Raw genomic sequence first — 60861 nt, 5'->3', positions numbered from 1 at the left:
TCTGTCAAAATGCCAGTCAGAGTTACATTACTTTGCCTGCACAGTCCCCTTATGATAGTTAGTAAGTGTTGCAAGTATGAAAGCAATAGCTTTGATGCTTAAGGAATAATATGGACCTAAACACAAAACTTAACCAAAATTGTCAATTTTCTAAGTATAAAAAGGGCACATAATTCTGTCAAAATGCATGCCAGAGTTATCTAACTTTGCCTGCCCAGTCCCCTCATGATAGTAAGTAAGTGTACCAAGTTTGAATGCAATAGCATTGATACTTTCTGAGAAAAGTGGACCTAAACGCAAAACTTAACCGGACGCCGACGCCAACGCCAACGCCGACGCCGACGCCAAGGTGATGACAATAGCTCATAATTTTTTTTCAAAAAATAGATGAGCTAAAAATGACAAATACGTGTTTCGGACAGGAAGGCCCTGTATTCATATAGTAAATAAAGTTTATTATATACCTGCTTTATGTTCCCAAAAATTACAAGTTGTATCAATCGGTAAAATATAACTGCACAAAAATAATTCTCGTATTATGCTTCTCGCTAGTTTTCCAATTCCGTATTACCATACTAGCCATACTACTTTTAATGACGTCACTTTGAATGCAGAAAATTATAAGAGCATTCGTGTTTAATTGTGAACGCTTAAACTTATTATTTTTTTAACTTAAATGATTCAAAGTTGTATATAATAAAATGAATATTACGTAAGTCAATTGTTACAAGTGTTTGTATCAGTCTCGTGGCTTGCGCTATTTCGTATCACACTCGAGGCTCCGCCTCTCGTGAGAACGTCATCACACAAGCCACTCGACTAATACAAACACTTGGAACAATTGACTAGCGTAATATTCCGCATTTATTAACGCCCTACTATGATAAGAGAACAACTCTAGGCCTGGTTTCTGTGTACGCTGGAGACACCGCCAGGAGTAATTCCAGATCACATACAACCGTCCCTCATTTTGCTGGGTTATGTACCCATCCAAAATGCACATGTAAGCGTTTCAAAGTCGCGTATCGTGATCTAGCTGATTATAATCTGTCGTTGTTTTTTATGTTGTTGTTTTTGAGGGCTTTTTGAGGGGGTGGGGGTATTCACATTTAAATTATACTCTCCTACGATGTTTTGAAACCTTTAAAACTGCCTTTGCAAACCTTCGTTTTTCGTATATAAGACAACCATCAAATGGTTGCTCCTGCATAATCATAAGGGAGCAATGCGTGCAAAAACATATTTGTACAAACAAATTATAATTTTAGAAATAGACAATCACATGTCAGATACATCCGACGGTATCAGGATTCCATATCGTGTTTGATGTTAAATGACAATAGTAAAATCGGATTGTACAAGTGGCATGCAATGTTTCAGGAAGTAAAAAATACGACCATGATGAACATTATAAAATACTGCTAAGAACATCTTATTCAAACAATTCAGATTCATACAGTCTTATGTCAATTGATTAAGCCATTCTGTGACTGTTGATCCCAGTTGTGATTATAGTTTGTCATAGTAGATACAAACAAGAATTCATCGAAGATAGTTTCTGGAGTTTCATTGTTTGCTATGTTGGTATTTATCCATAATAAAACATGCATTACTGGAAACGCTTTCAAGCAATACTTAATATCGTACTCTTATTGTTCTTTGAGGTCAAAATGCAATTTAAAGTACAAAATGGTCATTTCTAACTACGGCGACGAAGAAACACAGCTAGACAAACACTATAAATACACGGACATGTTTCAAGACAATACATAGTATATTACACAATTTATTCTTAAATAACTTCACTTGAATACATCCATCAATCGTTTTCAAAAGTAAATACTGTCACGCACAAACAAATATATTCCGCAAAAAAACATTAACATACCTGTTTTTTAATTTTCTGCAATTACAAACAACATGTAGTTGATATAAGAATAACTTTGTTATCTCTGTCATCTTAAATGTATATATATAAATAATATAAAATTGTTGCTGTGTGTTTAAAGGAGAGGGTGGCTTCAAGACAGTAAGAAAAATGTCCCTCAAAAACTGGTGGACATGTGTTTCAATGGACCAAACCATCTTCAAACTCTGCCATATCATAAGGAAACATATTTAAGAAAACATATCTGGGCAAGTTTTATACAGATTTATCATTTGTGAGTGAACGCTGGTATACACAATGTTTCACGATAGCCACGATGGTTTCTACATATATATATATATATATATATATATATATATATATATATATATATATATATATATATGAAATCCAGCGTCGAATTCGGCCCAGAGGTCAAAAAGACAAATAATGTGACCAAGTTTCATGAAGATTGGACAAAGAATGTGGCCTCTAGAGTATTAACAAGGCCCATGTTGACGATGCTCGACAAGCGACGAAAAGGGCAATCACAAAAGCTTACCATGAGGAAGAGGTGCACACGTGAGCTGATGGCATACGTATGTTCACCTTGTATAACTCGTACAAACATAAAAATAATTGAAAAAAAAGTAGTATAATAACTCAAGTATTATATATTTTGACCAATATAAGAGGAGGGAAGTAAGCAAGAATTATGGGTCTATGCGTCGTGGCATCGTCCATTCGTACAATTGTTTCGACATTGACAACAATCATCGTGATGAGCGTCAACGTATACGTGTTGATCTGCGATCCTACGTACATTAACCCATTTATGCCTAACGTCTCGAAAAAAAAGCCTTGGCAAACAGCGTAGACCCAGATGAGACGCCGCATGATGCGGCGTCTCATCAGGGTCTGCGCTGTTTGCTTAAAGGAATTTCTGTAAAAATATTCTAAACATAGAAATAAATATACTAGACATCCCTAATTTTGGAAATAAATTTTTCCAATTTAGAAGGATGTGAGAGTCCACCTGGCATAAATGGGTTATGATATCTTCTCCTAACGCTATGCAATAACATACTGTGTTTAAATTACGCTTTTTGCCGTTTCATGTACATTATAAACCTTTTCGGAATTGGCAATCTTTTTTCGTATAGACACAAAAAGGCACAAATGTTTATTGCACAGGTTGGCAAAACATACATAAACGGTATTGTTTTCTATAATAATGGTAATGATGCCAGCAATTTTCAGGAGGTCATTATGTATACGGTTCTTCGACACTGTACGAACCCGACCCAGAGCAGTTGTTCCGAGTGTAGATAAAAATCACTGCGCTTCCGCCCATGCTTCAAATATCATCGTCGCAAAGTCGTGTATTTTCAGTTTTCTTCTATATATCTGTTGTTGGGCGCCATGTGAAGAGATCAACATATGGTGTCTGCTTGCAAAACAGTGTGCCATGTAACACATAAGTTCATCGTTAATACTTAATAGCTGTTGAAATTCCGCGCCTTAACTAGCATATGTACAATACTAACAAATCTAACACACGACAAACGAAGTATTGGAAGATTACAGAAATTCCAGTATACTGATTGAAATAAAGTCCGCATCTGCTCGCGCGTGCTATGTATCAAACACTATGTGATTGCTGCAATTGACCACTGATAACAACTCTGTCAGGTATGTTGAAATATCCATTCAGTGCCCTCCATCTTTGTGGAGGCCAAACAATATATGTCGCTTTTGCCTCTATCAGCCCGACGCTAACCTGAACCATAAAATGTACCATTACCAAATATACTCCTTATTTCATCGTAACTGCAAGGCGATTATATTTTCTTTATAAGTAACAGCATATACATTAAAAGTTAGATAGAAAATAAAAATGCATGCAGTTAAGTTAGTAAAAGATGTGATCCAAAGATTATGGTACTTACAAATGAAACAAGAAACCGTCAGAGACGGATGATGCTCCCCAAAGGTGGTTTTTGTCACAATATTGCACTATATATTCAGATAAAAGGAAACGTCTTGAGGGCACAGTAGTTGGGGGGACAAGAATTTTTTTATAGAAAAATTTTTAAAGGGCCATAACTCTGTGAAAAATTATCCGACCAGAACCCGCTGATAATATGCACATCTCCTCTTGGTAGTGAAGCTTCCCATAAAGTTTCATTGAATTCCGGTCATAAGTTGCTAAAAAATAGCCCGGACAAGAATTGCACTATATGTACAGTTAATGGAAAATTTCAAAGGGCCATAACTCTGTGAAAAATCATCCGGCCAGAACCCGCTGATAATATGCACATCTCCTTTTGGTAGTAAAGCTTCACATAAAGTTTCATTGAATTCCGGTCATTAGTTGATGAGAAATAGCCCGGACAAGAATTGCACTATATGTACAGTTAATGGACAATTTCAAAGGGCCATAACTCTGTGAAAAATCATCCGACCAGAACCCGCTGATAATATGCACATCGCCTCTTGGTAGTAAAGCTTCCCATAAAGTTTCATTGAATTCCGGTCTTTAGTTGCTGAGAAAAAGCCCGGACAAGAATTGCACTATATGTACAGTTAATGGAACATTTCAAAGGGCCATAACTCTGTGAAAAATCATCCCACCAGAACCCGCTGATAATATGCACATCTCCGCTTGATAGTGAAGCTTCCCATAAATTTTCATTGAATTCCGGTCATTAGTTACTGAGAAATAGCCCGGACAAATTGTGCACGGACGGACGGACACACGGACGGACACACGGACAGACGAAGCGGCGACTATATGCTCCCCCCAAAATAAATTTTGGGGGAGCATAATAAATGAAAAAGTCGGTCATAATAATTAAGCTACTTGTAAAAACATAACTATTCGGTTGTTCAAATCAACAGGACGTATAAAAGTCAATTGTTTTCAAATAAATAAACAAGAGGGCCAAAATGGTCCTAGTTTGCTCACCTGAGAGGAGTCGGTTCATTCAATCTTTACCAAACGTCAAACTTGACCTAGATATTGTCCAGACAAACATCCTAGTCAAGTTTCATCTTTATTGAGCCAAAACTCTGGCGTATGGAGTGTTTACGAGGTTTTTGTAAGATTTGACCTGGTGACCTATATTTTGACCCTTCATGACCAACCATCTAACTTTGCTTACAAAAATAAATATTATGACTTAGATTCATAAAATCTGAAACAAAATTGTGACCTCTAGAGTGTTTTCAAGGATTTTGTATAATATAATGAAAATTTTGACAATGTAAGGGCAATAATTTTGTCATTTATTATGCGATATTGCTCATTATCAAACTTATCTGAGATGTTGTGGCCATATAGCTTCTCAACAACTTTGATAAAGAATGCTTGAGAAATGTGAATGCTAGAGTGTTTACAACCCAAATGTGGACAGACGGACGGCGGACAAAGACCAACTCTTAAACCTCATCTGAGCAATCAGGTGAGCTAAAAGTGTTGTTTTTTTTCACCGATCTGAGCCATTTTCCAACTTATCCGAGATATCAATAAAACCAATGTATTGAATAAAGTTCACGATGATTAAGCAAAAAATATTACTTCTAGAGTGTTCACAAGCTTTCTCTAAAGTCATATAAGGAAAACTGCCCCCCCGCGGCCATGTTTTTTGATCGATCGGGACCATTTTTAAACATATGTGAGATATAAATAAAACCAATCTTTTCACCATGTTTCATGATGATTGGGCAACAAAATGTGACTTCAAGTGTTCACAAGCTTTTTTACAATTTAAATGTAAGAAAAATGCCCCCCCCCCCCCCCTGGCAGCCATGTTTTTCAAGGGACCGGAACCATTTTCGAACTCAACTTTCGTATCTAGTAACCAAATGTTTTGATCAAATTTCATGAAAATTTGGCCAAAATGTGACTTCTAGAGTGTTCACATGTTTTCACTATATACATATAGAGAAAACAGCCCCAACCACTGGCGGCCGTTTTTTCACCGATCTGGACCATTTTCAAACTTGTCCGAGATATCAATAAAACCAATGTTTTGAACAAGTTTCATGATGATTGGGCAAAAAATGAGACTTATTGACTGTTCACAAGCCCTTTTTACTTATAATATAAATATAAGGAAAACTGCCCCGTCCCACTGGCAGCCATGTTTTTCAAGGGACCAGAACCATTTTTGAACTTAACTCACGTATCTAGGAAACAAATGTTCTGACCAAATTTCATAAAGATTGGACCAAAAATGTGACTTCTAGAGTATTGACACGTCTTCACTATATACATATAGCGAAAACTGCCCCGCCCCTTGGTGGCCATGTTTTTTCACCAGTCTGGACCATTTTCGAACTCGTCCGAGATATCAAACTTGTTTTGACCAAGTTTCATGATGATTGGGCAAAAATTGTGACTTCTACAGTGTTCACAATGTTTCTCTATAGCCAAATAAGGAACACTGCCCCGTCCACTGGCGGCCATGCTTTTAAATGTACCGGAACCACCTTTTAACTCAACCAACATTTTATTAATACAAACATTTTGACAAAGTAACATGAAATTTGGGCATGAAATGTGACTTCTACCGTGTTTATAAGGTTTTTTTTTTTTTACCTAGTGACCTAGTTTTTGACCCAGCATGACCCAGTTTTGAAGTTGATTGAGATATCATTGGGACAAATCTTCTGACCAAGTTTGGTGAAGATCGCAGAAGAAATGTGGCCTCTAGAGTGTTTACAACCAAATGTGGACGGACGGACGGACGGACGACGGACGGACGTACGACGGACAAAGACCGATCCCAAAAGCTCACCTGAGCAATCAGGTGAGCTAAAAAATGTTAAACGAGTATACGCATTTTATGTGTGACTATAATCAATTAGATTGAGGGCTATTTAAAAAACGCGGTTCTAAACTGTTACGTACAGGTCCAAAAGAGTTGCTGTCTTTGCTCATAGTGACATTATCCCCCTCCAACCAACAGTGTCCAGCGGGAATACGTATGCACTCTTCTGTCCTTCTGTTGGGGCTGGAAAATAGCATTCAAACGGTAAACGAAATAGCATTCGGTACCAACAGTCCACGAAATGCATCTGGTACTATAAGCAAAACAAGAGGGTCAAGAGGCCCTAGTTCGCTCACCTGAGAGGAGTCGGTTCATTCAATCTTTACCAAACGTCAAACTTGACCCAGATATTGTCCAGACAAACATCCTGGTCAAGTTTCATCATTATTGAACCAAAACTCTTGCGTATGGAGTGTTTTTGTTTTTGTAAGATTTGACCTGGTGACCTATATTTTGAGTTGACCACCCTTACCAAACATCAAACTTTGCTTACAAAAATAAATATTATGACCAAGATTCATAAAATCTGAAACAAAATTGTGACCTCTAGAGTGTTTACAAGGATTTTGTATAATATAATGAAAATTTGGACAATCTAAGGGCAATAATTATGGCATTAATTATGTGATTTTGCCCATTATCAAACTTGACTAAGATCTTTCAGCAACTTTGATAAAGAATGCTTGAGAAATGTGAATGCTAGAGTGTTAACAAACCAAATGTGGATGGGCGGACGGCGAACAAAGACCAATCCTTAAACCTCACCTGAGCAATCAGGTGAGCTAAAAAGTGTATTTCACCGATCTGAATCATTTTCCAACTTGTCACAGAAATCAATAAAACCAATGTATTGACTAAGTTTCACAATGATTAGGCAAACAATGTGACTTCTATAATGTTCGATCACAAGGTTTCTTCTAGTCACATAAGGAAAACTCCCCCCCCCCCCCTGGCAGCCATGTTTTGTGACCGATCGGGACCATTTGCGAACTCATCTGAGATATATATAAAACCAATCTTTTCACCAAGTCTCATGATGATTGGGCGAAAAATGTGACTTCTTGAGTGTTCACAAGCTTGTTTTACTATGATAAATATAAGGAAACTCCCATCTCCCCGGCAGCCAGGATATTCAACTGACCGGAACCATTTTCGAATTCAACTCTCATATCAAAGAAACAAATGTTCCGATCAAATTTAATCAAAATTGGGCAAAGATTGTGACCTCTAGAGTGTTCACATGTTTACACTATAAACATATAGAGAAAAATGCCCCGCCCACTGGCGGCCATGTTTTTGCACCGATCTGGACCATTATCGAACTCGTCCAAGATATCAATAAAACCAATGTTTTGACAAACTTTCATGATGATTGGGCAAAAATTGTGACTTCTAAAGTGTTTAAAAGGTTTCTCTATAGCCAAATAAGGAAAACTGCCCCGTCCACTGGCGGCCATGTTTTCAACGGACCGGAACCACTTTTTAACTCAACCAACGTATCATTTAGACAAACATTTTCACAAAGTTACATGAAGATTGGACATGAAATGTAACTTCTACAGTGTTTACAAGTTTTTTTCTTTTTTTTTGACCTAGTGACCTAGGTTTTGACCCGGCATGACCCAGTTTCAACTCGACCGAGATATCATTGGGACAAAGCTTCTGACCAAGTTTCATGAAGATCGGAAAAGAAATGTGGCCACTAGAAAATACACTCTATTATTATGAAAACATTTATAGTCAAAGGGGAGTAACTACTGTAACCTTAAATGCAATATTTATAAGAGTTGTCTCGCATGCTACATGACCTTAATTCGTGATTGTTTACAAGCCGTTTTACTATATATATAAATAAAGAAAACTGCCCCGTTCCCCTGTCAGCCATGTTTTTCAACGAACCGGAACCATTTTCGAACTCAACTCTCATATCAAGGAAACAAATGTGTTCTGACCAACTTTCATGAAAATTGGGCCAAAAATGTGACTTCTACAGTGTTTACATGTTTTCACTATATACATATAAAAAAAAATGCCCCACCCACTGGCGGCCATGTTTTTTCACCGATCTGGACCATTTTCGAACTCGTCCGAGATATCAATAAAACCAATGTTTTGACCATCTTTCATGATGATAGGGCAAACATTGTGACTTCTAGAGTGTTTACAAGGTTTCTCTATAGCCAAACAAGGAAAACTGCCCCGCCCACTGGCGGCCATGTTTTTCAACGGACCGGAACCACTTTTCAACTCAACCAACATATCATTAAGACAAACATTTTGACAAAGATACATGAAGATTGGGCATGAAATGTGACTTCAATAGTGTTTACAAGTTTTTTCTTTTTTTGGACCTAGTAACCTAGTTTTTGACACGGCACGACCCAGTTTCGAACTCGACCGAGATTTCATTGGGACGAAGCTTCTGACCAAGTTTAATGAAGATCGGACAATAAATGTGGCCTCTAGATTGCTTACGAACAAATGTGGACGGACGGACGGACAGACGACGGACAAAGATCGGTCACAAAAGCTCACCTGAGCAATAAGGTGAGCTAAAAATACCAACGTTAACAAATGCACATTAAGCAAAATGTCAGATCAATACAAACATCTATTAAAAATTCAATTTCAATAACACAAGCTGTGGGCGACAGAGGAAAAGTCAAAGCATATTTCAAAATGTAGGGTCCCTCTAACTATCACTTTAAACTAGTGTAGTTATTGATACTGCAACCTTAAGCAGATGTTGTTACACAAAATAGCGAAGAAACTTCACAACACACGCTCTTTAAAACTAATAGACGAGTTAATTGTTATTGTTTACATTCGGGATTTTTCGCGCATGCGCACTGACTGGTTGGCAAAAACACTGGTTACAGTAACGTAAAACATGTATAAAGGGCTTTTGTTTAGTCAATTAAACGATAAAAAATCCGAAATAAACATTACAACTCTTATACAATAGTGCAAATATATCATATTTAGTACCAATAAATAAATGTATCATCATATGTATAATTTCCTCTTTATAAAAATACAAATTTGTTATTAGCATCAGAGTAAACGTGGTCGGAAGACTAAATACTGACAATACCACACAACAAAACAATAAATTAGCCGTATTCTTTTTTATAGTAAGACTTTAAAAAATGATATTTAAAAACTTATAAAACATATATTAATTTGATTGTAACTATAAACGGTATGGATATTGTTATTGCTCATCAGCGATCGAAAGTGTATTATAAGAGGCGCATTTGATCAATTATAAAACAAAGCCATTAAAAACGGAATACATTACAATCGTTACATGTTGTGGTAATTTTCTTTTCCATAGAATGAATTTTCGTTTCGTTTCCATTGAATTACAATATTAATAAATTTTAATATACAAATGAAAATAAAACCTGCATCTTGTGCAAATTGAACTGTCTTTGCATGTATATTGAAATCTCTTAACAAGTAATAAGGAGTGATACATTTAACAATCTAGCATTTTATGATAAATATATATATTAATTTAATTTATTTTACACAAATATGGTTTATCCATTGTGATTGCTTGGTTTCATGATGGTGTTACGTGCAATGCAAGAACGTACAATCTTTACACTAAATTGACGAGTTTACATTTGCCGGTACCCGCGGTAAATACATCAATTGTGTAGCAGTAACATTGAACAATATTTTAAATTTAAAGTTATAAAGCACTGTATTATTATGATTAAACTGGCTTACATATAAATACGCATGTTCTTGTTAATCCGTTTCAGACAAATATCTTCTTTTTTTAATATGTTAAATTATTTACTAAAGCAAATGTTACGTATTTTGGCTTTAATATTTGGCTTGCTCAATATGACTGCTCAATATGCCAAGAGATGGCATGGAGGTATCATAAAGTCTGCCACATGTGGTCTATGCAGGGACCCAATTAAAGTATTGGTCACTATGTTTATGACACCGGCATGTTTTCTGTGTAATTGTCTGGGCAGTCTCCGATCATAACGAGATAATAGTTTCAAAATTGGTGTGCACAATTAAATAAAACAATGAGATTTATTAATTTATTTGTTGTGTAACAAGGTAAGTCTGTACAGATATATTAAGATTAAAATCAGTTACTATATGTTGCGCACAAAAAGCGATCTATTTGATGTTTGTTTTCATCCTTATTTGTGTTTTTTCATTAAATTTAATTTATTCTAAAAGAATTTCCATTTTTGAAATTTTGTATCTAAAATGGACGTGAAGATGCGTTTAGTAGAGATTTTTGTGGTAACCACATAACGAGCTCGTAGATAGTGTACGTTCCACTCCATAGCTCGTTTTTAGTAAACACAAATAATAACAACAATATAATCGTTCCAAAAATGAATTTCCACGCATGCTTATGTTTTATTCAGACATAAATAGTAAAATTACATTTGATACAGTTCATGAGTATCAATAAAAACGATGATAATGTCAACCTTTTCTATATGCGCTTATAAGAATTCCACCTCTTTTTGCCAACCAGTGGGCGGAGTCTAAACTTTGCAGGTGCGTGTGACGTCACGCGTTAACTCGTCTATATTTGCCCAAATCAAAACGTATGATAGCAAATTTAAGAATCAGAAGAATAAAAACACGAGCACCGCATAACGGGTGCCACGCTCGGCTGCGGGTGCATTTTAAAAAAAATGAAAGCTTGTCAGATACATTTTTTAAGAGGTCACAGTGACCTTGACCTTTGACCTAGTGACCCAAATATGGGTGTGGCGTGTAGAACTCATCAAGGTGCGGCTACATATGAAGTTTCAAGGTTGTAGGTGGAAGCACTTTGATTTTAGAGCAAATGTTCAAAACCTTAACAAAATGTTAAGGTTTTAGCACGACGCGGACGGCGGACAATACGACGGACTCGACACGACACAACACGACGAGCTGGCTATGACAATACCTCGGGTTTTCTCCGAAAACAGCCGAGCTAATAAAAAATCAGATGGGTGTTCTGTTGTGTCTTATTGACTTCATAAAATCAAAAAGTAACGTCAAAGCCAAAATAGCGTAGTAATTAAACACCTAAACTTTCTACGAAATTAATGTTTAACAAAATCACTTAAAGTAATAAAATATAAGTATATTTTACAGACAGGAAAGTTCAAAATCAAATAAAATGGTGTTCAATTTTGTCAGCTTTTTCGGTTTAAAACAATTATCATATATTACTAATTGCAATAATAACTGAAAATATGTCGACGGAAAGTAACTACGTGCGTCATTGTCAAAAATTATCAGATAATGCTTTATTATCTTAGACTTACCAAACAGTGTCCCCTTCTATGGCTACAATACGTTTGATAATTGTACATCTTGGATCATATGGGGCTCTGAAATTGTTCAGACATAAAAACGAGTGTAAGTGAACAGTTAAAAGTAATGAAATACCATTCTAGCTGACATGATGGACCAATCATGTTTTAAGAACGTTACCGTTTGCAAAAAACATTAAACCAAACGGTTGACCGAAAGTTGAGAATTAAATCGGACCGCGCAAATTGCCGGACTGGCAATTCTCCAACTTTTTGGCCCGGTTTCAAATAAGTACATGACATTTCGATGAGGTAGCGACATTTTACTTTCGTAAAATTTGTGTCACAACACATGAATAAATAAAATAAAGTAAGAATGCATGAAGTTTATAACAGCCCTGTTGGTCAATTGGTTTAAAGCAGTTCAAATATTATTCTTTTAATCAATTGGAAACAGGTTCGAGCCCCGCTGACAACAAACCTTTTTCCTTTATTAAATAATATTCTTGCCACTAAAATGATGCTCTTAATTGCTCTGGTTAAAATCTTGCAGTATTATTACACACTTCAAAAAAGGCCAACATTTGTGAGCAACTCATTTTGAAGGGTACTTCAGTCCTTTTAAAGGGTAATTTGCGTAACCCAATATTGTACACTGAAGTCAAACTTAATAAAACTACAAAAATGCTTACTTTATTTGAAAATACATAGATTATACCTACATCATGCAATGTCATTGTTTGCAAGTTGATTATACCACAAAAAGCATTTAATACAAAATAACATGTTTAATAATCTATTACTGTAAGTAACTTGTTTGTAAGTAAAAGTAAGAAAACAAATGGCTTCTCTGGTCATTTAAGTGCATTACAATTGATTGTTATTATATACTATGTACTTGAAAGTGGTAAAAATAAAAACACTTTATTTGCTGTAATCTATGTCTTTCCTATAGATTTAGTCTGCCCAAGTTACGGGTATCACTAAGGATTTTGATGAATTAAGCATTTATTAAATCCGGACAGATACGGGAAGGTTTACGAGGACATCTGATGGTTTCTCTGTTAATGCCCCGATGCAATCTTAATCGAAACATAAAACGGAGAGCAAATAAAGCCATTGATTCAGTTTACAGGTATATCATAGGCCAAATCCATTTCTCAACGATGGAAGAGATAACCCAGTACGGCAAGTAAGGCAACGTGCATGAACACTTTCACAAAACCAGTAACTCTCAACAAAAATCATGTACGCGAAAGATGTTAAAATATAACTACAGTATTGTAGAAGAAGGCAATTTTTTACCATTATTGTTAGAAACTGTCTGTTAGAAACTATGGTGGTTTTAGTTTCTTATTTTTTGTGGCATACAGTACGAATAACATGCTGTTGAACTATCAAATGATCGGACTGTTTCCCTCAAATACACGGCCAAAGTACGTGAACTACGTATGCTTTCATTACTCAAGGTAACACTAATTAATAATCAAAATTTATACTCCTAAATCAGCAAATAAGTATTATAATTATTATTTTATTTTTTTTTTGAAAAATTTCCTCAACAAGCAAACGCCCATGCAATTAACCCGGTAAAGTTATGAATTTAAAAGTTTACACTTATATCAATTTTATTTTTTACAATCAACAAACGTCAATTAGAAAAATATTATTACAATAAATATGCAAATTTATCAAGAAATATATTAATATAAAAAAACTGCAACAAACATGACCAACTCCCAGAACCGCTTAATCAGCAGTGTTCAAAAGCTCATGACTGTGTGGACTGTGTGGCCTGTATGACTGTGTGGACTGTATGACTGTGTGGACTGTATGACTGTGTGGACTGTGTGGACTGTATGGACTGTGTGGACTGCGTGGACTGCGTGGACTGTGTAGACTGTGTGGACTGTATGACTGTGTGGACTGTATGACTGTGTGGACTGTGTGGACTGTATGACTGTGTGGACTGTATGACTGTGTGGACTGTATGACTGTGTGGACTGTGTGGACTGTGGTGACTGTATGGACTGTGTGGACTGTGTGGAACAATGTGTATGAAAATAATGTCTTGCATATCTACACTTCATGGTGATGGCATATTTGAACGCAATTTTCTTTCACTGGAGAAAAAACTGACACGAAAAAAAGTTCTCTACAAAAACTTATAAACTTGTATAAGTGTCGTTCCTGGTTAGCCTGTGTAGTTCACAAAAGCTAATCAGGTAAGACACTTTCCTCCTAAACTTAGATATTGTTTAGAGGATATTGAACATTAAACACATGTATGCCTAGCGTCTAGAAAAAAAGCCTTGGCAAACAGCGTAGACCCAGATAAGACGCCGCATGATGCGGCGTCTCATCAGGGTCTGCGCTGTTTGCTTAAAGGAATTTCTATAAGAAATATTCCAATAATTGATCCAATTTAGAAGGATGGGAGAGTCCACTAGGCTTAAATGGGTTAAACACATACACACGATACCATTGCGATCGACCTAATTGAACAATCGTACTCTAAAACATCTTGGCACATGAAACTACTAACACAGCGGGGTCTCTTTATTAGCTATTAAGCGAGGCTTTTCCCTGAGAATAGAGGCAGTTGTTAGTTCTAAAAATTAAATATTAACACGACTGTCTGCGCTCGAAGTATGAACAAGTAAATCTAGTTCGAGAAAGGCGATAAAGCGACAATAAAACCGTTGATTAGGAGAGTTGAAACGTAATTAGAATAAGTCGCTAGCAACTTCAATCCCTCCAACTTACATCCCTCAAATAGCATTATTTCACTTGTGGAGAAACTAATGCTGTTGAAAAATCAAAACATTTTAATATTGTTTAATATAACTAAAAATATAAATCAATTTTAGAAAAAGACCGTACGAGCATTCACTTAAATGCCCGGTAAATTTTGGTATGCGAAACGACGTTCTGTATTTACGTTTATGCCATTTTAGAGACAAAACTAAAAAGAGGAGAGATCAACAAAACTAAAAAGGGGAGATATTTTAAAGTTGTAGGTTACCTATAGAAAACTCTTAAATAATAAAACGAACAATGTATTTTTCCGATAGCCTATCAAGACATTATATGTATAGAGATATGGCGGTACTTCTTTCGGCAGTTCTCTACGCAAACATGTGAGTCCAACACGTCATACATCGGCATTAAAAACTTACAATTTTTGTCAGAACAACCTACGTCAGCAGATATCTTTAAAAACATCTTGTTTCAGTCTTATGTTCGTTCGTTTTTAAAAAGCCACAATGTGCATCATATTTGTATACGATTAAGTTAGTATTTGATTAACTACGCTACGACACGAATACGCTTCTATTTCCTTTAATAACAAGAGCGTTGTCACAGACGTGACGAATACCCCCACATGCCGCATTGACACAGAATATTTTGCATGTTGTCTTCACAAAAAACAGCGGACACCATGCTCATGTTTAAAACGCACTAAGTGACCCGTGACCTGGTTTTTGACCCTGCATGGCCCATGTTCGAACTTGACCTACACATCATCTAGATACAACTTCTGACCTAGTGTGGTGAAGATCGGATGAAAACTTCTTGAATTAGAGAGCAGATACCATGCTGTATGTGTAAAACGTACTAAATGACCCAGTGACCTAGTTTTTGACCCGGCATGACCCATATTCGAACTTGACCTAGACATCATCTAGATACAACTTCTGACCAAGTTTGGTGAAGATCGGATGCTAACTACTTGAATTACAGAACGGACACCATGCTCAATGTTTAAAACGCACTAAGTGACCCCGTGACCTAGTTTTTGACCTGCCATGATTCATGTTCGAACTTGGCCTAAAAATCATCTAGATACAACTTCTGACCAAATTTGGTGAAGCTCTGATTAAAACTACTTTTATTAGAGAGCGGACATCATTCTGAATGTTTAAAACGCACTAAGTGACCCTTTGACCTAGTTTTTGACCCTGCAAGGCCCATGTTCGAACTTGGCCTAAACATCATCTAGATACAACTTCTGACCAAATTTGGTGAAAATCGGATGAAAACTACTTGAATTAGAGAGCGGACAACATGCTGAATGTCTAAAACGCACTAAGTGACCCTGTGACCTAGTTTTTGACCCGGCAATGCCCATGTTCGAACTTGGCCTAGACATCATCTAGATACAACTTCTGACCAAGTTTGGTGAAGATCGGATGAAAACTACTTGAATTGTAGAGCGGACACGGACCGACCGACCGACAGACCGACCGACAGACAGACCGACCGACAGACAGACCGACAGACAAGCTCACTCTTATATACCCCCTAAACTTCGTTTAGTGGGGGTATAAATATAATAAAACATAGAATAGTTTTCAGGGTTACTTAATCCATGAACAAATACATATTATCATATAATAAAATACATAATTTCAATGTTGCTTAACGCATTATAAATGAGTCCTCATCGCTTAATGAAAGCAAGGGCTGTTTGTAAAACATGCATGCCCCCCATATGGGCTGTCAGTTGTAGTGGCAGCCATTGTGTGAATACGTTTTTTGTCACTGTGACCTTGACCTTTGCCCTAGTCACCTGAAAATCGATAGGGGTCATCTGCAAGTCATGATCAATGTTCCTATGAAGTTTCATGATCCTAGGCGTAAGCATTCTTGAGTTATCATCTGCAAACCATTTTACTGTTTCGAGTCAGTGACCTTGACATTTGACCTTGTGACCTGAAAATCAATAGGGGTCATCTGCCAGTGATGATCAATGTACCTAGGAAGCTTCATGATCCTAGGCGTAAGCATTCGTGAGTTATCATCCGGAAACCATTATACTATATCGAGTCACTGTGACCTTGACCTTTGACCTAGTGACCTGAAAATCAATAAGGGTCATCTGCCAGTCATGATCAATGTACTTATGAAGTTTCATGATCCTAGGCCTAAGCATTCTTGAGTTATCATCCGGAAACCATTTTACTATTTCGAGTCACTGTGACCTTGACCTTTGACCTAGTGACCTGAAAATCAATAGGGGTCATCTGCCAGTCATGATCAATGTACTTATGAAGTTTCGTGATCCTAGGCCTACGTGTTTCGAGTCACTGTGACCTGCGATCTGGTGGACGGACCGACCGACCGACGGACCGACCGAAATGTGCAAAGCAATAAACCCCCTCTTCTTCGAAGGGGGGGGGGGGGCATAATAATACATTATATTAAACTATTCCACGTTTCTAAATACAAGAAGATATAATGAACAAGAGCTTTTGTTATCCTTGCTTAAAGCGGGTATATACGATTTTTTATATGTGTTTAATTGTAATATATTGATAAAATATGTTACAATAACACAAAATAGGCAAGAAAAATTATGCATTAAAGCCGAATTTCATAAAATGCAGCAAAGACAAATTAGCGCCCCGAGCCGATAGTGACGTACGTATTTTCTTACAATAACCGAAGCATTCGTCTTTGTATTAGGATCGGAGATAGTGTTCGTGTGTCGTATGAATAGATATCGTTGCAGGAATTCAAATAAACCGTTAACCTAAGTTTAGATTCAAATCGTACATGTATGGTATACATGCTGGCGAATTCGGCTGTACAGCCGTTTTCAATTTCAGAATTAAATATCTGGCTTATTTCGCATTTTTCGACACATGTTCTCCTTAACTTTTATTTTAATTTATATGGAATTATATATATAATAAGTTTTTTACACAGTTTATATAAATTCATAAATATTTGACAAAATTGTATATACCCGCTTTAAGTACTGTATAGTTCTGAAAGGATCCAGATTTTGGTTTTTGATAACTTCTGTAACCAAAGCAAACACAATTTTGGACTATTCAAAAATAAAATAACGAACATATGCATATGGCCCTACATACGGCCCTCAGTTCACTTACAGAGTTTCATCAACATAGCTCAAGTACTTTTCGTCTTGTCATAGGATCCAGATTTTAGTTTTCACGCAGATTTACAACACTCAGTATTTTACAAATTCGTCAGTCTTATAGCAGGTTTTAATTAACGATTAGCGATGGTCACCTCACTTTTGATACTTTGTGTAAATATGTAATAGTCTTGAAGTAATGTAATCTTGAATAGGTATGTCTCTAAAAATTCTTCAGAAGAATGGCCGTATGAATTTTTTTATGTGAATATTTGAATATATGTGTATATGTGTATGCTTAGTCATATATGTATGTATACGAATGAGACAATAATAAAGCTTGTATATCCATGATTGCAACCTAGCAACCATACCTCAAGACTCTTAACCTTCAATGAAAGTTCTGGAAAAAAAAACTTTGGTTCTCACAAATATCACTGTAAAAAAATAAACGAAGTTCATCTAGTTAATGTCGAAATATGATTTCTCTTATATTTTTGTCGATAACATTTTTTTAGGCTATCATACTCAAAAAAGTTCGTTCACCATCCGAACTTCCCCCCTCTGTTGTTTATCTTAAATTGGCAGGTCCAACAATTTAGTTCCTAACAATTTTAATGTAAACATACCGTATTACCCCATGGGGAGGGATTATAAGTGTGTTCTACAGACCTAATCGTGCATGCTTCTCTTGCAATCGCATTCCCTATATTAACAGACACAAACACGCAAACAGCCAGCGAGTTCATCATTAATCACGGCAGTTTACTAACGGTATTGTTAACGAATTGCACTCCAACTTTACTTGTGCTGTATTTAAACAATCCTCACGTGTTACGTAATCTTTTACAAGCAATTAGTGAATCCAGGAGTATCCGATATGTGGTAGCAGATATTCCTGGCCGATTCATAGCAGCGGGTTTAACCAGCCCGTGCATATATCACTGCGAGCCAAATAGTTACACCAACGATGTTTTGTTTTAGAGTTTGCCAATCATTATACGAAAGCAATGCAATGTGTTGTGTTATAATATAACTATCAAGAGGAACTTTATCAAACCCGAAATGTAAGTACTATATATTTAAAAATTAAACTAGATCTTTTACTAATACCTTTATGAAGGTTAAAGTATCATTGTGGGTTTTTTAACGAATATCTTATCAGTGCTATCAAGTTATCAAACTTGATCAAACGGTTATCACTTGCGTTGAACGTAATTTCAATTAATCAATCAGCATTGATTTTCTATATATTATTGATAAGACTAATTGCAACTCAGAATTGAAAATTTTGTTTTTTTGTATATGTTCTACATTTCAAATGGCTGAATTTATCGACAAAATAATAACCAGTTGGAATAATATCTTGCTTCAAAAAATGTTTCCTTTGTTTCATGGATTGATGTATCAGTTTACGAAAACTACGCTATTGGTGTTCTGTTAACATCATGGATCAGACCGAATTATCAGTCCAATTATCATTTCCAGCAACAGAATCATCTGTAAAGACGAGTGGAGTTACCTGGTTATAATTACCGCGCTGGATATCCGAGAGGTTTTGCACTACGTTGGAACGGATATACGCTAACAACATTGTACGGAAATAACATGCAGGAAACATGGAGTTTCTGGATTTCAAAATATGGCTCACATTGATTAGTTTGTGCTCCTCAATTAACTCAGAAAATTATACTCGCGGAGCTAACGTTTTGGAAAACGACACCACTATTAAACAGATTGAAAATAGTTTTGCTTGTATGGAAGGTTGCAATTGCGAAAGAAAACATATATTGTGCGCGGAAATGGTGTTGCCACAATCAATCATGCTTTCTACTATGGACTGCTCTGGTGCAAATTTTAAAAATTTTCCCGCCACCCTTCCAGACAAAATCGAGGCCGCGATATTCACGGGACAAATTATTCGTGAAAACAGTTTCTCAAGCGGTATGCCGTCAGGAGCTGATATTTTATACTTGGACTTGTCGAATTGTTCAATAGTTAATATGGAACACATAAGAGGGATCTATGTTTACACAAAAATGACATTTTTAAGTCTTCGAAACAACAAACTGACACTTATCAATGGCAGCATTGCCAATGATAATTTGCAGACACTGGATCTTAGCAATAACAATATCTCTGTCGTGGCTGATGAAGCCTTTAAAAAAACGACCAAGCTAAAAGTAGTGAATTTGTCACAAAATTATCTAACAGTAATATCGTCGTCTCTATTTAGGTCGCTTCATGAACTAAGCGCATTGGACTTGTCTTATAATAATATAAATTCGATAGACGAGAAAGCTTTTGTGTCTCTGGCGAAACTTAATCATCTAAATCTCTCTAACAATAAGTTGAAATCATTATCAGCGGACATTTTTATAAACTTTGAGAATTTATTAATATTAGACATCAGTTATAATGTGCTACACAGCGTCCCATCCAAACAATTACAGTCCATGACTAGACTCAAGAAACTGGGAATAAATGGAAACATGATTGCAAAGCTAAATGCTGGAGATTTCAGTAATATGAGTATAGCGTCTTTAGAAATCAGTTTTATGCCACGACTAGTTATTGTTGAAGCATTTGCCTTTGTCAACATGTCAGCCTTACTTAGTGTTGAAATGCATGACAACACAAATTTGTTTTTAATACATCAAAATGCGTTTCAACAGGTTCCGGTTTTAAAATCGTTATACGTGCATAACAATAAATTGACACAATTATCTGTGAATATAATCGACAATGTGCCAAGTTTACAGGAAATACATATGTATCACAACCCAATGCGATGCGACTGCAATGTTCTATGGATACGTGAGGACATACAGAGCAATCGGACAAAGTTCTATCATCCTGAAGCAATCAAATGCGCTTATCCCCTGAACGTTTCAGGAAAATCGCTCAAAGAAGTAAAAGAGGCTGACATTGCGCGCGTGTGTGCCCCAACTACGTTACCGTCGTTTGGAGAGAGCTATGATCTCAAATTAGGCGAGGACCTTCGTCTTCAATGCCATGCATATGGCGTTCCAGAGCCTACGATACGCTGGATACTACCCGATGTTAAGGCCGTACAAGATCGTGCAGAGATATTGAACAGCAATACATCACTCGGTGTAAGGTCTATGACTGAAGCCGACAGTGGGACATACAGCTGTGAGGCCAGGAACTCGGTGGGTTACGACCTAAGCTCCACGCGCATTACCGTGCACAGTGAGACAAACAGCTATGAAGCTAGAAACTCGGTGGGTTACTACCTAAGCTCAACGCATGTTACCGTGCACAGTGAGACAAACAGCTATGAAGCTAGAAACTCGGTGGGTTACGACCTAAGCTCAACGCGTGTTACCGTGCGTAATGCATCCATAGACCTTGTGATAGTGGCTGCATCATGGGACACAGTCACAGTGCAGTGGAATGGTACCGGTCAGGACTCTAATTTTTCATACTTCCAGCTTCAATATAAAGAGGCAGTCGTGGGCGATCTTGAGATAAATATGCCAGACAAATGGTACAAAATCATAAAATTGGGAACTCAATACAACAATTACACTGCAACAAATCTGAATGAAAATACTCGCTATGAGATTTGCATTTTATACGTCTACGAACAACAGCTCCATAAAGGCGATTGCAAAGTGTTTTCAACATCTTTAAAATTGCATTTCCTACATGTGGACGACTGGAGAGAGAAGTTGCTGGCCGGTGGTTTTATGGTGTTCGGTTTGTTGATGACCGTCGTGTGTCTAGTGACACTTATAAAGAGAGTACGCACCCAGAATGGCTTCAAAGGAAAAGAATCTAGACTGTGTATTCCACTGAGGCGAGTTTGTAAAACCATCTCCGTACCAAATGACTCGCCCACAAAATCGCTGCTTAGTTTTCAAACAAATATTGACGATGTAGAACAGTATTAGCGTTAAATCAAACAAATGTGTCTCATTTATATTTGTAAATAATTGCTTTCTACCGGTGCATTAGATCGTAAAATAAATTATTCCCATCTACAAACCAAATGTGTTCTGCTCAGCAATTGATATTGCGCTTGGAGCTACGCTAAGCTCCATATATAATCAACACACAATTATTAAAGCATGTTTCAACCTAGTTTAAACATTATATTTCCATAACATGATTTGTTAGAATCTGAATGATGATCACATCGATAGAAATAACAACTCATGAATAAATAAACAACAATTGATAATTGATGTCACTGAATTGCATCAGCTGAGCTAGCAGCCTAGAAGTCGCGAAAAAAATCAAAATTCGTTATAAGTTTCCACTAACCCGACCAATTTTCAATGTTGGTGTCGACTTCAAACTTGTTTAGGTCTTTCAGGTTCAGGGGTCCGTCTTATCAAAGATGGTACGACATTGTTAACTTACGATTATTTTTTTTTTAATTTAAAAATATAAGCGATTATGATCTGTATGTTTCAAATATAATGGGTATTTGACAGCGTCTTTGGAAATGATTGGAAATGTCCAACACGAGTAACTATAAATGTGACGGTTACGTATATATAGCGCTTCGAAAATTGCATCGTAAGGAGAGAATGTCGCACGATGTTTGATAAGACGGGCCCCTGTTTTCGATCAGTTTCGGTAGATTCGGTCATAGGAGCATTTGCACATAAAGAGGATACGTTACAAAGAAATTCGATTTCTGTAATTGAATAGCCTTATTTGAGCAGGAAATTGTGTATAGTATGAAAACAATAACGAAAAAATAGCTTGGCCCAGCTCATTATTCTTTATTTTGGAGATGTGATTGAAAACAAATACCTTAACGATGAAACAAACGGTACAAAGAGTTCAAATTATAAATAAATCAATTAAAACATATTAACTACATCATGGTAACAATGACCCAGATCAACTTCAACTAAATAGCCGATTGCTTGCTAACATGCATTTTGCGAGTTTCCCATCTTTCCGCTGGAAACCAGAACATGTGGCTATATTTGCACAGTAGCTAAAACAACAGACCCGGGCCATTAGATATTGCGAACGATTAAAGCCCTTAGTAGCATCCATAAAACCACTTGAGGGTGATCGTATTGTTCGATATATGGATACCAATGGAAGGTCTGCTAATGTTGTGTGCAAGCATTCTCAGAAAGTGCATCAATTGAGGACAATAAATAACGGTTGTATTTGCTCATCTATAAATTGTATTAATTTGTATTGCTACAAACCTATCGAAAACTGACTGGCAAGATAATGCATACCGCAGCAACAAAGAATAATAGAGAAGACAATATAAAGTATACAGGTGATGAATACTATGGGCATAGTTCTAAATAAAAACGGAAGATTTATCGTATTATCCATTATTTCATAAGATGCCTTTTTTACGTGTTGATAGTCCATAGACTTCTAATATTAAGAGTTTAACCAATTGCTTATGAGGCAAAATACACTATATATTATTAACAAACACATATTGTTATCCAAACAAATAACATTCAAAAGCAATAAGTCTATATTTTGTATTATGCTAGACATTACAATGTAGAAGTAAATTGCGCTTCGACTGCTATTGAATTATATCAAAACGTTATAAAGTATTCTTAACTTCCAAATCAGTTAAAATCTAAGATACTTATGAAAAAACATCAATTTGCTGGAATGTATGTACCTGTATTTGAGAACGCCTCCCTTTCTCATGCACAGTACTCGCAAGTACTAGTACTATCAACTTGCCAATAGAGAATCACATGCCAAAAAATGTTAAATATTTCCATTAGAATTTTGTCTTTTTGGCTTTTGTGTATATTTGACAATATGTTAAAATAAATGCTATTATATCATTTTTCTGTATTATTATTTTGCCGCAGTAAACTTCTGATTTTTTGCAAAAATGACCAATGAAAGTACGACAAAGTAAAAAATATCATATGATCACAAAAACTATACAATAAACAGTTTATAACGCTATCATTTAACTATATTTCAGATTTAAAAAGGTTTCATGAAAAATAAATAAACATTACCTATAATAAAGTGGTGTACACAAAAGCACTCACTATTGCCAATAAAGGATCACTATTTACAGCATAATCTCCCCTGTCAGATAAACAGTTGGAGCATCTTTTCACAAATTTGTAATATTGTACATTTATTCAAGGGACACACTATGCAACAATTGTTTTCGATTTGATTACTGTATACTTTTTCATGAAATACACAATAGTGACCCCCTATTGGTGTGACCCCCTATTGGCGAGTTGACTGTATGCCAAGTACCGATGTGTATGGCAGATTTTGCCGCATCGTTCTGGCGTGGTGTTGGGTAATAACAAGAGATGTGTTTGTCAGAAACACAATGCCCCCTACTGCGCCGCATTGAAATAAAATTTCTATTTAACATTTGGCAGGTATAGAAATCATCTTCCTTTAAAGGTTATTGCTTCCCTTGAATTTTGTCCAATCCAACCGGAAGGGGGGGGGGGTATGGAGGGTCTCACAGTCAATTATGACCATGTCAGACATCACTGACAACCAAGGCCTGTGGTTTAAAAGAGATCATAGCCAGAGCTGATCTTGTATATGGACACAAGTCCACAGGTATGTAATGAACATCAAAGAAATTATAATTACATCATTAAAAAAAATTTTTTAAAAAAATCAATCATTTGGGTTATAAATAATCAAAATAATAAATCTGTACAGTAACTGTGAAAAGAACGTCAATTCTTGGTAAAGAAATATATGAGATTTATAATTATATAAATTACTTCCCTTGAAAATAATTGTCTGTAACAAATCTCTATTTTTAGTAGCAAATAATTAAAAGCCACTACCGTGACTGTAGATTCACCACTCAAAATGTGCAGCTCCATGAGATACACATGCATGCCAAATATATAAAGTAGCTATGTTCAATATTGAATAATTTTCCCCCATTTTTTGAAAGCTTATTACTTCCCTTAAATCTGTATTTTTTACCGTAGACCGTAAAGGATGACCTTGACCTTGACCTTTTACCACATAGTGTTTGTAAGAAACACAATGCCGACTACTGCGCTGATTTGATTTATTTAACAACAAGGGACAAAATTGTCACAAAACCAGGTTTTCATTGTGAAAAAAAAATCTGATAAAGGGAGGAAACTCAAACTGAACTTTTGAAATGAACAAAAAAAATTAACCCCCTTTGTAAGTTTTTTTTTTTTTTTAATCTATTTTTAGTCGTGGCGACCTTGACATTGGAGATATTGACGTGATTCTTTCGTGCGACACACCGTCCCATGATGGTGAACAAATGTGCCAAATGATTTTAAAATCTCACAATGAATGACATAGATATGGCCAGGACAAGCTAATTTATGGCAATTTTTGACCTTTGAACTCAAAGTGTGACCTTGACCTTGGAGATATCGACGTAATTATTTCGCGCGACACACCGTCCAATGATGGTGAACAAATGTGCCAAATGATTTTAAAATCTGACAATGAACGACATAGTTATGGCCCGGACAAGCTTGTTCCGCCAGCCCGCCAGCCAGCCAGCCAGCCCGCCAGCCCGCCCGCATTCGACCCTAACCTTGAAGGATGATGTTCACCTTGAAATTTTACCACTCAAAATGTGCAGCTCCATGAGATACACATGCATGCCAAATATCAAGTTGCTATCTTCAATATTTAAAAAGTTATGGCCAACGTTAAAGTTTTTTTCGGACGGACGGACAGACACACTGACTGACGGACAGTTCAACTGCTATATGCCACCATACCATAAAAAGACGCAAAACGTCTACAAGAAAGAACTACACAATCATATACCCTTAAAAACTACGTAATTTTCGTAATTGAATCGAATCACGTGTTTGCGATCTTTTTGTTTGTGAAAATTGACAACACACTAGAACGTTTTGGTTTAAATCAGCCACGATAAATGTCGATTATTTCAATGAAACAATCAATCTAAATTTAGAGAGCTAACATGTGTGCAGGTGCGTACACAGAAAGAACCGCAGTTACAGCCGCCTTAAGGTCTTCGGACATGGTTCAACCAAAACAAAGACAATTACGAGTATATTCCTGCACAGAAAAAGAATGATATTTGTGTAAAATGTAAGAAATGTATAATTAATTAAAAAAATCATTAAACAAACAGAGTTGCTTGTTAAGATGTCAATAAATCATAACGTTAAACGAATATCAATGCTTGCAAAACCAATAAGATTTAAACCAATTGTTCTGACATCACCAGGCATAAGACGGACGAAATAAGTTGTCATTTGAGTGGTTAAGCACTGTATACAATTCTTACGTTAACAGAAATACTCATACAAAACTGTCTCAAGATATCTCTGTGTCTTACGTCCAAGTTTGCTTTGTAAATTTTGGTCTCCAATTCCTCAAAAAGAGCAATTAAATTATAAACTATGTGTTGTGTGTTAAGTCTAGTACACTGTAGCATAGAGTTTGGAGTGAGTTCGTATCAAGACACCATTTGCAATCACAAATATTTTTGGTAATTTGCATTGCAAACGAACTATATTTCAATTTGGAAATGGTTTGTTTGTTCGGTGTTGTGTTTTTTCTCTTTATCGTGATAGTAATGGCGTGGCCATTGCTTTCGATAATTAAACAAACTGAGCTAACCATTATGCCACACTGCAAGTTTTAATAATTAATGCATTAAATTCCCGGAATACAACTAAAATTGATATTTTCAAATATCTGATCAGGAGTATATAAATATTCATGACTCGAAACTAATTAGAATAAATGTGATGAGCAATGTAAAAATATTACAGGATATATATCATAAAATATTGTCTATTTGACTAACGAAATGTCACTTTATAACAACATGTCCATTCTGTTTCACGTATCATCTATTCACATGCTATTAATAACGTCAGGTTGACATTTTGCATACACACCATCCAATGATCAAAAAGTGTTAAAGTGTGTAACAATATTTATTAAAATACAGTTATTATGTTAATTATCACCCGCCATAGGCGGAGGGATATTGTTTTGGCGTTGTCCGTCCGTCCTTTCGTCTTTCCATCCGTCCGGAGCCATATCTTGGAAGTTCTTTAGCGGATTTCATTGAAACTTGGTATGAGTATATATATGGATAAGAGGAGGATGCACACCAAATGGCATTGTACACCATCTGTTAATAACGGAGTTATGGTCCTTTGTATCTTGAAAAAAATGCTTTTTTGTGTGTCCGGAGCCATATCTTGGAAGTGCTTTGGCGGATTTCATTGAAACTTGGTATGAGTATATATATGGATAAGAGGATGATGCACGCCAAATGGCATTGTACACCATCTGTTAATAACAGAGTTACGGCTCTTTATGAAAAAAAAGATTTTTTGAGTGTCAAATATAACTTTTGTGTCCAGAAGCATATTGGCGGGGGGGAATATCAATTCAACGAATTCGCTTGTTTTTATAATACTGACCAACAAATACCGTATTATATAAATAAAATCAATAATAACCATTCTCAATTTACTGAAGAATCAAGAGCTGTCTCCATAGGATGACATATGCCCCCGAAAAACGCTTTGATAGAAGTTATGAGCAGTTTTTGAAACCTAAACGCAGATTTCGAAACCTAAACGCAGACCCTACGTTCAAGGTCAAGGTCAGAGTGGTGAAAATTGGTGTGCGTATGGAAAGGCATTGTCCATATTCAGATGCATACCAAATATGAAAGTTACATCTGAAGCATCATAGAAGTTATGAGCATTTTTCAAAACCTAAACGCAAAGAGTGGCGGACAGACAGACAGACGAACAGACGGACAGTGCGATCACTATATGCTCTCCTTCGGGGGAATAAAAAACACCGTTTAGATCTAGTAACAAAAAGAGAAGACTTACATTACAATACATTTGTTGGTGCACAAAGGACCCCACTAATCGCAAATATCACTAATTGATATATTTTTAGTTTAAGCTTAATGGTAACGCATTTTGCTTTACTACTCATACTGAGAATTTAAGTATACACCGTGATATGTTGCTAAAAATGTACAAAGCTGACCACAAACAATCTCCTTATTATAAAAATGACATCTTTTAACAGGTTGGCAGAAACGCTGGAAAAAGCTCAACATTTTCCTATGAGGGCACTGCAATGCCCATAAAATCTGTTATCATTATCTGCCATCTTTCCCTGAGCTGACTGAGCGATGGATTGGTTGAGTTATGTGTTTCCATTAGAGTGATATATTGATCACAGCTGATAAAGCTCAAATAGTGACGGATACAGCTGGTTGTTTAAAACGCAATGCCTTATTTTGTCCGTTTTATGCCAGTGGCCCTAGCTTTAATCATGTTTATGCTTTATGATATGTTATTTGTATTAGTTGTCTTGTATAATAAATGCAATAAGTCACTTGTGTGAAATAAGACACTATGTGAACCGTAGAATTCTCACTCCTGATATTGTTTCTATAATTTCTTCATTCCTATAAATTATTTCTAAAAAAGGATCCACATTTCTTGTTTCAAATGCATCTTGAATGTTCACACTTGAGCAAAGGTTACAATAGTTTATACTCTTAAATATTAGCTGCGCTCCAGGAAAACCGTGCTTAATGCATGTGCGTAAAGTGTCGTCACAGATTTTATGACATTTGTGTGTAAAATACGTCTCTTCTGCACAAATCTTCAGTCTAAGCCGAAAGTGCAATCTCTGATTACCTCGTATGGACTGCACAAGCTAATCAGGGATGGCACTTTAAAAAACGTGACTTTGGTTTTATCTTATTTTATCTGAGCGCAGATCATATCTATGTATCTACTGCACTTTAAAGCCACACAGAAGCTATATTCAAATTGAAAACATCATATCGTAGTTACGGCCCATCGATATTTGACAAAGCTACGGGCCTTGGACATTATCTGAAAGCCTTGAGGAAGAAATTCCGGAAATGTTATTTTAAAGAAATTGTCAATGTCCAAGGCCCGTAACTTTGTCAAAAATCAATGATCTCATGTGTAGCGCCGTTAAATGTCGCATCGCCGTTATATGTCGCAGGCTACGAGATTTGTCGCAACGTTGACGATAAATGTCGCAAGGAACGATAAATGTCGCAAAGCCTACTGACGATATATGTCGCAACTTTAACGATAAATGTCGCAAAAATTTCAACTGCCGATATATGTCGCAACATTAACGATAAATGTCGCACACCTTTGTAAGTCATGTTAAAATGAAAAGTTGAAGTTAAAATGACTAAAACTTTCAGGTTAGATCTAGATTAATCGACGAGGTTTATTTGGGCCGACTTCCACCAGAATGGTCAGTTTTTAGTTAGTATTGTCCGAAATGGTCAGTTGTGATCAGTATTGTCCATAATTGTCAGCTGCGGTGAAGATCGACCGAAGCGGTCATATTTATTCATTTTCGACCAAAAACGTGAAGCTGTAGTTAAAAATTTCAAAATCCTTGTTTTAAATTGGTCGGAAATCGGAAAAGCGAGGGGCCCGTAAGTTTTTGCTTTGGGTTTAAGGCCGTTTCGACAAGTTTGGTTATTTAAGGTCAGTCTGACAGGAACCGTCTGGGTAGAACAACATGCCTCGGTATTTCTGATGGAGACTGACAGCTTTGCCATCTTTGAATCAGCAATAGAAGGCGAATATTCTTGGATAGAATCATCGATCCAGGATCACACCGAGACCTCTGGTCCAAACCTCTGTATTCAGCTCTTTGGGTAATTATGGGGCCGGCAAAGGAAAATGCCTTTCTATGAAAACTGCCAGGAATTACGGGTTCTCTTCTTAAACGGGTGGTCGTTCGGGTGCAGCTGCGCAATGCATCAGATACTAAACCCATAATCAAATTATCGCCGAATACAGCTCACTTTACTCTGTGAACGGCTTTACACCCAACGTCATTAATCAGGCTCAAATGACAAGGACTCCGTGTCGGTCGTAATTACCAGTTAACTGAACATGCTATCCGATTTTCCTACCTAAATTTGAAGAAAGGCTTGCACTAGGGTCTGTGTCCATTCAGTATTCTTGTACGGCGATAAGATAAGTTCAGTAGCTGAAAAAAGTCTCTTAAGCGACACATACATTACAGTTGTCATTGACAAAAATAAGATACAAACGACAATTCTTCATAGAAATCGGAATATATTAATGTCATTTTTCTTAATTCCATTTATGTTAATTTCACCAGATTATTTTCCAATATTCACAGTTGTGAAACCTAAACATTTTGAATAATTCAGCATGACAGAGGACGTGAATTCGATGGGGAAAGTAAAACGGTTGTTGAAAGTTCTCACTATAAAGAATATCAAAAGTCGCCCTTATCACCCTCAAAGTCAGGGGAAAGTTGAAAGGATGCATAAAACATTGAAGCAAAAGATTGCATACGATTTGACGCATGCGAAAAGCTTTGGTATAAACTGGGCAAAACAGCTACCAGAGTATCAACGTATACTAAACAATGACCCAAAAGAATGTCTTGCATGGAAGTCACCGCATGAACTTTTCTATGGAAGGGATCCTTATAATGACAATTCAAAGCTTAATCGCAAACTGCTAATAAAGAAACTAAGAGATGCCGCAAAAGTCGCAACACTACAGTTTAATAGGCGAAACGACAGAGCTCAAGAGAAGGCAAACAAAACACCGATTTGTAATATTGGAGACTCAGTGCTGTTACGCTATAAGAAAAAAGGTTTATTAAATAGGAGAATATGGGCAGTAGATGGGGTGATACAGAAGCGATCTATGAAAACAAACATGTACACAATTAAATATCGTGTCCCCGAATCTTCTCGAGCAGGAAAATCTGCCCGTTCGGAAGAAAAATGGTACCACGAAAGCAAACTCACACAATATACGTGTACATCAACTGGTGCATCCAACAAGAAACGGTTACATCGAAAACAGTATTGCATAACTACAACAAAATCGTCTCAGCTTGAAAACTTGAGAGCGGAATTCGGAATACCCGTCGTAATGGATCCTATTGGGAACGGAAAACGTTAGTTTGCAGCTGTTTCATATCACCTACGCCAGTATGGAATACATAGGTCGGAACAAACGCTATCACAAGACGTAGTAACCTTTTTGAGGCAAACACCCGTACTTGGTAACAGGATTTGTGGAGCAAACTGGTGGAACTCAATACTTGAGCAACCACGAAATTATTTGTCGCGGATGTCTACAGAATATGAATACGGTGACCAAATAACATTGCAAGCGATGTCGCAGCTGTATTATATGCAGATTTTAATAGTGTCGACTAGGAATAGTGCCACTACATTGATAAGTCCGGATGGGAGATCATGACTGTCAAGCCGTTACCCTCTAATAATACTTGGACATTACACAGAGGGCGCCGGTGAGCATTACGCTGCCCTTGGTTATAATAGACATGTATTAAAAACAATTGTAGACACATCAGCACAAGTAACGTGGGAAACTGATCTACCTACGAGCGATGATGACCTGAACGTCGGCGGTGATGACCTGAGCGCTGGCGGTGATGACCTGAGCGCTGGCGGTGATGACCTTAACGCTGGCGGTGATAACCTGACGGCTGGCGGTGATGACCTGAGCGCTGGCGATGATGACCTGAGCGCTGGCGTTGATGACCTGAACGCTGGCGGTGATGACCTGAACGTCGGCGGTGATGACCTGAGCGCTGGCGGTGATGACCTGAGCGCTGGCAGTGATGACCTGAGCGCTGGCGGCGATGACCTGAACGCTGGCGGTGATGACCTGAGCGCTGGCGGTGATGACCTGAGCGCTGGCGGTGATGACCTGAACGCTGGAGGTGATGACTTGAGCGCTGGCGGTGATGACCTGAGCGCTAGCGGTGATGACCTGAGCGCTGGCAGTGATGACCTGAGCGCTGGCGGTGATGACCTGAGCGCTGGCGGTGATGACCTGAACGCTGGCGGTGATGACCTGAGCGCCGGCGGTGATGACCTGAGCGCTGGCGAAGGTGACCTGAACGCTAGCGATAATGACCTGAGCGCTGGCGGTGATAACCTGAACGCTGACGGTGATGACCTGAACGCTGACGGTGATGACCTGAACGCTGGCGACCTGGGATCGCCCAATACCAGTGACATTACGCGATTGAGAGAAATGTTACAGTTTAAAAGGAACCGAAAACACGTGCACCAAAACCGCCATGTGAACTTGCCGCGTGAGATTTGGTCTATAATTGTTGATATTGTTCTAAAACTAAGCCCTTTGTCAAGATACTCCCTTCAACGGGTAAATAGGATGTTAAGAGATTTAGTAGGTAAGACACCGCCTCCGCGGTTGTATCTATGCCCTAGTCGGTTCGGTGACGTTACCGTATCACCCATCAGTGTTCGAAAGATAATCGCAATATCTGGCTCTGGCAGTGGACTGGTCCAGGCGATTCGTCAACTTATAAGGCATTCCTCGTGGGTAAATGCATGGCTATTTCTTCGTTTAGCTACTTCACCCCAGGAAACCCGATGCCTGGTGAGCAGCGTAAGACCAATCGAGCAGCGCGGTGTATTTTCGAAAGAACTTACATCGGGTAAGTAAATTGGAAAAAATAAACTATTTCAAAGTCGAATTTGAAACAACTGTGAATTCACATTGATGACAAAGGTATTGGCCTACATGTAGAAAAAATCCTGACAAATTTTTCTTAAAAAATGAGCGAAATGTGGCTCCTTGAAGTAGAAGATCGGGCAAAATGGGCCATGTTCTGGCATTTAGGGGAGAAAACTGCTTTAATTTGCAAGCCCTTACAATAATTAAAGGATTTATACAAACTTATACATGTCTGCCATAACCTCTCAGCAGGGTTTCTCCAGAAAACTATTTATTGTGGAGAAATTTGCTTTTTTAATGACCATGTTGGGAAAACATGGATACCAAATGGAGAAGACTGGGCCACCTTATGTGAGCAGCGACTTTATAATTCTCTTTCGTGACAAAAAAACTAATTTCCAGCCATTTTGTTGCAATTTCTTTGCTTTGTAGAGACCTATAGTAAGTGTATGTGGGCACATATGCATACAAATGTATACGAAAATACACCGCGCTGCTCGATTGGTCTTACGCTGCTCACCAGGCATCGGGTTTCCTGGGGTGTACTTTATGCGGCTGGTACACGGTAGAAGGAATTTGGTATAGACGGCAACGGCGCAATTAATGCCATAGCGTTATATGTTCAACTGCAGCAATGGATATACATAAAACATAATAACTGATTACACAGTATGTGTTACCATTCTATTTTATCAATATGAAAATTAACATGAAAGTTTGTATTTGTTCACAGATTGTGTTCCCAAAAAGTACTTGTGATATAACCAATTACTTTAACGGCTTTTCATAACATGCTGTATTTGTTGTTTCATATATATATATATATATATATATATATACCAATACATAGTGCCAGTTACGCGGTCTCTGTAGTTTTCAGACTGTACTTACGAGGTCAATATAAAAAACGGGGTCTATATACAACCCCGCAATCTAGGCTCCTTTAATTACTATGAGGGGGGTGTAGGGGAGGTAATGCAATCAAATCTCACAATAAGGTCTTAAATCGAAAACCACAATCAGGTCTGAAATTGAAATTGTATATACCTCGCAAATAAGTTCGCTATATATTTCCTTGTATAAGACGTTAAATAAATGACGTATTTATATACAATAATAATAGTAGGTACCCCTATATACCTTAATTCGTGTTTATATCGGATAAAAAAGGGTATGGAGATACATGTATTTAAAGTGGGAACCCCATAACCTATTTCTAAATCAGAGACCCCGTAACTGGCCATATGTGTGAATATATATATATATATATATATATATATATATATATATATATATATGCATTTACCCACGAAGAATTCCTTATTGTTTTCATCATATCAACAAAGACATTGTTGGTATTTCACAGTATTTTATTTAAAAATGATTATAATGTCTACATTTATTGTTTACTTATTATTTTTATTCATTTACTGCTAATTGCTTACAATATGTAGAAACATGCAGTTATTTGTTGTTTTTCAATTTAGTGTAAAATAAAAACATATCTTTTCGTTATTTTGTGACCTGTTGATTTTCCTTGCAATAGACCTTCATATCTTGAATCATATTTTATCACATGCTATACCTTGTTTTCAATGTAATACAGACAATACGTGTTTTTCACATTGCACATGTGAAATACAACATTTTAAGCGTTTTCATTGGCTACAGAATCAATAACTAACCAATCGCATGGCTTTTATTTGGTGAAATGACGTTGTCAACATGAAATGACGTCACGATAGTAAACAACTTTTAGATCTATCAGCATATGTTTGGTCAATTAAGATGTATTTTATTTAGTTTAAAAGCATGTGATTAAAACGATCTGACACGAGTTGTCATTCCATATATATATATATACACACGAGTTCAGATTCCAAAAGGATCGTGAATCTAATAAAACAAAATTACTGTGTACGGAGGATGATATTTGACACTGTTACTATCCAAAAACTTTTATATTTACGAAAGTAAAGGAAATAACTAACAGAAGGCTCAGTTCACTGATTAACGGGGATGAGGTATTTTTCACTAGATTGATACCCTGCAGCGAGCCAGTGAATCGGCGACATAGAATACCGCTGCCTATATGTTAAGCATTAGCTAATTGAAGGCAACGATATTGACAAAATAATAAGAACATATTATTCTTCAGTCAGTTCATCAGTATGCCAGTACAAACTCCGGCATATGCCAGTGCGTCTGCAACATAGTAATACATTAACTAAGATAATGATACATGTACTACAGTCATGTAACTAACATACAATATTCAATACAATTTTATCGTAATTTGTGTTGCTGTAATTATGTTACAGTTTTATCACATCTTACAACATTTGGCTTATCTTGATAACAGCAGTCCATTTAGCACAGGAAAATCAAAAACTGGCTACTCGAGCCAAGAATTATAAGAATTGATTGGGTCAATATTGACCACAACTGACCATTTCGGACAATACTGACCGCAACTGACAATTATGGAAAATACTGACCACAATTGACCATTTCGGACAATACTAACTAAAAACTGACCATTCTGGTGGAAGTCGGCTCAAAAAACCTCGTCGGGAAATCTTAATCTAACCTTAAAGTTTTAGTCATTTTACTTCAAGTTTTCATTTTTAACATGACTAACAAAGGTGTGCGACATTTATCGTTAATGTTGCGACATATATCGGCAGTTGAAATTTTTCCGACATTTATCGTTAAAGTTGCGACATATATCGTCAGTAGGATTTGCGACATTTATCGTTCCTTGCGACATTTATCGTCAACGTTGCGACAAATCTCGTAGCCTGCGACATATAACGGCGATGCGACATTTAACGGCGCTACACTCATGTGTGACAAAAGATCTTCAGACTTTCGTTGACTGATAGAAAAGTAGATTTATAATGTTCAGTACCGCATTTTTAGACATCATACTTTTCACATACTTATGAGGAATTTGACTTCATTTGTCCAGTGTTTTATGCGAGAAATCCGTCAGGGTATGTTAGAAGATCAAAGAAGATTGTAACGTTTGGTTAAATATAAAACAAGAGATGTGTTTGTCAGAAACACAATGCCGCCTACTGAGCCGCTTTGAAGCCATATTTTTAACCTTTGACCGTGAAGGAGGACCTTGACCTTTCCCAACTCAAAATGTGCAGCTCCACGAGATACACATGCATGCCAAATATCAAGTTGCTATCTTCAATATTGAAAAAGTTATGGCCAATCTTAATGTTTTTGGATGGACAGACAGACGCAATATATTTGACCTTTGACCTTGAAGGATGACCTTGACCTTTCTCCCCTCAAAATGTGCAGCTGCATGAGATACCATGAGAGGACCCATTCCCAATGGAAAAAAATATATATTTTCCCAAATGGGAGCTAAAATTTCCAATAGAACCAAATCAAATTTTTCTCTTTTTTAGATCAATATTTTGTTCATCTCCCATCCATATAAGATCAACATTAGTAAATATAATACTTGACACACTTGTATCCTCAATTTTGAAGCATTTGTTAGCAAAACAACAACAACACTAATTTCCCAATTTTAGTCAAAATGCCGCTAATTTTCCCAATCCAAAGGCACCCGACCCAATTCCCAAAATGGGGAAAAAAAACACTGGATGGACAAACTGACTGACAGACAGTTAAACTGCTATATGCCACCCTAACGTGTGCATAAAAACTAAATGCGCTATTTACATAAAATATGGTGGATGAGATCCAACATTTGAAAAATATTTTTTGAGAAAAAAATCTTCAACAAAACTATGTAGTATTTCATCAGAAACATAAAAAAAATAGAACTGGTAGTATTACCTTAGAGTTACAATGTTACCCCGCTGGAACTGAAAGTCTTTCGCACACCATTTATTCAGCCACACATAATCCTTGTGCATCAGGTCTGGATTCAAAACTGGCTGGAAAAAAATATGCACAGATTACCGTATAAGAGTCGCGTTCTGAGAAAACTGGGCTTAATGTTTGTGCATTAATTGTCGTCCCAGATTAATTCGTCTGGGACGACACTTTCCGCTTTTATGGAATGTTTAGTTTCAATGAAGTCCCTCCTTACCGAAAATCAAGTTTAGGCGGAAAGTGTTGTCCCTGATTAGCCTGTGCAGACTGCACAGGTTAATCTGGGATGACACTTTATGCACATGCATTAAGCCCAGTTTTCTCAGAACAAGGCTCATATAATACGACAGGCACAATGTTAAAGCATCCATCTTAAATTATGGTGCCATTAGTGCTTTTTTTTAAATAAAAGTTTATTAATTTCTTAAAGGCAACTAGAGCCATTCAAAGAAATGACAGTAGAAAGCGCTTTACTGTGATATCATGTCTTATCGTGCTTGAAAAAAAGTCATAATAAATTGTTGATATTATACCAACAATGCTTAGGTCAATATATTAACATAATGGGGGCCAAATAATCATGATCAAATTGAGATATTGATCTTTAATCATTTAATGCAAAAAGTGCCTTTTTTATTAGTTTCAAATTCAATCAAAAGATTCAAAACGCTTAAATCCCTTTTCTAAATTAATTTGTTTCGTTTAAAACTCAATCTTAATTTTATTCTTCCTTGTATAGGACTTTCAGCAAGTTTCAATGGGAGGAGCACACAACAAAGTATTTTGAATGTTTCATATGTATAATTACACACTATACTAAGACTGATATATTCTTACACGTGTCAAAATAAACAAACAAAAATCATGGTGACAAGAGGCTTTAAAGTCTAAAGACAATGACTTCTACCTGCATGGAGACTCCCTTTACACCGACCACTGAGCCCACGTTGTCCATGAAGGTCAGAGTGACGGGCACAACAAAGGCTACCACACCTACAGCAGAGCGACAACACTGCCACATTGACATTGATGTAGCTGACCAGGACCCCAATATATCCTGAAGCAACACAAACAGACAGTGTTGTTGTTTTGTTTTAACCCTTTCAGTGCGGGAACCGAATTTTGAAGGCCTTTGCAAACCGTTTGGATCCAGATGAGACGCCACAGAACGTGGCGTCTCATCAGGATCCAAACTGTTTGCTATTCTGATAGTATTCTTTGAAAAAAATCGAAGAAAATGCTAATTTTAGAAATTCAGCAGACAACATTTTAGCAGAAGACAAATTTCCCAGCATTCAAAGAGTTAAAATATGTATGCTTTTTGCAACCACTGATTATAATTTCTCTAGATCCAGTTGATCAACACTACAATTGATAAATAACAGTGGCTTAGGATCAGTTTCAATGTCTGCCTGCACAATGTACAATTATTCTCTCCCATATTATATGGGTGAAATTCGAAAATGTCTTAAAACCGGAAAAAAGGCTGAGGGTTTAGGGAGCCCTGGTCATGGGGGGGGTGGGGGGGGGGGGGGGCGCCAGGGCAGAGGAAAGCCTTGGTGGTGGGTCATGGGGGGCAAACCCCTCCGAAGCTCCAGAAATTTAGCAAATTAGAAACCATTTAAAGTAAGGTTCAAGTACTTCTCATGCTTCTTCAAAAGACCATCTTATTTTCTCCATTATATTTATTAGAATTTATTGCTTTAAAAATACTGGCATTAAAAACAATATATTCTGCATTGGCTCAAAGAATATACATTTTATAGACTTGGTCATTTATTTTGGCATTGTTGAAGGCTGCCATGAAATGCATTATAATCATCATAACTATAGAACTCAATAATAAAAACAATAATAGAATTCAAGAAGGAAACCTACAGATTTTAGGTTTACCCCAAACAATCTTAAACCTGAAATTAAATAAAAGACCATGACCATAACCATTAGTCCATCAGGACTGTTATGTTCCATCATGGCTTTTAGACTTGATATTAGAATCACATGTTGTCACATATAATTCAACAATAACAATAAAAGCACTCCCAATTATGTTATTGTTTTGGGTTATGTAATGATTAATATTATTTATCTATTTTAAATGATGATAACTCATAAACAAAAATGTATTTTTCAGTACATGTATGAAATTACTTCATTACTGTCATATTGCTCCTATAGGCTATATCTGCAGTATTATTGAATTTTCTGAACCTGTGACAATAATTTGTTTAATATTGTCATTTGGAGAATCTGTGACCAAGTCCTTTTAGTTCACCTACACTACAAATGTCCATGATATCAACAGGTACTTAGCAGATCTCAAAAGCCATAAACTTTACTGCTGCCATTTTTTTGCATTGCAATCAAAATATGTAAACACAAGAATCAAGAGATACTTCTCATTATAGATTAAGTCTTATCTAATAGATGTTTGTCTTGAATTCAGTTCTTATTTTTTATTACCATTTTTATTATAAATTTGCTAGATTGTTGACCATAAAAGTTGCTTAATATTCACACAGGGCTTAGCTTGCTTTGCTTTCTGGGTGTATTATATATTGTCAGAAGTAGCCACATGACAAACACAAGTTTGCTGTAAGCTGTATCAAAATATGTCAAAAGTCATACTGATGTCTGTTTGTTCCTTGTTTCTTGTGAACAAGGTTTGTGGAAATTCACAAATTGGTGAAAAGTCCATATCTGTTTTGCAATTCAATTAAACATGTTTTTGTCACATCTTGGCCCCTGGTTTCACACACAGGGTTTGTATCTGATAAATATATAACAAGTTCACTGCACTCAAATTGCAAACAGAGCTACGACTAAACAAATCAAGTCATGAAATCAAGTCAAAATATTCAAATATCAAATAGCTGCTTCACTGAAACAAGCGGTAACTTTATTTCTTTAATTGAACCTGGGTTAGAAATTGCATGAAGACATACATTCAGTTGATATTCAGTTGTCATTTGTAGCTCAAATACCTTCACTATGAATATATGGCCATTTTTGTGAATGGATAGTGATTTGTAAGCATCTATTTTGGGACACCAGTAGAGCTCACCAGACTCAATGCATAATTGCAGGGCTTAATTACCAGTACAGTCCACTTGTTAGAAGTTCTTTCCTTATTTTTGCAAAACATCTCACTTAATTGAATTCATTTATATATCTTAATGTTACTTAAAATCTTCAACATTAATATATTTCTGTGTGAAAACTGATAAACTTGATTACAGATTCCTTTTGTATCACAAGTGTTTTAAATCACAAACTTAGTGCTGAAAGGTCAATGTTAGTTAATTGTATAATAAGGAAATATATGGTCTTAAATATATACTATTTTATTTTAATCTTTTAATCTTTTTATTAAAATTCTTAAATTGTACTTGTATTGTTTTTTTTGTGGCATAAATCTAACAAAATAAACATGCTTTATGTTTGTTTAAACAAGAAGTGTATCTTGGAAACGTTTTATTTGACCAAGGATGATCAAACTAAGCCTTAACAACTGCAATATGAACAAAATCCCGGATCAGGACTCCAAGGCTATTATCCGAAAGATGCATACCCGAAAAGCCATTATAATATCATTTATTAAGTGTATGACTTTCATATTGATTTACATTTTTTTTTAAAGATAAATAACGCATTTACTGAGTTATATTAATCCTATTGAAATATTCATCGTACCTTCTAATTAACTGTTCATCGCTTAAAGTTAAATGCATCAAGGGGAAATGACAGATATTTGACATTTACTGGCTGTTAGCCTTCAAATCGTGATACATCGGCTATCTCGGATTCCTCCGTAAGATAGGCCGAATGGTTCCGACAGGTGCTCCGACTTTCAGTAGCTACGGTAAACAAACCTCATTGAACGTGATTTTACATGGAAACTGATTTCTTTTGATGAATGTTATAAGATGCTTAATAAGTGACTTTAAACGCTTTTAAACATTCTCTCAAACAATGGCAGCGACTGATATTCAAGGAAGCTGGGTAAGCAATTTTCTAGAAGCCTGATTCAAAGACGTGTCAATAATAACCAGTTAAATATTCGGATACACATCTTTTCGGATATAAAATTATGTCAGTAATAGTTTAAGAATTTCTAAGTCACAAAACCTCACATTTTTCGCCTGGACTGGAAAAAAATGTCCATTAAATTTTATATGAACAATATCCATAATGATTCAATAATTCTGACACTGCACACATTTTACGAACATCAATAAGTAAGTTAATAAACTTTGTTATTACCCTTTTTTAAACATGCTCATAAGAACCCCTGATCTGTTGATCTTCCATTTTTATATTTTTAAAAGCCGATTCCTCTTTCAGTTTCCTTCTGGGTACTATGGACATTTTCGCAGCAAGTCCAGGGCAGATTTTGTGTGTGAATACCGACAACTGGCAAGGCCCATACCACCCAAGAAGTTCATAGCGCGATCAACTGTAAGTTGTTTCTTGTTATGTTGAACTTGTTAAAAGCCCTGTATTGTAATAGGTATTTTTATTTATGTCATTCAAAAAGCACTAATTAATTGTATTTGTTCATATAATTGATATGAATCATTAAAAATATTCATTTAATTTTATATTTCAAAAAGATGATATTATAAAATTTTCAAACAATATGTTTTATTTTATGCTTTCCTGTGGTTTATAGAGAAATATCATTTAAATTAAACTGGTATTTCACTGTTTGAAACAGTGAAAAATAACAATTAAAAATATCAATATTTTTCACTGTTTTACTGAGAAATGACGTCATTTTTTCGACGAAATGACGTCATAAATCTAGCGAAATTATCCAGTTAAACTCTTTTACAATGTTAATAAGCGATGAAAAGAGCATAAAATAAAAAGAAAATTTGTTGTATTCGATGGAATATCAATTTTAACTCACTCGTGATCATTAAAAATGCTTATTTTTACTGGTGGCTGCGCCACTCGTGAAAATATTGTTTTATATGATCACTCGTGAAATAAAATCGATATTCCATCGAATCCAACAAATATTTAATCAAAATATTTTGTTTAATAGTTCACTTAAAATTTTATTTATTGTTTTTTTTTAATTGTATTATTTTGTATAGTGTAAGATATTCTTTCTTAAAAATCTACTATTTTTTTAAAACACTTATTCAGTTGTGTTTTTGTGGCTACGTTAAAAACCAATCCATCATACTTTTATAGTTGTATTGATCCTGGTACCTCTGTTTGAAATAATAGCAACTCGTTTATTTACAGGAGCCAACAAGAAGACATGTGTTTTCACACCATGATAATCGTGAAGCTTTTCTTAATGATGCACTCATTTTTCAGCAGGTTGGTTTAATATTATTCTTTTACTTAAGGTACAGATATTTATATTACTGTTTGTACTGAAAAGTATAAAACACTACCTTGTTATAATCAGTGTAACATTTCATTTCTGTATCATGGTATATAGTAATTACACAAAAACAAATGTTTCCTGATCTACAGGCTAAACATAGTAACATACCATTACAAATGATGTGTTGGCTAAATTGTATTTGGCAAAACATCATAATTATTGTAAATAGATTATGATGTTTAAAATATTGATAGTTACCGGTATTAATGTATGAGTGTTAAAACTGTACGGTTTAATAAATCTGCACAATTTAAAAAGAAGCTTCAAGCTATCAATTTACTAATTTGTTCAAAGCTAAATGCATATGTAACTTGGGTTGCATTAAAGAAAGCAGATCTCAGAAATGTATTTTTAACATAAGCAAATCAGGAAAACAAGTAATCATTGTTAACAAGAATACAATGTCTTTGTTTACTTTTGTACTTTCCCATCTTATAACAAAAGTATCATACCATGGTTTACTCACAGGGTTTAGGGCGCAGAAGGGTCCCTAACAGCACTTACCATTTCAAGAACGACTTCATGGCATGGATGCCTGAGAGAGAATATGTTGAGAAAACCCAACGACCATTGGCATCGACCTACAAGCAGGACTTTGCACAAAGCAAAAAGCAGCTCTTTATTGAACGCCCCAAAACATCTTTTGAAGGAGTCCCAACAACATCCTACAGATACGCTCACGGTTCTGGAGCCCCTAACAGGTACGCAATTGACGCTATGAACAATGAAGCATTGAAGCTGAGTTTGCTAAACAGAAAAGATCGGGCGATGACTGCAGTGAACAAGGGGCGGGAGTCTGTAGCGTCATGCTTGACATGGGTGTCGGCAAAGCCTAAGCCAGTCCAATCTGACTTAACGTCGAGTCGACCTGTGGTTCCTCCTGCCACCCAGACAACCATGTTTTTACCCCATCCCCCATCTTCCCCTAAATCTCAGATGGTACAGGAGGCATGGCCAGTCCCTCAGTCATCCCCACCTGTCCAGCAGCAAGCTGAGTCCTCGGCCCCAGTGACCTCACAGGCAGCTGAGTGAGTAAGCATTTCCACTGTCGAATCCCATACAAACCAGTTACTGCAAAGGGGATCTATCGCTCAGAGACCCAATGAAAGACATGAAAGGTTTCAAAGGTGTTTCATTAGTCTGGGATTTCAGTCTGAGAAATTATTTTCAAATATAGACTCTTAAAAAAGGGAGTGATACTTTCGTAGCTAGGAAGTGTTTAGTCAATAGAATTGCTAGTGCAAGTAGTGCTGATGTTGTAGCTTAGCAATATACCATTACTAGGGTCATTTTTCATGTAACAACTAAATATGTTAATGTGTAGCTTTAACAGTAATGACAATGCTCCTCATTTACAGTTCTTGCAGCTTAGTTTCAAAATAAAGCTCACCAATTTTGAAAATAATTTATGCTTTTAATTCACTTTTATTATGATCTAAGAGATTTAGGCCTCAATATATTGATCATATGTACAACAATTTTTTGGCACCACAAATAAGTAAAATGAAATAATACAAGAATACGCTGTAATTAATGGTCTATTTCCGATTGCCAAAATTTTCAAAAGCAGAGTTGTTTTTTTGCTTTTCATTTTGATAGTGAACAAGTTAAATGACATAGACTGCTTATGATAATTTAACAATGAATGGTACAATTTGTTATTCCAAATGGTACGTATAAAAAGAACCTTCAATGTTAGCTTCCCAAGAAAACATGACCCGATTAGTTTTCTTGGTAGATTTAGACGATTTGTAGCCATATAACACAACTTGCTCAGTGAAAAACATTTCCATTTGTTGAGTCAAACTTTAATTGATGCATTTATAATATCATACCATTTAGTGTTATATTTTAATTGCGTATCTTTCTACATAACAAGATTATGCCATAAAATATGGCATATTGATTTTCTAATCAAAGGGAGGGTTTTTGATAATACAAAAAAAAATACTGAAGATTGTTACACTGTTTAATGTTATATGATTGCCCAATGAAGTAGTAATTAATGTTGTTATCCAGAAGACAATCTACGTTTAATGTTCTTTTCAAAATGTTCTGCACTATGTCTAAGCTCAAAGATATTATTGAATCAAAATATATAGTATAACCAATACAAAAACATGTAATTAGCTACAATTCATGGTACTAAACTGTTGCTGGTTGTGTACAATATTGTTAATTATGTTATGTCATTTATAAAGTCTATGTTTATTTGTTTGTTTATGAATTAAGATAAAAAATATACATGACATACACACTTTTTAAAATTTGTTATTATGATGCAAATCCTCATTATATTTTAGGAAATTGCACTAAATATTAATTATATGAACTTGTTCACTGATTGTCAAAATGACAACTTTTTTCCAACTTTACAAATTCCAAAAATAAAAAATAAAAACATTTCATGACAAAGCAAAATACAACTTATGACATAGACACATACTAAAAATACAACTTTCTTAATGAATTATCATCATTCAAAAACATAACGTTACAAAGCGTTTCTAACCTGAAACAATTGATAAATTTGGTTTGATTCTGTTGGTTTTGTTAATTTAAACAATTAACATTCCGGATTGCCGAGAGGTTAAGGTGATATGCTTTTTATCTTGAGGATACTTGTTTGAGTCCAAATAAGTTTTAAAAAATCTTACATTATATTATTGTTATTTTAATGAAGATCTAAATTTCCTGTGTTTAAATTTAGCAACATTATAGGCAATGTTTTTCACACATAAAAAAAAAAATTCCCCTATCTGTGAACAAGACACTTTAAGATTATTGATTTAAAATGCATGTATAATCAATACTATTATATAATGCTAATCTGTGTTTATTGCTTTTGGTTTTATTGGTATAGATCTGAATTAGTATCATGTTTGTCAAACAAAGCTGAATACATTAGTAATCTCAGGCTTTTAGTCTCTGTATTCGGTAGGACACTGACATTTGCCCTGTTTAGCACTTGCTTAAAGTACTTACCGGTAGTTGTTTTTGCTCTTACACCCAAGTCATGCTCTACACATCAAGGATTTGTAGAGTAATTGTTTTGTAATCCAGGTCATAAATTGCCAGATTCTAATGATATAATTATAAAGGAAAATATATTTCTAGATTAGTGCCTGGGAATTGCTAAGTAAAAGGATGTCATATCTAAATACTTCATTAAGATGCTTTATTCCGTGTTATGTAGATTAGTTAGTGCAATGCCTCATAACATGTATTAATGTATAGCTTGTAAAGATTATTGCACCTAATGTTACGTTTTATCATTGTATGTATATAAATTACTTTAAACATGTGTTAGACATTGTTTATTTTTGTAGCTTGTTGTTAATATTAATTGTATTGTTTGTATATTTGTTAATACATTTACATGTACTTCATATTACATCATGTTGGACTTTGCTCACTAAACTGTATTTCTATGCTTGTCTGTATGGGGTTTGTTTATGGTATAGGATAAGGATTTTAGTATGCTAATGTGTGTATTAGAAACTCTGTACTTCTGTCTCTCATTTTAACTAGCAAGTTTAATTATTGTTCCGTTCCATCTAGCATTGAACTGCCGACTTGCATTTGACTTTGCCATTTGAAAAAGCTTGTTTGACAGCAGAAGTAAATATACTGTGTTTCAGTGTTTTTATGTTTGCATTTGGGCATTTATTTTATAACGGAAAAATTATTACAAATTTGCCAAACATCAATATGGCTTCATGTATTTCTGAATTTTAATGGATACGGACATTTTTATTGTCAGCCATTTAATGATATGTGTTTTGAATCAGATTTTAAAATTGTGTGGCTTACTGAACATTCACAAGTACCGTTTCCTTCATAAATTGAACATAGTCAGTTTGTGCTTTTGCAAACGTAGTAATTATAAACACAGTTTTTATACTTTTAATATATGTGAAACCAAAAAGTATAAACGTTGCACAATGATGCGTCACAGATATTTTCTAGCATTGTTTTGTTAATCGTGCCAATGTTTTATTAAGAATAAAAACTAAATGTAACATATATGTAATGCCCATTCTTAAGTCGATAAAGGTCACAATAGTCAAAAGAGTGACGGTGTGAATTAAATTGCAACAGTTGCAACAGGTGATATGCTTTTTTTACCAGATATTTATTAACGTTGTTTATTTAGATGTTGTTTTTATCCAAAAAGTTTTAACGTTGTGATGATTTTTTTAAATCTTTTGTTACAACACTTTTACGTTGATTACCTTCTTGTTTTTCGCTTGTTAACGATATTTTACTTTGTATAGATATTATACAGCTGGTTATGATTTTATTTTCTGATACGTGTTTCTCCTTTATACTTCTGTTATCGTCTTTAACACTCACCTAGATATTAATAAACATATAGAAACCAACGTTGTAGTTACAGTGTGTTTTTTTTTTCATTCAAAATCGGCTCCGGTAATCGCCCATTCCCAATGGGATTTTTTTTTCTCAAATGGGATGTAAAATTTCCCAATGCAAGGTTCCCGCGCCCCCCCCCCCCACCCAAACACATTTTTTTTTAGATCTCAATATTTTGTTCAAACTTCCATCCATATAAGTTCAACCTTTTTGAATATAATACTAAAAATACTTGTATTCTAAATTTTGAAGCCTTTTTAGCAAAACAACAACAACACTTATTTCCCAATTTTAGTAAAAAAGCCGCAAATTTTCCCAATCTAAAGGGACCCGGCCTCATTCCCAAAATGGGGAAAAACACTGGGTTATATTTTCCTAAAATTGCTAATGACAACTTAAGTACCATTTTACAATTTGACATAGTTTTCTGCCAAGTACCTTACACGTTTTGTAATTCTCCCATGTGCATGATTTACTGTCTAAAATATTCATGTAACAGAATGTATTTTATGGCATAAAGAGTACTTATGTCCCTTTTGAAGTTACTTTTATAGTTTCTATTTTCGAACAAAAAAAAGTGGAACTAAGCAGACGCCGATCGTTCGCATGTGTTTAACACAGTGTTCTCTGACAGTTCACGGCTTTCTTTGTAAGACAGAGCGCAGAAAGATATTTTATGGGCAGCTTTTACGGCAACAGTAAATGGGTTTTTGCTAATTACTGTATTTTAAGTTATTTTATTTGAAGTCTGATTTTAACATTTTATCAATGTATGTTAATGATAACTCTTATTTCCCTTTTTTCGATAGCGTATTGATACAAATAACTATGTCAAAAGGTGTATAAATTATTTTCACTATTTACCTCTAAATGTCAATTGGTAATTTGTCATGCCTCAATTGTTCGTTATAACTGTCTCGAGGGTTAAATATCGTGCGCTCAATTTCTCTCGCAAATTTACCAATAATGAACAAGTTTTTAAATACAAAATGTTTTGTCAATATTCTCCTGTATTATATTGACATAAATTCGATACTGAGAAGTAACTTCTTAAAGTTTAAACCGGTAATAATGTTTCTAATGACTAATCTATGATAGTTTATTTTGATATTCACAGTGCTATTTATGTTGAGTCAGCATATTATTACAAATGATTTCAAGACATTTAAATAAAAAAAAATTGTTGACATCTGGTTAGAAAATAGTGCACAAATACTCTCCGATGGAAGTTTATTTCAGATACTGGTCAGGCTAATACAAAGGAGAGGAAGCTGTACTGTAGAAATATTGTTTGACCTATAGACGATAGTATCCTCACACATTTTTTTGTCAAACGTTTGAATCCGCAAACAACTTATTAGTATTTCTTCACAGTATTAACCAGGCTAGCATGCATTATATTTAAATAAATTATATTTTATCGATTACATAAAGGTGGTCTTATATGCGCAGTGGTTGATATGTGTCCTTCTCAGCTAGGTGACCTGAGCTCAAGCCCATTTCCTGTATATTAATTGTTGAGTAATGTCAGAGCTGTTGACGTTCAACATACAGGATGACGTTCAACATACAGGATGATCATACAGGATGACGTTCAACATACAGGATGACGTTCAACATACAGGATGATCATACAGGATGAAGTTCAACATACAGGATGACGTTCAACATACAGGATGATCATACAGGATGACGTTCAACATACAGGATGATCATACAGGATGACGTTCAACATACAGGATGATCATACAGGATGACGTTCAACATACAGGATGATCATACAGGATGACGTTCAACATACAGGATGATCATACAGGATGACGTTCAACATACAGGATGATCATACAGGATGACGTTCAACATACAGGATGATCATACAGGATGACGTTCAACATACAGGATGACGTTCAACATACAGGATGATCATACAGGATGACGTTCAACATACAGGATGATCATACAGGATGACGTTCAACATACAGGATGATCATACAGGATGACGTTCAACATACAGGATGATCATACAGGATGACGTTCAACATACAGGATGATCATACAGGATGACGTTCAACATACAGGATGGTCATACAGGATGACGTTCAACATACAGGATGATCATACAGGATGACGTTCAACATACAGGATGATCATACAGGATGACGTTCAACATACAGGATGATCATACAGGATGACGTTCAACATACAGGATGATCATACAGGATGACGTTCAACATACAGGATGATCATACAGGATGACGTTCAACATACAGGATGATCATACAGGATGACGTTCAACATACAGGATGACGTTCAACATACAGGATGATCATACAGGATGACGTTCAACATACAGGATGAGACGTTCAACATACAGGATGATTAGGTTTCTCTGGATAATAAGACTTCTCCTCAATACACATCCGCAAAAAATAGGAAATCTTTCTGTACCAAGTAGCTGGAAAATGGTGCTTATATGATAATTCCAATTTCATCCACACTTATAAAGTCTAGTCAGTTTATAAGGAATGCTGGGGCACACTTGGGTTCGATCATGTACAGCCTTACGCCCAGTATGGATATGCCTAATTATTTTACCTTTTAAAATATAATTTTCAAAATGTTCCTATATTTTGTATATAAATATAACAATCCCCCCTCCCTCCCTTCCATCTATCCATCCAGCCATCCAGCCAGCCAGCCAGCCAGCCAGCCAGCCAGCCAGCCAGCCATTTATTCATTCATTCATTTTTTGATGTATTAAATAATTTATTAACTTATTTTGTGTTCAACTTTTTAGCTTTTTTAGTTAATTAAATGCATTTATTTTCTTTTTATATATATTGGTGTAAAAAACATACAAAATAAAATAAAATTATAAAAAACGTTCTAAATTGAAATAGTGTAAATTACTAAAAATATATATTTAATAGAAAGGCGATTAAACCATCCTGGTCATTCAGTAAGATGCTTGATAAATATTAAATTGATACGATTATTTGCCATAATGTATGTCTATGTGAATGTGTGTACATTCAAAACTTGTCCGTATGTAAAAGTCTTAAGGGAAATAACATCGGTGAAGTAGCATGGGTGCTTTTCACAGTATAATACAAGTTTAAACTTTCACAGACGAGAAAAAAAAATTCAAGGCACGTTATTAAATAACTTAATAATTTATGCGCAAAGTTGGTTTCTATCACAGCACATACAACATTTGAAAAGAACATTCACTTGCAATGCATCTAATTGGACAGAGATGCAATTATATTCCTTTATCAAATACCGTACGATTTTTAGCCTGAACTTATCTGTTGACTTTTATCGGGTGTTCGCATGCTGCTCACTTTTCACTTGTCTGTTCTCATGTATTTCACGGAAGTTTGCGACAATTTCCCATGAGCGTTTATTTTTGCATATTCGATTGCTCATTTATATGAAACGTTTGCAGCTAATATATATATATATATTAGCTGCAAACGTTTCATATAAACGAGCAATCGAATATGCCAAATCACATATATAAGTTGCGTTCTGAGAAAACTGGGCATAATGCATGTGCGTTAAGTGTCGTCCGCACAGGCGAATCAGGGACGACACTTTCCGCCTAAATTGGATTTTTGCTAAGAAGAGACTTCCTTTAAACGTAAAATGTCATACAAGCGGAAAGTGTCGTCCCTGATTAGCCTGTGCGGACTGCACATGCTAATCTGGGACGACACTTAACGCACACGCATTATTCCCAGTTTTATCAGAACGCGACTCATTTTATCATCGTGTGTATCATGTACATGCATTATTTGTTATTCAAAGCTGTGCCTTTTCCATTCACAATTTTAAACTTAAGCATCGTTTTACTTCTTGTTAAACAAATACTATTGCATTTGGAAGTCCATTAGCTGTCCTTTATCACGCATGATGAGTTCATAACCAGTTTCTTTTTAATTTAAGGAGATTCAGGTGCAAATCTCGCCTGAACTCCACATTAAACATTGCACTATTAATATGGAACATTTCATGACAGTTAATTTATGCGGTTGTGAAGATCGTAAAACCATCGTCAGAATACTATTTCTATTTATTTAATTAAGAATCTGTATCGGTTTTTTTGTTGATTAGTGTTTTCAAATGCTTATTATAAATTATGTTTCTCCTATTTAAGAGAATAAACCTCGCCAAACACAAACATGATCGAAAAATATGTAAAAGTTATTCAACTAACGACATAAAAAAAATCATGCCGCATACATGAAAGCACATAGTTGAATTTTCACTTCTGATTGCGTGTCCGCGCGCTTGCATGTGTGCGTACGTCTGTACGTTTAAGATAAATTTAGTAAAATTTTCAACAAATAGGTGGTACTTATCAATCTCATTACATATTTTCCCATAGCGTACTTATATAAAACGACATAATGAAAAAGAATAACTACTTATTCGATTAAGTATCCACTAGTTAAGGATGATGCTGATCTTCAAATTCAGTAAGATCATCCAACACTTAATGAGATTGTAACCGGTCTAAATGTCTATATCAAGAAACAGACACTAAAGAGATGCAAACAATTAAAAGAGATGTTAACCGGCACACAACAATTGTGAAATGCAAGGCTTAATAACCATTTTCACTATTAAATTTGAAGTAGTAGTAAGATGTTACTAGATTGCTATCAAAAATAACAATTAACGTCCTGGTGTGTTGTTGTTCGATTCACTGTGAATTTTCATTTTGCAAATATATTTATTAACTTATCTTTAACTTTTCGACACGCAATATATGAATTTTCGAAGAAATTGTAATAATAAATGTTGTTTCGAAACGGTGGCTTCAAAATGATAGGACATTTATGGATTACTTTTTTAACGGTTGCGAAGTTATCGTCTGGAAAGTATATAGAGATATTGAATGCAACCGACACGAACGCGCTTCGCATTCTGGTTGGTAAAAATGGCCGGGTATACATACACACAGGCAACAATATGCTGCAGTTTAACAATTTATCGCTCCAGCCGTCTAACCTTGCGTTCAAAGTGAACAACTCTGATTGCTTTCCACGAAATCCCACCGTCTGTCCACCTTCTGTATTTGAGATGATTACCTTCGGAGACGATCTATTCCTGATGGTGTGCGGCTCAGCGTACGATGCTCAATGCCTGCTTCACTTAGGCTCCAATATTTCTAATGTGAGCTACATGGAGGCAACTTCAGTTAATAGATCTGCAGCTGCAATGTTTGGAAGTCCAATATCGTCTATGATTTTACAAAGTCAGTCGAGTTTTCTTGCAGCGATTTCTCCGGCTAAAACTGGGATGGTATCTGGTTGCACTGGGATGGTATCTGGTTGCCCAACAACCGCCGAAAGTTTGGATACTCAAAATACGTCATGCAATAGGCATTTTGCACTTTCTCAACGAATACTTCGTCGCCAAAATGCCACTCATTTCAAAATTCACTATGAAAACCCAAGCCTTGAACCGGACGCTCTCTTTATTGCCGCTAAACCAAATATTTCTTTTCGATATATATACGGTTTTAATTCCATCAACGTGAACACGTCACATAACTATTACCTGTTGAAAAACAGGCCGACAAATGAGGGCACAGAGATTGGTTACATAATCCAGGTTTGTGCAAATAGCTCCTACTTTTCATCATACATGGAGGCGAAAATAGAGTGTAATGGATACAAAAGCATTGTTGCTGCAACAGCACTCACCACTCAAAAGGAACAGATTTTATATGTCGTCTTTAAAGGCGAGACATTACAGGGCGTTAACCATATGTGCGTGTATCGTGTTAGCTCAATAACTAACTTTTTCGACGATCAGTTGAAGCAGTGTTTTCACAACGCCCGCGGATCCGCGCCTGACTGGATCGATTGTGCTGAGCCGGCATGTACAGATAAAATGGTAGGTACTTCTACTTCTTCTTCTACTTCGTACTTCCTACGGTCAATTACTGACTATTACAGGAATGCCTATTATAGGCAGATATGGACACTGTCGAGTCCGTTACCTGGGAAGAACCAGTACTTCGTGTCTATGGAGGAGATAATGAGAACGCTCCCCGAGTAGGGAGCCAACCCACGAACTCCCGATCGCTAGGCGGACACCTGACCCACTACACTGTTAATCGAAGCTTGTATGCAATTTTTGACCTGATTATGCTAAAACATCCTACATTTATTAACAATTAACTTTTCACTATATAATTATCGTTTCAAGCGAAATTATTCATTCATATTGTTGATAAATTTGATGATGATGATGATGATGATGATGATGATGATGATGATGATGATGATGATGATGATGATGAAATAGCGAACATTCCATCAGTTTGATTTAATTATTTACAAAGATATTCGTGAAAAGTTGTGCTGAACATAATAATACATATCCGTGTATTGCACTTGACACTAATGAAGGTAACAAACATTGTTAAATATATGACTCACCGACAAGTGTGTCTACATTTGTACAATTATAATTAGCGATCATGTTATTTATGATCGAGTAAATTTAGCTGCACCGTATAAAGGGACATCAATCACAACATCATTATCATGCTCGAATTAATAACATAGCCAACACATTCTGAGAAAGAAAACCACTTTTACTCTATAGTAAAAACTGTAACGTCCATTTATTTAGCATAGACGCTTTTTGAATAATATTAATAATTCCTATTAGCCATCAATACATATTGGCCATTCCAGGTAATACAACTTAATTCATATTTAATATCAAAGGCATAAATTATATATTCAAAAATTTGATCATTTGTCCGAAACAAATATCATATTATGGAATTTCGCATGGAAAGGTACACAAAATAAGCCAATTATTTTTAACTTAAAAATGTTTCAAAACATTATGTGAATGATTATTTGTTTAATTATGATGACAAAACTGTTCTTCAATTTTGGTGCTTTCCTGTCAAAAGGAAATATCTGTTAATATGTATCATTTGTCAAAGTCAGTATGGCGAGGGTAACAATCTAGAATTAACATAAAATAAATTAAATGGCTGAGTTCTTATGTATATCGCCTTAATTTTATTAGCGTCGCACTGAAGTGCGGCGACTAGAATGTAATTCGTTTTTATCGCTTATGGGAGGAGAAGTTATTTGACGGATCAATGTATATATTTTTGTTGTCAGAATATCTTGCATAGTGGTGATTTTTTGTGTATATTAGTGTAAATAAGTACTACATTTGTGCCTATTACATTTACTACAACATTTATTGCCAATAATGCAAAGCTAATTCTTTTAATTAATAACTGATCACAGGGACTTGGCAATAATAAAAGATCACAGGGACTGGGAAAATACGCGAACCGGTGAAACTTTCTGGTTTTGTATAAAAACAAAACTTCTTTGTTCCACTATCGTAGCAACCACCTAGTTACTAATAAAGGCGCTAATAACAATTCTTGATAAAGGAAGCAGCCGCTTATCAATGAGGAGCACCGTCACAGCACCCCAGTCTCATTACTATCAAGTCCTCCTACAGTTTTTTTTAAGAACCACATATAGAAGGCCGCAGGCCTGACCCGTATCTTGCCAGTGGTATGGACCCTTTGGTATAACCCCGCTCACTATCCAGCGTTTAAACTTCCGGGTTTACATTAAAACCGACTATTAATAGCTTATTAATATCTTAGTTAGAAGACGATTTTTCAAGCGGTTCCGTAGTGTAGTGGTTACACGCTCGCTTCACATGTGAGAGGCCCAAGGTTCGAGCCCCAGTAGAATCTAATTATTTTATTTGTGTTCTATGTTAACTTTTTGTTTTGATGTAGACATTTTAGTTAAAATAAATGTGCTGTTTTATTGTAACCATTTTGTGTTTTTATTATGCCCATGAAATATATGTGTGAGAGGGTTCATAAACACATTAAAACTTTAACAGTGTTTTCATATCAATGAGTACTCAACCCCTATCGTAAATTAGCAACGTAAGAATAAGTTCAGAATCATCTCCTCTTGAAGTTGAGAAAAATATGAAATTACGCTTACAAGATGAAGCAGATTTTTTAAAACCTACACAGTTCTGTTCCATTAATGAAAACTGCACACGCATGCCAGTAAAAAAAGGAAACCAATGTAAATAAAATGAACTATGAAATATTTGGGGTTTACAACACAAAATCATAGATAATGGTTATTTGGGGGTTATAATACAACATCATAGATAATGGTTATTGGGGGGTTATAACACAAAATCATAGATAATGGTTATACCAGTATCTTTTTCTATTTTGTTTAAAATAATCGGTCAATATATTAATATTTACAGTAGAAAAAAAAATCGTTCCATGTAACTTCATTGAGTGCCTTTTACACTGAAATTCCCGACGCACTTTGATGTTTTGCATCAATACTTATCTTGTTGGCAACTTAAATGTAGAAGTCAAGATCTAAGTAGTGTAATTCATTTCGTCGAAAAAAAGGAAACGATGCTTCAATTTTAATGTCAAATATCATGTACAAAACCAAAGTTCAATAATGTATTGTTTTTAAGGACAATCCTTATAAAACACTTACCATATTTATTTCCTCAATGAGTTCTAGCCCTTAAGAAAGCCAATATCTATTTAAGGGTATATTTTTTTGTGATCTGTCCCTTTTCGATCTTTCTTGTCATATTTTAAAATCAATTTATTAGTACATAACTTCCAAAATAAGGCTTAATTATCATTGACATAAATCCTTTTTGAAAAAGTGTAATATAATTGACAAATGCTATTTATAAAAAAAGATCGTCAAACAAGAATATCATTTTTTAAGTTCTGCATTATTATGTATATTAAGGACTGTTTCATGTATATGCATTACATTGTGAAGTTTGATTGCAGACAAATACGAAGATCAAATGCGGGTATACTGGAAGAAACAGACGTATTATGGCCGACGGGTCGCTTACTGACGAATTTCATGCCCTGACCTTCACTGAAAACATCACCTGCCTTGCCGCCCGGACCGATGGGGACCAGGGAAACGTCCTTTGTGTACTGGGGACCAACAACGGCACCGTTCTTAAAGTCAGTGTTTGTTATTATGGATTTTGACATGTTGTTGCTTTGCTCTATGTTTGCTCTATGTTTGCTCTATGTTTGTTCTATGTTTGCTCTATGTTTAAGTACAGAGGCAAATAAAACTTCATAATCACTGGCATCATTAGGAGAAAAGCCATTCATCTATTATCCACCATCAAGCCTTTTATTTTGTTACGTCTCGTACAACCTATACAATACCTGCCAACAACGGATACTGCAAATTTATTACCATTTAACCCATTTTTGCCTAGTGGACTCTCCCATCCGTCTAAATTGGATCATTTTATTTCAAAAATTAGGGATTTCTAGTATATTTATTTCTATATTTAGAATATTTCTTACAGAAAATCCTTTAAGCAAACAGCGCAGACCCTGATGAGACGCCGCATGATGCGGCGTCTCATCTGGGTCTCCGCTGTTTGCCAAGGCCCTTTTTCTAGACGCTAGGCATAAATGGTTTAAACTATTGCCCTTATCATAGAAGATGTTTCATTGCTTTTATCACAACAATGCTTTAAAACACGCACTTATATTACCATATCATACTATAAAACCCTTTCTTCTGTACAGACTTTATTCGACAAAGAGTATAAATTGCGGAATGACCTTCTGTCGGTGTCCCCCATTTCATCTCGTGTTGAAAGTCTCACAATGGACCCGGCTGGCAGAGCAGTCTTCTATATTTCCAAGGGAAACGTATGTAAACTTCAAATATAAGTTTATTCATTTATTTGATAATTATTAATAAACAAATGTTATTTCCAGTAGTCGTAGCTTTTCCGTTAAGGAAAGGGACAATGAGTCCTCTTATTCGAAGTTGGTTATGACGCTTTTACGACTCATGCAGTTTATGGGTGTAATGTCGACAATCTCATTGTTTGATGGTTTTAAGTATAAGACCGACCTACTCATGTTTATTCTAACGCCTATCCAACATTTCCATTAGTGAAGACCTGTTGGTAAAAAAATGTCAAGTTCAAACCAAAATAATTGGTACCGTGGAATACTATCAAACAAATACAAATGATTTTTATAAAAGGTCATCAAGCTGTCACTGGACGACTGCGGGATACACACAGAGTGTGCGGCTTGTCTTCGAGACCGGACTGAAGGTGCTGGCATGCAAGTGGAGCATTTCAATTACTGGGCATGGGCAATGCGTCGACAAAACATTGGCTATTGCGAATAATACACAATATTCTGTCGGTTCTTGCCCACCGATTATTCAAAACGTAAGTGGTTTGCTTCTTTTTGGCCATGCGTATTCGTTACATGTATTGCCGTTTTATCTCTTGTTTTAAAAATAATTGTCACCAAATTTATTAAGTACATCACATTTGTAAGTATGCTATTTTAAAATTAAAAAGGGAGTACTTGCTTCTTCAAACGCGTATGACAAACATACGCGGCGATCTGTCTGTATAACTACTGTACTCTTGGTTTCATCATAACATATAAATACTTATTCAGGTAAAGGCCTACCATGGGACCAACAGCTGGTGGTACCCGACTAACGATTACAGGACACTTAGGACCTGCCGATGCCACCTTAGGAGGTCTACGTAGGGAATGTCTCGTGTAACGAAGTGGATCAAAGCAATCTCCCAACCAAGTAAGCAGCATTTATCTTAAGTAACAAAGAGATAATGACTAAAATTCTCAATAAATACCAAAAGTACTCGATCCAACTGAAAAGGCCACTACAGTCTCTAATTAAAATCAGAATAATGAAACATTTAGTTTTCGTAAACTTGCGCCGAAAAAAAAATCTGTAAGCTAAACCTATGAATGTTTTATCTTTTCAAATGTCCTTATCTTTTTTGTTGTATATGTAATGTGGTTTTATATTGTTTTAGGAATTTAAATGTGAATCCATTAGGCGATGTCTTTTTCAAGACTGGTATTTGTCAATCGCCATAAACAATATATTTTGTTACAGTTAGACGTTCCGATTGGATGACATTTATGTCCGGGAGGTCTGGTTGCATTCTAAGGCTTCTATTTATGATTTCTTTTATGATTGTATAACTTTAGAAACTATACATATTACCCAATATATTTAGATTGTTTGCGGCTGGTGTATGGGTGTCAAAGTGAAATGGTCGTATTTATGCTGGAATTCGAATCCATGGCTTCTTGATTTAAGCCGGTATTGGTTACCCACTTTGGATGTTAAGGCCTGTTTGTGTGATAATTCCATGTCGATTTCTTGTTTTAATGTGTGATATTGCTTTGTTAAAGCAAGTATGCGTGACTACATGCGGTATTGTCTTGCTTTAGACTGGCATGTGTGACTCCTCCGCTATCGGAATTGGACAAAACCAGCACCTCTTGGAAAGTCCTTGTGCGAGTGAATGTAGCGCAAAATATGACGCCTGGGCCATTGACCGTTCCGGTCGAAGGCGAAACATTTGTGGAATTTACGTACTTGGTTTGTACAGAATTTAAGTTTGTGAATAAATTGTTTCCCATACGGATTTTGTGATAATAAATATATTATATTTTTAATTTTGTAGCGAAGCGTTAGTAAGCGTATGCATGGGTGTGTCATTGATAATTAAGGACAATACACATGTACACAGTTCAACCTGTTTGAAATTAATAAGTATGAATAATACTTGATGTCATAATAATTTGTAACCGTATTCAGTTTTTTGTACAGAGCATTGATTAAAGTGTTCACAGTTTTAATTACATTGCACTATTTGTAGAAAAAAAAGAAACGCTTTTAAATGGTTGTGCTAACATTCTGATAAAAAAACCACTATTGTACGGAATTGTGATTGTTTTAGATAACAATTCAATAAATTGTGTTAATTACATAATTTATAATATATATAATTGTTATGCATTTGGATGACAACCTCGTTCTGGACTAAAATTGGTTTTGGAATATCTAGAATCGTTTAAGAGAAGTATAGTAATATGATATTTTGAAAAGGATCAACAATAACTATGTAGCTTCTGATCAAGCTTCGAAAAAAAGTTATTTAAGGAATATAACACTGATACATAATCCTGTATTTAAATGTGTCGCGTTCTGAAAAAACTGTGCACAATGCATGTGCGTAAAGTCTCGTCCCAGATTAGCCTGTGCAGTCCGCACAGGCTAATCAGGGACGACACTTTCCGACTAAACTAGATTTTTGCTAAGAAGAAACTTTCCTTAAACAGAAAATATCAGAAAAGCGTAAAGTGTCGTCCCTGTTTAGCCTGCGCGGACTGCACAGGCTAATATTAGACGACACTTTACGCACATGCATTATGCCCAGTTTTCTCAGAACGCGACTCAAATAATATTGATTGCAATAGTGAAATACATTTTCAGGAACCCTGGCTAAACGTCAGCGAACCAGCCGTCAGCAGACTGTCAGGAGAGATACAGCTGGTACTACATGGTGCCAACCTCAATATAGGCAGCAACCGGACCATTGTCATTGGTCAGGATAGATGTGACGTCACAAAATATGACATGTATGTACATCATGATCGGTTTAAAAAAAATCATAAGACGGAAAGGATTGAAACTGCGTTCAGCCGCAGTTTGACACATATGTTCATATACAAAGGCGTTTAACTGAATGAACAAAAGCAGGCGTTTAAGTTAAGCCGATGTTTCATGGCTACTGGCTGTTCATTAGGCTACGCATTTTAAGATACAAAATCACAAATAAGCCAACGAAGATGCGGCTGTATTTTAGCTTTTTAATGTACTCAAGTTATTTATAATGATAGTTTTCTAATTGCAACAAAACATGCTGTATCCCTCGAAAACAAATGTGTATGCAATTGAGAGCAATAAGACGATTTTGTTAACGTGAAAGAAGACCTTACAAGTGATAATTCGCTTCAATACTCCAGCTTGTACGTTTTTTTTTCAAGAACGTTTTGAACTTTTTTCTCCCCAATGTAACGTGAGCTCAAAAACTTAATTTGATTTAAAACATACAATGTTTTTTTTTCAGAGACTCATCTGACACAATTACATGTCGAACGCCAAAACAAAATGCATCGGGTTTTTACAACCTGTCACTTCACATTGACGATGCTGTTCTGTCAGGGGTTGTAATACATTATACAGTCGATCCTGACATTATAACGTTTGTTCCATTGGTCACTACAGAAAGGTACGTTTATGAATATGTTTTACCGAAGACGTCATCTTAGATACAAGGGAAAATACCAAATTAAATTGGAAACGTTTGAATTATGTTCTTCATGTTATTATTTTAATTTGTATATGTTATATGTTCAACGCGGTTAATATTTCTAGCGGTGGTATAAAGATAACTGTTGCTGGAGAAAGACTTAACAGCCTTGGATTCGATGTACAACTAACTGCAGTGAACATCATAGGACCTTATGTGTCATTGACCCTGGTATTGCTGCGTCCAGAGACTCGTTTTGCATTGTTTTTGCATTATTTACAATTAGTATGGTGCTCGTCTTTATAGAATGCATACTCGAAAAGGGCTTGAAAGTGTAACCGTTGTATGATATTACTTCTCGAAAATGATATGTCCAACTTGCATAGTTTACAATTAGTAGACTGTAATGTATATCTTTTATAACACGGTCGTATGGGTATTACATGTATACCTGTCTGGTTATACGCATTCAATATCTATATTTTTACAAAATAAAATAAATCAATCCTGTTTGTTATAAATGAAATTAAATCCGCTGCTCATTAACACTATATCGTCTGCCTGTTTCTTTGTCTGACTGTCTAATTCTGCGTGATGATTCATCAGAATGTACTGTTAAATCATTCATTCTGTCTTAGCAAACTTATCAGTCTATATTTTCATATATAACAATATTCGTATCTATGAATCGGAGCGATGTCAGATGCTTTTTGTTCTTTTTTACTACATATATGTAGTTGTAAAATGCTCAATATACTATTCAGATGGCGTTGTACTTTTCTCGGTACATTTTCACTTAAATTATAAATGTGTTCATATTTTTGGAGGGGGTCGTTTTGTTTTGTATTGCATGGTACTTAGAAATATCCTGTGCCTATAACGTCCGTCTTAAGTATTTAAATTCGTCTTTTTAATTCCGCACGAAATACTTGCTACTTCGTTATATCCATCAATTAGCCATGACATGACATGACATTGTAACATAATTAGTATTAACAAGTTAATTCAGAATACATACTTTAGATTAATAAATTTGGTTACAATCTGTACATTATTATTGACGATTATTTATTAAGATAATACATGTTCTTTTAGAGGTTTTGAAAGTGTTTATGAAATGTTCATATTACTTTTAGTATATTGTAATAAAAAATATAGAATACAACACTTTCTCCTGATAACAGTTACATAAGCATTTAATCATAGAAAGCTATGTATAAGAGGCTTTTTAAAATCCAGGATCCAGGCAACTGTTCGTATGAGGATACTTCCTTAGTCTGCCTTACGGGCAAGCTTCGCGGAGACTTGAACCCAAATAACAGTCTTGTCATTCCCATCTTGGTGAACAGATACGGGTGGCTCACCAACAACAGTATTCAGCGTGCCGGGATTATCAAAGACCCTGTCTTGTTACAAAGCTCAAGAAACACAACGATTGTTTCTAACATAAGACCAGTTATTGAGATCCAGGTAAGATTCCTTTGCAAGTTATTGGCGTTTATAGCCACACAAACTATTTTAGACTTATAAATTTAGTTCGTATGAAATAAGAACACAAAATAATCCTTAGTTTAGCGTGATGAC

The 60861-nt window shown here is 35.7% G+C and overlaps 5 protein-coding genes across 6 annotated transcripts in view; 4 read left to right on the top strand and 1 right to left on the bottom strand.

Moving 5' to 3' along the window:
• Positions 1-1770: 1770 nt before the first annotated feature.
• LOC127882335 (mitochondrial inner membrane protease subunit 2-like) lies at positions 1771-40095 on the bottom strand. 2 transcript variants are annotated; one of them, XM_052430904.1, is made up of 6 exons: positions 39984-40095; positions 37198-37347; positions 36252-36352; positions 12009-12074; positions 6783-6885; positions 1771-3647 (listed from the first exon to the last, which is right to left on the bottom strand). In XM_052430904.1, the coding sequence occupies exons 2-6, from the start codon at positions 37315-37317 to the stop codon at positions 3510-3512; spliced, it is 528 nt and encodes a 175-aa protein (XP_052286864.1). In that variant the 5' UTR covers positions 37318-37347; positions 39984-40095; the 3' UTR covers positions 1771-3509. The 2 variants fall into 2 exon arrangements, with proteins under 2 accessions (XP_052286864.1, XP_052286865.1); XM_052430905.1 differs by having other exon boundaries at positions 37198-37283; positions 39984-40072.
• Positions 18636-21945, top strand: LOC127882334 (leucine-rich repeat neuronal protein 3-like). Its single transcript, XM_052430903.1, has 2 exons — positions 18636-18950; positions 19372-21945. Exon 2 carries the CDS (start codon positions 19503-19505, stop codon positions 21798-21800), a length of 2298 nt encoding a protein of 765 aa, XP_052286863.1. The 5' UTR covers positions 18636-18950; positions 19372-19502; the 3' UTR covers positions 21801-21945.
• Positions 40096-40124: 29 nt separating the features above from the next.
• Positions 40125-46079, top strand: LOC127882425 (uncharacterized). Its single transcript, XM_052431058.1, has 4 exons — positions 40125-40292; positions 40635-40748; positions 41547-41624; positions 42163-46079. The coding sequence occupies exons 1-4, from the start codon at positions 40263-40265 to the stop codon at positions 42724-42726; spliced, it is 786 nt and encodes a 261-aa protein (XP_052287018.1). The 5' UTR covers positions 40125-40262; the 3' UTR covers positions 42727-46079.
• Positions 46080-50648: 4569 nt separating this feature from the next.
• LOC127830960 (uncharacterized) lies at positions 50649-56360 on the top strand. Its single transcript, XM_052355910.1, has 4 exons — positions 50649-51975; positions 54929-55114; positions 55700-55825; positions 56169-56360. Exons 1-4 carry the CDS (start codon positions 50872-50874, stop codon positions 56316-56318), a joined length of 1566 nt encoding a protein of 521 aa, XP_052211870.1. The 5' UTR covers positions 50649-50871; the 3' UTR covers positions 56319-56360.
• A 242-nt stretch (positions 56361-56602) lies between these two features.
• The window catches only part of LOC127831135 (uncharacterized), a 33358-nt gene continuing 29099 nt past the window's right edge, over positions 56603-60861 (top strand). Inside the window, exons 1-6 of the mRNA XM_052356125.1 lie at positions 56603-56741; positions 57410-57560; positions 58458-58603; positions 59095-59256; positions 59403-59508; positions 60517-60747. Coding sequence (XP_052212085.1) covers positions 57498-57560; positions 58458-58603; positions 59095-59256; positions 59403-59508; positions 60517-60747 — 708 coding nt within the window. The 5' untranslated portion in view covers positions 56603-56741; positions 57410-57497. The remainder of the gene's footprint in view (positions 56742-57409; positions 57561-58457; positions 58604-59094; positions 59257-59402; positions 59509-60516; positions 60748-60861) is intronic.

Source organism: Dreissena polymorpha, chromosome 5, assembly GCF_020536995.1.
Source record: "Dreissena polymorpha isolate Duluth1 chromosome 5, UMN_Dpol_1.0, whole genome shotgun sequence".
Classification (NCBI taxonomy): Eukaryota; Metazoa; Mollusca; class Bivalvia; order Myida; family Dreissenidae; genus Dreissena; species Dreissena polymorpha.
Note: the sequence above shows the minus strand (reverse complement) of the source record. Positions and strands in the feature narration are given on the sequence as shown.

Coding starts and splice junctions, on each gene's coding strand:
- LOC127882334 (XM_052430903.1), top strand. CDS start 19,503: ATGGAGTTTCTGGATTTCAAAATATGGCTCACATTGATTAGTTTGTGC.
- LOC127882335 (XM_052430904.1), bottom strand. CDS start 37,317: ATGTCAATGTGGCAGTGTTGTCGCTCTGCTGTAGGTGTGGTAGCCTTT. Junction 12,075..36,251: donor GGTAACATTGTAACTCTAAG/GTAATACTACCA, acceptor GAACAATTTCAG/AGCCCCATATGATCCAAGAT. Junction 3,648..6,782: donor ACAGCAACTCTTTTGGACCT/GTACGTAACAGT, acceptor TTTATGGTTCAG/GTTAGCGTCGGGCTGATAGA.
- LOC127882425 (XM_052431058.1), top strand. CDS start 40,263: ATGGCAGCGACTGATATTCAAGGAAGCTGG. Junction 40,293..40,634: donor CTGATATTCAAGGAAGCTGG/GTAAGCAATTTT, acceptor TTCCTCTTTCAG/TTTCCTTCTGGGTACTATGG. Junction 40,749..41,546: donor AGTTCATAGCGCGATCAACT/GTAAGTTGTTTC, acceptor GTTTATTTACAG/GAGCCAACAAGAAGACATGT.
- LOC127830960 (XM_052355910.1), top strand. CDS start 50,872: ATGTTGTTTCGAAACGGTGGCTTCAAAATGATAGGACATTTATGGATT. Junction 51,976..54,928: donor CGGCATGTACAGATAAAATG/GTAGGTACTTCT, acceptor GTTTGATTGCAG/ACAAATACGAAGATCAAATG. Junction 55,826..56,168: donor TCTATATTTCCAAGGGAAAC/GTATGTAAACTT, acceptor TTTTTATAAAAG/GTCATCAAGCTGTCACTGGA.